General features: G+C 45.3%; 1 long non-coding RNA gene across 2 annotated transcripts; it reads left to right on the top strand.

The window, feature by feature from the left end:
- Positions 1–22,712: 22,712 nt before the first annotated feature.
- On the top strand, positions 22,713–40,092 carry LOC310869135. 2 transcript variants are annotated; one of them, XR_014570130.1, is made up of 5 exons: positions 22,713–22,801; positions 30,419–30,491; positions 30,716–31,015; positions 33,693–33,765; positions 33,889–33,980. It is a non-coding gene; the product is annotated as an uncharacterized lncRNA (long non-coding RNA). The 2 variants fall into 2 exon arrangements; XR_014570129.1 differs by lacking the exons at positions 30,419–30,491; positions 30,716–31,015; positions 33,693–33,765; positions 33,889–33,980 and adding exons at positions 34,166–34,286; positions 39,282–40,092 and having other exon boundaries at positions 22,714–22,801.
- The last annotated feature ends 31,997 nt before the right edge of the window (positions 40,093–72,089 follow it).

The raw sequence follows: 72,089 nt of genomic DNA, 5'->3' as shown, positions 1-72,089 counted from the left end.
TGAGGACCGTGTAAAGTCGGCGTTTTCCGAAGAGGAATAGAAGCATTCACATCAACAACATTCATACTATAATAACGCCATGGTGAAACGTTGCTGTTGGGCGTCCTGCAACAGTGCTTAATAAGTACCCAGAACGTTTGGGGCATTTCTTTTTATTCCTTTTCCCTTTTCACATGGGTCCCCTGTTTTGGTCACAACCTCCACCTCGCCGTTAACAAGGGCCTGAATATGGATGGTGTGCCTGCGGTACTGTCAAGACTCAGACAGACTGTGTCTGCGTTTGTCAAGGAAATGTGAGATACCTGAGTTGTATATTTAAGGACGTCATAAACCAAGCCATGAGCAGCTGTTAAGCCACGAGAAGCCGCTTTCTGTTCCCACTGACATTTGACCTGTGACTTGTGTGAGATGTGTTAGGACCCACCTTTCCCCTGAGGGGGGGGGGGGGGTAGGAAATGTATATAAGCTGAAGTCTGACTGAGATGGGGTGGGTCAGTACGGTGTTCCATTGTAACGCTTCACTGCTGTCCCCGTATTCGAATACAATCTATTCTAATACTCTGAAACTCTGAATTGTGTTTCAACTGTGTTATATGTGCTCACCGACAGATTGCATTAACACGTTCAGCAGGTCTCCAAAGATGCTTCGACAGTTGAAGGCAACACAAAAGGAGGTGAGCTTGTAGATCGGCTATTTTCACAATTTTAGCCATTTCTTTTATTTGACAATTTGGCCTATGTTTTACCAGTTTTAAGTGTATTGAAACTTGTTGATTCCTTTAAGTGCAGTAATTTATCTGTTTTTCTCTTTTTCTTTGCTTAAGGTGTTGGATGTGGCGTTCCACCACATGCTGATCCACCATGAGCCCACCCGCTGGACAGATTCCTTGAGCAGCAGGAAGCAGTCTGTGCAGTTCTAACGAAGCCTGGAAATAAAAAGAAAAGGCACCTCGTACCCAGGGACAAGGACATTGAAGCTCTTGAGGCTGTGCAAGAGGTATTGAAGCCCATCAGTGTTTACACTGATGCCCTTAGTGGTGAGAAACATACCTCTCTCTCCTCTGTCCTTCCCCTATGTTGGAAGATATTCAATTGTTTGATTGTTAAGATGGGTGACTGCAGCTTTACAATTCAAATGAAAGGAAAGATTGAAGGGGATCTCAGGCAAAGATATGAGGACGGGCGGCTGCAGCTGCTACTGAACACAGCCACGTTCCTTGATCCACGTTTCAAGTCCAGTTTTGTTACTTTAAAGAGGAGGTAAAACAAACTCTTGTCAATTTACTGGAAACAGGAGCCCCAATTCCACTACCCCCATATCCAGAGGCCCAGCAACCAGCAAAGAAAAAGAAAATGAGTCTGATGGGACTGTTGTCAAGCATACAGGGGGAAAAAAAGAGTCATGATGAGGAGGTTGATGAGGAGGTTCCTGCTGCAGGTGTAGGACTCCAAAAAGAGTTATCAATCTATGAAAAGATACCTGAACTCAATGCAGCAGAGGACCCACTCAAATGGTGGGGAAAACATGACCAAATGTTACCTCACCTTGCCCACTTTGCTAAGAAGTACTTGTGCATCGCTGCTTCAAGTGCAGCTTCAGAGCGTGTATTCAGGACATCAGGGTTTATTTGCAGTCCAAGAAGGACACGACTTACAGAGGAGCACATTGACATGTTGGTGTTCCTAGCACAAAATATGACACTAAACTAGTCATTTTGTTGCATATTGAAATTTGAAAATGCATTAGATTGCATTGTTGCACTGTTTTGTTTTGTTGCATTTTTATTTATTTTCAATTGTCCTAAAGTGCCTGTTCAACTTCAATATAAATGCTTGTCTGCTTCTATTAATGCACAAATTAAATTATTGCATTATTTTGCAGTTGCAAAGTTGCACTGCATACTGTACTGTTTATGTATAAGAAATAATAGAACTTCCAGACAGTTTGCACTTTATTTGTAGAACTTCGAGTTCGAGTTTGTATTGTGCACTGTACTCTACCTCAGATGCAGTGTTGAACTGTTAAACAAGTGAACATAGTTTGCAATGCATTGTTGATTATGTTCATATTCTATATTTCTTGAATTTTTTTCTATGAAAATGCATAAGATTGCACAGTTTTTATTTGTACTTTGTACGTTAAAACCTCAGAGAGGATTTTCAAAAAGCACTACCTCAAGTTCTGTATTGTATTTGAAATAAAAATATTATTTTGCACAAAAATCGCCGTGGTTGCGTGATATCGAAAATGGTATCGAAATATCAATACTTTTCAGAATATCGTATCGAAGTGTAAAATCCAGTATCGTGACAACACTACACCACCGCTCAACGTTATTTCAGCTCCGGTGGTCAGCTCACCACCGTAAATCCAGACTATGAATAGGCCTTTAATATCTAGCGAAAAACCCACCAATAAGTCCCTATCCGACACAAATTAACTAATCTTTCTCAGCCGTCACTGGAGCGCGCATCTAGCTACTGCATGATGATCATGCACTCAGGCTGCATGCACGCAGCACGCAGACAGACAGCAGACACTGTCCCAACTCCCAACACAAACACTAAGGAAACTTGTTGTTTGATTAAACATAAAATGCCACGAAAAATAGCTTCCAATAGCTTAGTTGGTTATTATCGTGTCGAGGAGGTACGTGTCTATAATATCGGCACGAACGGCCAACAAAAGACATCTATCTTCCACAGTGAGTGAAGCGGAGTGAGGCCTGATTTATTCTTCGTCGTACAATGTGCTGAAAAAAGCTGATATACAAGCTCACAACGTGTTGCGTACGCAACACGTTGTGACCTTGTAGATCAGCTGTTTTCATCATGCGGAGAGATGCAGGCTCTGAGAACATTCAGAAACGTTTGCCTTCACAATAAAAGCATGCAGCTTTCAAAAGTGTGCCCATATAGACAAAGACAATATTTAGGAATTCGGTGGCATTTCACATTGCAAAAGAGCAATTTTTGTAAAATGTAAAAACAAATTATAGAGCCCTACACTTAAAAGTTCCTCCAACAATCCCCTCAATATAAAAATCTAAGAGTGCATTAATACAAACTGAATGACCAGACATAGACGTCTGCAATGAGAAGTTCAGAAAAAAAGAAAGAAAGAAAGGTACTATGTTTACCCAGGGTAACTGGACTAAGGAAAGGAAAGGTACCATGTTTACCCAGGGAAACTGGACTAAGGAAAGGAAAGATACTATGTTTACCCAGGGTAACTGGACTAAGGAAAGGAAAGGTACCATGTTTACCCAGGGTAACTGGACTAAGGAAAGGAAAGGTACTATGTTTACCCAGGGTAACTGGACTAAGGAAAGGAAAGGTACTATGTTTACCCAGGGTAACTGGACTAAGGAAAGGCTAGGTACTATGTTTACCCAGGGTAACTGGACTAAGGAAAGGAAAGGTACCATGTTTACCCAGGGTAACTGGACTAAGGAAAGGAAAGGTACTATGTTTACCCAGGGTAACTGGACTAAGCTCAAGAACTTGTTTACAGCCAGGCCCTGCTCATAGAACATTTCATGGTAGAGGTTCAATGCCTTGCTCAAGGGCACTTCAGCGGTGGTAATAATAATTAACGTGCTGGTCCGGGGATACGAACTATAGTGACCTTCCGATATCAAGACCTTCCTCCGCAAACCGTTCGGCCACCGCTGCCCAAAGACATGGACATGTAGTCAGTGTTCTGCGCTGGCTTTTCAGACTATGTAAATATTACATTGATCTGCGTTACAAAAGAAACGGTCAAACTATAAAGTCTGACACAATAACTTGATTGATTGATTGAACATGGCCTCCTCACGCATCAGAAGGACAATATCAGTCACCAGAAGCAGAGACGTGTATTTTCAACCAGTCTAACGTTCATTAGAAGGACAATATCAGTCACCAGAAGCAGAGACGTGTGTTTCCAACCAGTCTAACTTTCATTAGAAGGACAATATCAGTCACCAGAAGCAGAGACGTGTGTTTCCAACCAGTCTAACGTTCATTAGAAGGACAATATCAGTCACCAGAAGCAGAGACGTGTGTTTCCAACCAGTCTAACGTTCATTAGAAGGACAACATCAGTCACCAGAAGCAGAGACGTGTTTCCAACCAGTCTAACGTTCATTAGAAGGACAACATCAGCCACCAGAAGCAGAGACGTGTGTTTCCAACCAGTCTAACGTCCATTAGAAGGACAATATCAGTCACCAGAAGCAGAGACGTGTGTTTTCAACCAGTCTAACGTTCATTAGAAGGACAATATCAGTCACCAAAAGCAGAGACGTGTGTAACCAACCAGTCTAACGTTCATTAGAAGGACAATATCAGCCACCAGAAACAGAGACGTGTGTTTCCAACCAGTCTAACGTTCATTAGAGTTGGAAAGAGTCTCTCCTGACGACAAGCTCCCGTCGCTTGCCGTGGATATCGTCGTTATGAGAGGGTCAATATACACCTGGGGAGGCGTGGCTGTCTGCGTGGTCGTTATGAGAGGGTCAATACACCTGGGGAGGCGTGGCTGTCTGCGTGGTCGTTATGAGAGGGTCAATATACACCTGGGGAGGCGTGGCTGTCTGCGTGGTCGTTATGAGAGGGTCAATACACCTGGGGAGGCGAGGCTGTCTGCGTGGCTCTCTGCGTGGTTGTCTGCGTGGTGGTGACTCCACTGTAGAGTGGATCTCTAGTCTGCTCGTCATGTTGTACAGAAGGTCTGTCTGGACCATATTCTCACTTCCTGAACCAATCCATCAACTCCAATTAAGCTCCAACTCTAAATCAACTCCAAAGCAAAACTATAGCGGAAAAAAATAATGCCGCGTGTGTTTTGTTTTGGTCTCGGTGAAGCTTGCGCGCGGCTGCAACTTGCAGCGTCGGCAAAGCGTTTGGGGTTTGAGTTAAAAACGTTCGCTCTGAAAGAATATATATTCAAAGATTTACTCCACTTTAATGATTTAAAAAAAAATAGCAGATCTACAAGCTCGTAGCGCGGCACTCGGTGCCGCGCTATGAGCTTGTAGATCTAATTGCAGGCTAATTTCCATATGATCAAAAACCATGTTTCATTGGCCGGACCTCAACGTTCAATAGAAGGACAAGGTCTCTCTCTCTCTCTCTCTCTCTCTCTCTCTCTCTCTCTCTCTCTCTCTCTCTCTCTCTCTCTCTCTCAATGTCTCTCTCTCTCTCTCTCTCTCTCTCTCTCTCTCTCTCTCTCTCTCTCTCTCTCCCCTCTAAACAATGTCTCTCTCTCTCTCTCTCTCTCTCTCTCTCTCTCTCTCTCTCTCTCTCTCTCTCTCTCTCTCTCTCTCTCTCTCTCTCTCTCTCTCTCTCTCTCCTCTAAACAATGTCTCTCTCTCTCTCTCTCTCTCTCTCTCTCTCTCTCTCTCTCTCTCTCTCTCTCTCTCTCTCTCTGTGATTAGAGACGTTGTCTGTCCTCACAAAGACACACTGAGCCATAAATAACCCTAAACCCAGGGTAGAGAGCTTCAGTGGACGTGTTCTGGAAGGTATAAAGGTGTCTCAGTGAGTCAGAGGACACTTCATAGAAGGACAGAGTGCCTGCAGGGCAGTCTAGATACACTGCTACTCTGTAGCCAGGCTGACCGCTCTCATCCACTGCTCTGCTGTAGACAGAGGAACGAACAGGGAGGGGAGTCACCCTACTATTGTGTCTGACAGAGTAACCGCCTCCATCACAGAGCAGACTCCAGGAATGATCATTCCATCCAAGCCTCCTATTCTCTCCTCTCCTGCTGATTTCTCTGTAAGCCCCTCCTATCTCAACCCATCCCCTCCTCTCTACCTCCCACAGGTAACGGCCTCCAGAAAGACCCTCTGAACACAGAACCTGAACATCACGATCACCACATCTATCAGGGTGGTCAGCGTATGACTCCCCCCCCTTTGACCCTGTGACCTTCCTGTTGTCGTCAGACAGACAGAGTGTTCTGCTTGCTGTGTTTGGGTCCAGAGTGAGACGATGGGAATCTGATGAGAAAACAATACAGTAGAAAACATTAAATATTAAACATATTTATACCTGTCTCACCCTCCTCCACCCCCGCTACCACCCGTCTCACCCTCCTCCACCCCAGCTACCACCTGTCTCACCCTCCTCCACCCCGCTACCACCTGTCTCACCCTCCTCCACCCCGCTACCACCTGTCTCACCCTCCTCCACCCCGCTACCACCTGTCTCACCCTCCTCCACCCCGCTACCACCTGTCTCACCCTCCTCCACCCCGCTACCACCTGTCTCACCCTCCTCCACCCCGCTACAAGCTGTCTCACCCTCCTCCACCCCGCTACCACCTGTCTCACTCTCCTCCACCCCAGCTACCACCTGTCTCACCCTCCTCCACCCCGCTACCACCTGTCTCACCCTCCTCCACCCTGCTACAAGCTGTCTCACCCTCCTCCACCCCGATACCACCTGTCTCACCCTCCTCCACCCCGCTACAAGCTGTCTCACCATCCTCCACCCCGATACCACCTGTCTCACCCTCCTCCACCCCGCTACAAGCTGTCTCACCATCCTCCACCCCGCTACCACCTGTCTCACCCTCCTCCACCCCGCTACAAGCTGTCTCACCCTCCTCCACCCCGCTACAAGCTGTCTCACCCTCCTCCACCCCAGCTACCACCTGTCTCACCCTCCTCCACCCCGCTACCACCTGTCTCACCCTCCTCCACCCCGCTACAAGCTGTCTCACCCTCCTCCACCCCGCTACCACCTGTCTCACCCTCCTCCCCCCCGCTACAAGCTGTCTCACCCTCCTCCACCCCGCTACAAGCTGTCTCACCCTCCTCCACCCCGCTACCACCTGTCTCACCCTCCTCCACCCCGCTACAAGCTGTCTCACCCTCCTCCACCCCGCTACCACCTGTCTCACCCTCCTTTACCCCGCTACAAGCTGTCTCACCCTCCTCCACCCCGCTACAAGCTGTCTCACCCTCCTCCACCCCGCTACCACCTGTCTCACCATCCTCCACCCCAGCTACCACCCGTCGTTTTGGATCTGCAGTTTAGGTACAGGGGATTCGGAGTCCCTATGGTTGGGACTGATGTGTGTGTGTGTGTGTGTGTGTGTGTGTGTGTGTGTGTGTGTGTGGTTACCAACAAGCATGAACAGACAGAGTGGTGTATGTGTGTGATTGGGTAATTTCTAGGAGGACAAGTGATGACAAGTGCTGCATCACAATGCGTTGTAGAATAGAAGCTTGTAAAAGCTTGTAGATCTGCTATTTTCAGCATGTAGCCAAGTGTAAAATCAACCATATATATATATATATATATATATATTGTGGGGTCTCGCGAGCGACACCCCGCGATGGTAAGTGCGTTGCCAGGGCAACCAGACAAGCTGTCAGACACAAGACGCCTCGGATCGTAAGACACGCCCTCGGACGCCTAATAGGGGATGTCTACGTCCCGAACCTCCTCCTCCACCAGATTGAGCTGATGGACGGACCGCGCCCAAACCAGCAAGCGGCCACACCCGGCGTATAAAAGGAAGACTTAGTCGTCGGTCTGACAGCTGCTGGTTCACACACACAAGCGCTCACGGAAGGCACGCACACGCAAACCGTCGGGGGGTAAGCAGGCACACACGCTCTCACCAAACACACACACTCCTGTGTATATATCTCTGCATGCCTTAACTGTCACTCTCCCCGTCACAGGCTTTCAGGATCGGGCCAGGGAATGTCCGCGGGACAGAGACCTCGGACGACACGGATGAATGAGTGAATTAGGAACGGGAGTTCCAGGAGGTCCCAGTTATCGCGACGCAACAGGGGGGCAGCCCTGCCACAGCGAAGACAACTGGAACCCATACTAAAAGGTCGGAAGGAAACCTATTTAATTCCACACAGACTATTCTTCGAGGACTGCCTAGCAAGCAGGCTCTCGTTGTATTGAACGCCGGCGGGCTAAACGGCAGGTGCACGCTCGGAGCTGAACCCGCTATGGGAGAAGATACACTACAGTAAAGGCTAAATATTGACGACGTCACGAAGCAAGGCTCCGCCGTCATATTATTATTATTCTTATCTTTTCTTATTATAACGAGCCCTCCAGTGTGGAGTCGGGCCGTAAGCAGAAGACTGTATAATCTGAGTTGAAACTAATGGATGTTTCTCACCCTAATCCAGGCGAACGAAGGAAACCTGTGAAGCCAATAATACTGTACGTTTGTGAATCCTACCCAGAGACGGATGTCGAGCGTCTCATTGTGATCTAACTGTCATAATCAACCTTCTTGCTAATAAACAGCGTCTTGAAGTGCTGCAATACCCTGTTCTGCCTGTTCATTCCACACCAAGCCTCCACATTTGGTGGAGGATGTGGGTATAGCAGGTCCTAACCACCGCCTAACATGGACCAAGCAGCAGCCTTAAACGCCCTGGTGAAGAGCAACACGGACCTCCAGACGTGCATGCGGGAGGTACTGCGCAGACTGGACAGAGACGCACCGGCCCCCCGATCACCAGCAGCCGTGCTCACTAAGCAAACACCTGACGACGACATCGAGGCTTTCCTAGAGGTATTCGAACGCTCCGCCACCCGGGAGAGGTGGCCGCTGGCCGACTGGGGTGGCATCGTAGCCCCCTACCTGTACGGACCGGCACAGCAAGCATGCCGGGACCTCACCGCCAGAGACGCGCTCGACTACGGAAAGCTAAAAGCCGCCATCCTGTCCAGCCTGGGGTACAGCCTTCCCGCCAGAGCACACAGGTTCCACCAGTGGGAGTTCCGAATGGCGCAGCCGGCGCGCACCCAGTTCGCCGACCTGTGCAGACTCACTCAGAACTGGCTCACTACAGGAGAAGGCACCCCACTCCTCGACAGGATAGTGATCGACCGCGGCGTGAGAGCCCTGCCCCCCGACGCAAAGAAGATGGCGGTACACGCCTGCCCCGCCACCGTGGAAGAGCTAGTCACCCTGGTAGAGAACTACCAGGTGGGCACCCAGATGTTGCAACCATCTAAAACTGAACCAGCGAAGACCGACAACCGACAAGGGCGGGACCGCCGCCGCCAGGCCCAGACGGCTCCCACGCCTAAACCCCGGACGAACCCACCACCAGCCCGCGGCCCCCCCAGGCGGTGCTACGTCTGCGGACAGGAGGGCCACCTTTCCTGGGCATGTCCGGACCGGGCACGGGACCCCGACGTCTCAATGGCCTCGGCCGCCAGTCTGGTGGGCTCCAGACACTGCCTGCACTCGGGAAGCTCCGCACAGTGCCAGGCAGCCCTACCGGTCAGAGTGAACGGCAGAGACACCCAGGCCCTGGTGGACTCCGGTAGTGTGGTGACACTGGTGAGAGGGGACCTGGTGACCGGCGGTGGACCCGAGACGGTCCCGGTCAGCTGTGTGCATGGCGACCTGCGCCGCTACCCAGTGACCCAAATACACATACAGACCCCCCGAGGCAGCGTGACGGTACCCGCCGGAGTGGTTCCGGACCTACCCGTCCCCCTCCTGATAGGCACAGACTGCCCGCTCTTCGACAAGTATTGGACCCCGGGCCTCCGCCGTCCACCGCGGAAGAGGGGAAGAAAACGCCACCCTAGACCAGAGACGGAGAGACACCGCGCCTTCCCCGCCCTCGGAGAACCCGCAGCTGGGCCGGTATCAGCAGCAACAACCGCCGCCCCGGACGAGTCCGGCCCGGAGAAAGTCCACTCCTCAGCAGACGAGACCCCGCCACTGGACGAGGACCCCTTCGTCAGTTTCCCCCAAGTGGACGGACCCCCCACTCGCCTACAAGGGGAGTTCGCCACGGCCCAGTGGACCGACCCGAACCTAGAGGGGGCGCGGAGAAACCTCTCCACTGTCGAGGGGAAGCGGTGTGATGGGGTGAGTGAAATAACCTTCCCTCACTTTCTAGTACGTAATGGTCTACTTTATCGAGCCGTCAAAGATAAAGTAGGGGCTGTAATTGAACAATTACTCGTACCTAGATCCCATGTATTGCGTGTGTTATATTTGGCGCACTCACATCAACTAGGCGCTCATTTAGCAGTACAGAAGACGTATGATCGCATATTGGCTCGCTTCTACTGGCCGGGAGTGAAAAGAGCGGTCGAAGATTTCTGTCGGTCATGCGAGGAGTGTCAACTCACGTCCCCGCGGGGGGTCGTGCACAGTCCGCTCATTCCCATGCCGATTATCGGTGTCCCTTTCTCGCGTATAGCTATGGACATAGTCGGTCCCCTACCCAAGTCGGCACGCGGGCACCGATATATCCTAGTTATCCTTGATTATGCCACACGATATCCCGAGGCTATACCCCTGCGGGTCGCCAATGCCAAAACAGTGTCACACGAGCTCATGATGCTCTTTAGTAGAGTAGGCTTAGTAGACGAGATCCTGACGGACCAAGGGACATGTTTCGTCTCACGGGTCATCAAGGCGCTCTATAGCTGGCTGAAAGTGAAACAAATACGTACATCTGCCTACCACCCTCAGACCGATGGGCTGGTAGAACGATTTAATCACACACTGAAGAAAATGCTAAAGAGAGTAGCCGAAGAGGACGGAAAAGATTGGGACCGCCTCATCCCATATGTACTGTTTGCCATAAGAGAAGTACCACAGGCATCCACAGGCTTCTCCCCGTTCGAGCTCCTGTATGGGAGACAGCCCCGCGGATTGCTAGATATCGCAAAAGAGACATGGGAGAGTCAGCCCTCCCCACTGCGAAATGTCATCGAACATGTAGAAATACTACAGGCGCGCGCCAGCCGCATCTGGCCGCTTGTGCGACAACATATGGCAGAGGCGCAGGCAGCACAAAGTAGAGTGTATAATAGAGGCGCACAAGTGAGAGAATTCAAGCCTGGGGACCAGGTCCTCGTCCTTGTCCCCACGACAGAATGTAAATTCCTAGCTCGCTGGAAAGGTCCATACGAGATTATAAAGAAGCTCAGTCCCGTCAATTATCGAGTGGCCCAACCAGGGAGGAGACGGGGCCAGCAGGTATACCATATAAACATTCTGAAAAAGTGGTATCCGCCGGAAACTGTTCCGCTACCTGCTCTGTTGACCCGCCCCCCTCCCCAGACTCCACCCGTTGCTGTAGGAGAAGGCTTGGCCCCGCAACAACGACAGGATATCCGAGAGCTCTTAGACCGGAACAGAGATGTTTTCTCCGAGCTACCCGGACGCACCTCGGTAGTAAAACACGACATCGATACAACCCCGGGTAAGGTAGTCAGGCTACGCCCGTACAGGATCCCGGAAACTCGTAGGCGGGCCATACAGGAGGAAGTGAAGAAAATGCTCGAGCTAGACGTCATAGAAGAGTCACACAGCCCCTGGTCGAGCCCCATAGTTATCGTTCCCAAACCAGATGGGAGCCTACGTTTCTGTAACGATTTTAGGAAATTAAATGAGATATCGCAGTTTGATGCCTACCCCATGGCTCGCGTAGACGAGCTAATTGAACGGCTGGGCCCCGCTAGACACATCAGTACTTTAGACCTGACGAAAGGGTATTGGCAAGTTGGTCTCACCGAGCGAGCCAAACCAAAAACAGCATTTACCACCCCAGATGGGCTGTTTCAATATAAAGTCATGCCCTTCGGTGTACACGGAGCTCCGGCGACCTTCCAACGATTAATGGACAAAGTCCTGAGACCCCATAGCGCCTATGCGGCGGCATATTTGGACGATGTGATCATCCATAGCGCCACCTGGCGGCAGCACCTAGAAAGGCTAGATGCCGTGCTCAACGCCCTACGCCAGGCAGGCTTAGCCGTTAACGCCAAGAAGAGTCGCATAGCCTGGACCGAAACAGACTATTTAGGCTATACAATTGGACGCGGCTGCATTAAGCCACAAGAGAAAAAAATAGAGAGAATACAGAACTGGCCACGGCCCGCCACAAAAAAACAAGTGAAGTCTTTCCTCGGCCTGGTGTCGTACTATCAAAAATTCGTAAAAGACTTTGCCGCCACCGCCAGCCCGTTACACGATCTCACAAAAAAAAGTCTACCACACCACGTAAAATGGACCGAGGGAACAGAGTGCGCATTTCAAGCGTTGAAAGACGCCCTCTGTGGAAGCCCAGTCCTGATTACACCTGACTTTAATGTCCCTTTCGTCCTCCACACAGACGCGTCTAACACAGGAATCGGTGCTGTCCTGGCCCAGACGCTAGAGGGAGACGAACACCCAGTCACGTTCATAAGTAGAAAGTTGCTCAAACACGAGAGGAACTACTCTACAGTGGAGAAAGAGTGCCTCGCAGTGAAGTGGGCAATCCACCACCTACGGTACTACCTGTGGGGGCGAAGGTTCACCTTAGTAACCGACCACGCACCCCTCAAGTGGATGTCCACAAACAAAGATCGGAACGAGCGGGTCACACGTTGGTTCCTAGAACTACAGAACTACACGTTCACGGTAGAACACAGACCCGGTAAAGACATACGCCATGCAGATGCGATGTCCAGGATGTATGAAGAAGAGGAAGAAAATAAAGCCCCTCGCCTCAGCGAGGATCTTAGGGGGGGAGTGTGTGGGGTCTCGCGAGCGACACCCCGCGATGGTAAGTGCGTTGCCAGGGCAACCAGACAAGCTGTCAGACAGAAGACGTCTCGGATCGTAAGACACGCCCTCGGCCGCCTAATAGGGGATGTCTACGTCCCGAACCTCCTCCTCCACCAGATTGAGCTGATGGACGGACCGCGCCCAAACCAGCAAGCGGCCACACCCGGCGTATAAAAGGAAGACTTAATAGTCAGTCTGACAGCGGCTGGTTCACACACACACGCTCACGGAGGCACGCACACGCAAACCGTCGGGGGGCTTTCAGGATCGGGCCAGGGAATGTCCACAGGATAGAGACCTCGGACGACACGGATGAATGAATGAATTAGGAACGGGAGTTCCGGGAGTTCACAGTTATCGCGACGCAACAGGGGGGCAGCCCTGCCACATCGAAGACAACTGGAACCCATACTAAAAGGTCGGAAGGAAACCTATTTAATTCCACACAGACATTGCATCGAGAACTGCCTAGCAAGCAGGCACTCGTTATATACGCCGGTAGGCTCAACGGCTGGTGCTCGCTTGGACTTGAACCCCCGCTATGGGAGAAGATCCTCTACAGTAAAGGCTAAATACTGACGACGTCACGAAGCAAGACTCCGCCGTCATATCTTATTATTCTTATTGTTTCCTATTATAAAGAGCCCTCCAGAGAGGAGACGTGCCGTAAGAAGACTGTATAACCTGAGTTGATACTAACCGATGTTTCTCGCCCTTCTCCAGGCTGTCGAAGGATGCCTGGGAAGCAAATAATACTGTATGTTCTGTAACCTGCCCAAGAGACTGATGTGGGGCTTCTCCTATCATTGAATGTGATCTCACTGACTGCTATTCAATAAATCAGCCGGTTCCAAGTGCTGCAGTTCCCTGTTCCGCCTGTTCATTTCTCACAGAGACTCCACAATATATATATATATATATATATATATATATATTGTACTTTTACTCACACTATTTATTTGAAAACTTTAGTTACTAGTTACTTTGTAGATTTGGATTATTATTACAAAACATACATTACCCACTTTGGGCTGCATTCGCAAACAACCCGACTCCGAGGAGACGGTGCCCCGGGGCGACGGGGGCCGCTACCGGCCTCACACCGTCCACGGGCTGAGCCTCTATCAGAAGGACTCAGGCCCCCGATCGACACCCGGGCGACGGCCGTCTCCTGTACGCCACATTTCCCGCGCCCACTGCGGGCGGGGATTCGGCGCTGGGCTCTTCCCTCTTCGCTCGCCGCTACTGGGGGAATCCTTGTTAGTTTCTTTTCCTCCGCTTAGTAATATGCTTAAATTCAGCGGGTCCTCTCGTCTGATCTGAGGTCGTTGTGTGAGTAGGTTGGGACGCGGCCGAGCCCCGGGGGGCTTGGACTCGCGGTCTCGTGGAGGGAGCCCTCGGGCGCCCCGAGCGCGGGCCTGGCCGGTGTCCGCCGAGGCGACCCGGTGCGGCGGCGAGCTGCTAGAGACACGTGTGTCACCATGCGACGGATTGTGAGATTGTAGATTAGCTATTTTCAAAAGATTATTATACATCTGGAAAAGGGGACATTCTGCACAATGAGTAGGCCTACTGTAAGTACATTTTGAAGCCAATACTTTTGTATTTTTTCTTGAGTACATTTTGAATTCCACACTTTTAGTTCTAACAGAATATTTATATGTTGCAGTATTGCTACTTTTACTTAAAGCTGCTATAAGCAATAATACGGGGTCAAAGTGAGGTTTGGGGCTACCCCAGCATGCTCTTCCTGGAACTGGAACAGACTACGCAACTCTGAAAAGGGAACTTATGTTGTGCAAACGAAACAGACCTGCATGCCACTGTGTCGAAACACATGAAGACATACGAGAAAGCATTTCCTGTGTTGCACCAGTTGTCCCAAGCCCGGGTAAATGCAGAGGGTAGTGTCAGGAAGGGCAATTGGGTTAGCATACTGTTGGTCAAAGAAGGAGAAGAAGATAGATGAACTGATATGATGATAGCATAGTTTTCTATGCATTTCGGGGGGTTCTGTCTGCCCACCTTAGTGGGGCTGGCTAAATCCGGCCCTGGTGTGTGTGTGTGTGTGTGTGTGTGTGTGTGTGTGTGTGTGTGTGTGTGAAACTGAGTATGTACATGCCCCTGCCCCCTACACACACATTTTACACCGAGTGGACACGCCCCCAACCAACAAGCACACAAACACACACACACACACACACACACACACACACACTTTACACTGAGTGGACACGCCTCCCCCCAACAAGCACACACACACACACACACACACACACACACACACACACACACACACACAGTCTCTCACTCTAAAGGCTGTGAACCTGCCTCAGTGAATCAAACTGTAATGCAGAACAAAAAGGGAAATAAAACATATCTGACTCAAACTTGCATGAGCTCAGTTTGGCTTTTCTGGCCTTTATCAGTTGATCTAAACCAGGGCTACTCAACTTAAGATGGCTCAGGGGCCACTCAGCAAAAGTCCAAGGGCCGCAAGCCCAAATAATGTTGGTCCTAAAAATGTAGGAAACACACAGAAAACGGACTACATTTCCATCTAGGAAAGGCCAAACCTCATTGAACAAAATTATTGTCATGACATGGAATGATTATTAATAAAATTAAGTTACAAAATGAGGCTTTTATTCTCAAAATGTGATGAGAACATGAACAGACTACTGTTGCAAATAAATCAAATATCAGAGATAACCAAGAGGCCAATACTACTGAAATTAATAAGTCATATCACAGTCTCATGGACTGGTAGCCTACAAATAATAACATACCTATAAATTACAGTTTGGGAAACAAACATGTTTCCTACTTAATGGGTTCAGGCTCTCTGGATATAATGACTCCAAATCAAGAATCAGGCTTCATTCACCAAATGTGAACTAGTAACAGTGCAACAATGTAATAAGTGCAATACGTCATTGGCTGATTGCAGGCTTCAGTCAGTGGCTCACACACACAACAGAGAATCATGAATATCTTCCAGTGACATTCAGTCACACTTTTCTTTACTAATTACTGCCTACAAATTAAAACGAATAGTTTCATTTGGGCGACATCTGTTAAAGAGGCAGGAGAGAGACGACATACATCGGGGACGGTAAACAGTGAACGCCACAACTACGAGACGAGATAGCCCTGAAACATGACTGTCATGATAAGCAACTACAGCCCGTTTTACGCGGTCGCTACATTAACAACCAAAACGTATATATAAACATTCCGATTTCAAACATAAAGTACTCACAATTTGTCCCGCGGGTGTTAGTTAGTTGCTGCAAATGCGTTGTTTAATAAAAAGCATTTTTATCCGAGCGCCCCGGCTACTTTTTTCAAACGGGGTTCGTTTGGGAAATCCACAGTTGCACACCGGGAGCGCACTCACCTATTAGTCTGTATTGGCAGGGCGGTCAGCGTGCCTATATCGAACACACCGAGTGCCACCCTCCTCCTGATCGATAGGGGCGCGTAGTTCAAAGCCAATGGCAAAATAACAGCTCGGATAAAAAAATGCTTTTTATTAAACAACGCGGGATGCAGCAGTGCTGATCGCTGATGCAGCAACTAACTAACACCCGTGGGACAAATTGTGAGTACTTTATATTTGAAATCGGAATGTTTATATACGTTTTGATTGTAAATGTAGTGATCGCATAAAACAGGCTGTAGTTGCGCCTTGACTCATGAACCATGGCTACGTGACGAGAGAGAGAGAGAGAGAGAGAGAGAGAGAGAGAGAGAAGGAGAGGGAGAGAGTGAGAGATTTCTTACTTAACGTGACATTTGAGTCTGCATTTTCGCCACTGCTCCGACAGTCATGCATGGGTCTGGTCGATGAAAGCGTTGCGCTGGTTTTACTTCATAATTCTCATTTGCACTTCCTCATCCAGGTTGATCTGAAACAAGCCAGGAGGATGTTCTTTGCACAAGAAGCACAAAACAAGCTGCTTTCTGTCCGCGCCCGTAACTTGTTAGCACTTCCTCATGATGGTGTGGTTTACCCGTACCGAACGCGAGCCGATATACAAGTGCACAACGCGCCGTGGATACATGCTGCAGCGGTGCTTGTGGACTTGTAGATCGACAACACAGCCACTTTTTGTCAGCAGGAAGAACAAACGGCTCAGCAGCGCATATCGTGTGGTTTAGAAACGCTAGAAATGACTTTTCTTCACTGAAAGAAAGCAGAACAAACATATGTTGTATCGGTATGAACTCTCCCTCTGCGGGGACCACATTATTATCCGTTTACATTTAAATCTAAACTATATTACATTACATTTAAATCTAAACTACATTACATTACATTTAAATCTAAACTACATTACATTGCATTTAAATCTAAATAGTCCAGTACCTGCCTGTAGACCCTATCGCAATTTGGTGTTGGGGGAATTTCTCACTTGAACTAAGTCAATGGGTCCCTAGACATGAAAGATCAATGAGGTGCTTGTCCGCCATAGTGCCACGAATGGCGCAATGGCCACATCAAAAATGGCCGCCATCGGCTATGATGAAAATCCAACCTTTTTGTTTTTTAGTGTTTAAGCACATGTAATACATTCATTTTGACTAATGAAATAAATGAAATACATGAAATTAACATGTATATTCATTCTGGGTGCCTGCCATGCAATGGCAGAAACACAGGTTGAAATCCGCAACCAATACTTAATTCTGGGTGCCTGCCATGCAATGGCAGAAACACAGGTTGAAATCCGCAATACATACTTAATAATCGTAATAATCAAGACACGAAACTTTGACGTCTATGGCCGGCCGCACGGTTTACCAAAGCCCCACAATATATACATCGAAACGTGCGGCTCGGCCGGGAATGGTGTGCTTGTGCTTTTCTTTCCGTTTCGGGTTACCGTGCCGACGTAATTCGCAATAAACGACGCGAAAAATGCCCCATGCAAAGTCAATGGGGAAACGCGGGTAAAAACAGAAAACGACACGTTACTTTGGAGCCACATTGCTCTGGCATACTGTTACGTAGAAACACGATTTAAACCTCAAACAGCACACGAGGCCATCGACTTTGTTGTGGTTCAGACGGAATTCGAATACGTTGCACGGTTTGCCCGCTATCGCAGTTCAAAGTGTGTTTGGTCTGAGCAAAAATCTCGATATAGAGTGTCGCACGGCCAGAGAGAGAGCGGGTCAGAGGGAGAAGCCAATGTGAAGACGGTAGCGAAATTCTCCGAACAAATCGTCCTCACGGCCAAAATATTAACTTTACACGCATGGGTTTCGGTAATTTTGTAGCCACACTCGTCCTCTTTCACCCAATGTCAAAACCACAGCCCAGATACATTTGGTACGTGAACTACAGCCCTGAAAGCGACAGGTGTACCATCATAATGTGTCATACAACTCCATGTTAAATGCCTGAATGAGTCAGCAATTTTTTCATCACAAACACAATTTCTTAACTCGCTCTCATAACCACGTTTTTTATCGTACCAATACCACGATCGCACACGGCGTACCTCAATGTCTCGGGTCACTCACGGCGAAAACAAAAATCGCATTTGACGTTTACTTTTTGCGATAGAGCAATTTGTTCGGACATACGTTCTCTCACTGAATCAGTGTGGTTTTAACTTTCAATAGTGTTTGCATTTGCATAGACTAGCCCTAGCCCAGGTGAAATTGATACTTTGTTAATGATTCAAGGTCAAGTTGACCACCTCTCAAACACGCGCACACACGAACGCACATGCACGCACATGCACACATGTGCACGCACACACACACATTGAAAGTCAATGGAGAAAATCGGGGAAACACGTAACTCTGTCATTTCTCGACCGTTTCAGACGCGGGGTGGCTCGCCAGAACCGGGTTGCCCGCCTGAGCGCACACACACACGCACGTGCACGCACACACACAAACCCTGTCTTCCTATTGGCTGGCCTTTACACAGCTCCAACTATTGCTTACAACATGCTACAGCCTCAAACTTTGGTACATGGACGTAGACCATCAAGAGGAACAAGCTGTAATGGCTTAATTGCTTAAGCTCCGCCCCTCTGTATTCCTATTGGCTGGCCTTTACACAGCTATAACTTTTGTTTGCAACATGCTACAGTCTTGAAACTTGCTCCATGCACTTAGACCAAGTTGACCACCACTCGCACACACACACATTGAAAGTCAATGGAGAAAATCGGGGAAACACGTAACTCTGTCATTTCTTGACCGTTTCAGAAGCAGGGCGGCTCGCCGGAACCGGGCCGCCCCCCTGAACGAAACCAAATGGACCCTTACAGCTCAGACATCTTAGCATTAGCATGTTAGCATGATATCATTAGCATGTTAGCATTAGCATGTTAGCATGTTAGCATTAGCATGTTAGCATGTTAGCATTAGCATGTTAGCATGATAGCATTAGCATGTTAGCATTAGCATGTTAGCATGATAGCATTAGCATGTTAGCGTTAGCATGATATCATGTTAGCATTAGCATGTTAGCATTAGCATGTTAGCATGATAGCATTAGCATGTTAGCATTAGCATGTTAGCATGATATCATTAGCATGTTAGCATTAGCATGTTAGCATGATAGCATGTTAGCGTTAGCATGATATCATGTTAGCATTAGCATGTTAGCATGTTAGCATTAGCATGTTAGCATGATAGCATTAGCATGTTAGCATTAGCATGTTAGCATGATAGCATTAGCATGTTAGCATGATAGCATTAGCATGTTAGCATTAGCATGTTAACATTAGCATGTTAGCATGATAGCATTAGCATGTTAGCGTTAGCATGATATCATGTTAGCATTAGCATGTTAGCATGTTAGCATTAGCATGTTAGCATGATAGCATTAGCATGTTAGCATTAGCATGTTAGCATGATAGCATTAGCATGTTAGCATTAGCATGTTAGCATTAGCATGTTAGCATGATAGCATTAGCATGATAGCATTAGCATGTTAGCATTAGCATGTTAGCATGTTAGCATGTTAGCATTAGAATGTTGGTGGCAACGCAATGCGCAATAAATAAATTGAAAGTCAATGGGGAGACCTGGCTCACATGTAACCATATGGACCCTTCTGAGAGGCTAAATGTCATCAAATGGTGGTCCGTGGCTCAAATGCTGCACAGTCTTGGCGAGCTTCAGGCACCCAGTAAAATTTCTTGAAATTTTGTTTCTAGTTATTATTATTATTAAGACACGAAACTTCGACGTCTACGGCCGGCCGCACGGTTTACCAAAGCCCCACAATATATACATCGAAACGTGCGGCTCGGCCGGGAATGGTGTGCTTGTGCTTTTCTTTCCGTTTCGGGTTACCGTGCCGACGTAATTCGCAATAAACGACGCGAAAAATGCCCCATGCAAAGTCAATGGGGAAACGCGGGTAAAAACAGAAAACGACACGTTACTTTGGAGCCACATTGCTCTGGCATACTGTTACGTAGAAACACGATTTAAACCTCAAACAGCACACGAGGCCATCGACTTTGTTGTGGTTCAGACGGAATTCGAATACGTTGCACGGTTTGCCCGCTACCGCAGTTCAAAGTGTGTGTGGTCTGAGCAAAAATCTCGACTCGCAGTGTCGCACGCCCAGAGAGAGAGCGGGTCAGAGGGACAAGACATTGTGAAGACTGTAGCGAAATTCTCCGAACAAATCGTCCTCACGGCCAAAATATTCACTTTACACGCATGGGTTTCGGTAATTTTGTAGCCACACTCGTCCTCTTTCACCCAATGTCACAACCACAGCCCAGATTCATACGGTACGTGAACTACAGCCCTGAAAGCGACAGGTGTACCATCATAATGTGTCATACAACTCCATGTTAAATGCCAGAATGAGTCAGCAATTTTTTCATCACAAACACAATTTCTTAACTCGCTCTCATAACCACGTTTTTTATCGTACCAATACCACGATCGCACACGGCGTACCTCAATGTCTCGGGTCACTCACGGCGAAAACAAAAATCGCATTTGACGTTTACTTTTTGCGATAGAGCAATTTGTTCGGACATACGTTCTCTCACTGAATCAGTGTGGTTTTAACTTTCAATAGTGTTTGCATTCGCATAGACTAGCCCTAGCCCAGGTGAAATTGATACTTTGTTAATGATTCAAGGTCAAGTTGACCACCTCTCAAACACGCGAACACACGAACGCACATGCACGCACATGCACACATGTGCACGCACACACACACATTGAAAGTCAATGGAGAAAATCGGGGAAACACGTAACTCTGTCATTTCTCGACCGTTTCAGAAGCAGGGCGGCTCGCCGGAACCGGGCCGCCCCCCTGAACAAAACCAAATGGACCCTTACAGCTCAGACATCTTAGCATTAGCATGTTATCATGATAGCATTAGCATGTTAGCATTAGCATGTTAGCATGTTAGCATTAGCATGTTAGCATGATAGCATTATGATGTTAGCATTAGCATGTTAGCATATTAGCATGTTAGCATTAGCATGTTAGCATTAGCATGTTAGCATGATAGCATTAGCATGTTAACATTAGCATGTTAGCATGATAGCATTAGCATGTTAGCATGTTAGCATTAGCATGTTAGCATGTTAGCATTAGCATGTTAGCATTAGCATGTTAGCATGATAGCATTAGCATGTTAGCATTAGCATGTTAGCATGATAGCATTAGCATGTTAGCATGTTAGCATTAGAATGTTAGCATGATAGCATTAGCATGTTAGCATGATAGCATGTTAGCAGCATGTTAGCATTTTAGCTTGATATCATGTTAGCATTAACATGTTAGCATTATCATGTTAGCATTAAAATGTTAGCATGTTAGTATTAGCATGTTAGCATTAGAATGTTGGTGGCAACGTAATGCGCAATAAACTAAGACAAAATACCCCATTGGAAGTCAATGAGGAGACCTCCTGGCTCACATGTAACCAAATGGACCCTTCTGAGAGGCTAAATGTCATCAAATGGTGGTCCGTGGCTCAAATGCTGCACAGACTTGGCGAGCTTCAGGCACCCAGTAAAATTTCTTGAAATTTTTTTTCTAGTTTTTTATTAATTCATTGATTGATTGACTGATTGATTAAATACTTCATAAAAATGTAAAATATTAAAATTGACAGTAACCAGGATAATAGCAATTGACAAATTTACAATTTAGGCATTTAGCAGACGCTATCCCGAGTAATTTAAAGTAAGCGTTTAAGTTCTGCAGAAATTATAGGTAATTAATTGGTCTGTTATAGCGCCACCATGAGTCCGCTTTTTTAAGTCGTATTTCTTCCTCTGCCTAGTGGTAATGTGCGTGCATAAGTTCACGGAAATCGCACACTGTTCATGATTTGAGGCATTTTGTTCAAAACGGACAAATCTGCAGAACTTTGGAAGGCAATCTTAGCCAATGGCGATGGAATATGGGATCGCGGAGTGGTCTGTGTTGATCACATGACTATAGAGATGGTGTATACTGATTTGCGTGATGTATGGATAAAATATGTACGAGTAATATAAATAAATGTGTTTTGCAAAAGTCGGCCTCATGGTGGTGCTATAACAGGCCGTTGTGGAAAAATTGGGGCAGAGGTTCGTCGCTGGAATCCAGGGAGTGTGTGTGGAAAGTTTGGCATCGGCCGCGCCAACGGTGCCGGAGATTAGCTGTACACACTGACGGACGGACAGAGTGCAAAACACACTCTCTCCCCATGCCTTCGGCCTGGTGGAGACAATTAAACCCAAAAACTGTATACTGTATTTTTATAGGTCATTTTTTTTTGTGTGTAATATTTTTCTTATCATAGTTCCATATTACAATACCTCCAAATTATGGGTCACACTCGCAACTGTAAACAATAAACAATGATATTATTGCAATCCTAATAAATATACTATACCTTACTGTGAAATAAATGTCCCTTTGACATTGCTATGAAAATTCCTGTCAAAATATTTAGGCCTATAATACATTAAGTTGTAGTAATGCACTGCTCATAATATTGTGCGTGCGTGCGCGTGCGCGGTGGTGGTTGGTTGGTTGGTTGGTTGGGGGGGGGAGCGCTGTTTGGACAATGCGCATGTGACGTAGTGAGTAGTGGCGTCACTTATCAGGAAGTGTTTGAATCGTTGGAAAAAGCCCGCGCAGCGCCAGCAAGCCAGCAGCAGTCAGAGCATTGAGAGGAGAGGAGTCAGGAGGACAATTGAACCAAAAGGATTATACTTTCAGTGTGCCATTACATTAAAAGGTTTGTGTTCATTTTTATGTCTATGCCATTGCCACCAGACCACCACGTTGTTGTTGTCTACAAACTACACAGGCTGGGACTGGGAGCTTAATTACCAAGCAAGTGTGGTGAGGTGGTATTGCTTAAGGTAGCCAACTACGCCACCTGGGGAATTGCGCCCCAGGAGATATTTACTAAATGCAATACTGGACACCCGGAGCACGTAATGACTCCCCAAACACAGATTCAGTAACAGTATATATAGATAGGCAAGGCAGAAACGTGTGTAACCAAAGTACAAAGCTTTATTCACTTCATGGTAAAAGATCAGGATGTTTCTTGGACATAAACAAGTTATTAGTATTTAAGTACTTCAGAGGTACAGATTGGGACACTCAGGGACCGGTGTTGAAGGTTACCAGGGGGACAGGGGACCAGCTAACCCGCCCAGGGTAGTGGCACCCCAAACCGTAGAACACAGCAAAGACAACTCATGGCACACAATAAAAGGAAAGGGGATACCACTACCACTGGAACGGGCGTCGCCTGGTCCAGACCCGGAGGCCTCAGCACCGGAACTAGCAAAGAGAGAGTTAAAACACGTTAAATGAGCATCCAGACAACACAGGGTTACACTGTTACACAAACAGGTCTCCATAAACAGGTTCCAATAGAACATTCCCAGTTCATAAACAATTATAATGTTTCTTCCTTTGAGTAGTGGATCAGTGGTTGGTCAGTGTTGAGCGATTATTCTGACAAGGCAAAACAGCAGCGTGGCTTCTTTTCACCAAGCCCACTCATTTAGGGGCAGGATGCACAGGCAGCCTCCAGGCACACAAGGGGGGGGGGGGGGGGGGGGGGGTGCCGTCCGTGCAGAGACGGACGGTAGCACACAGACTGGCTTGGGCATAATGAAACAAACAATACTGAAGCCCATTAGGCCAGCCTTGTTTGAGGGATAATTGTCATGAAGGGTCCTTCATGACACACACACACGCTGTGGGAACGCGTGGCTTGCTGAAGCCCAAAGGGCCAGCTCTGTTCGGGAACACACATCGACTGAGGAGAATCTAACACAGGCAGAGTGTGTGCTGCTTAAATACTGCAAGCAATCAGCTCACTGATTACTGGGAGGAGGATGGGCAGAGTAGAAGTCGACGCCCATACTGCTACAGTATACAATCCATCCCCCCCAATTGCATAGTCGCCCCGACGATGACACAATACATAGTGAGCATATACCGCAGACAAGTTAAAAAAAAAAAAAAAACACACCAGGGCACAGCAAGGGCAGAATCCATTTCTTGCGACCGACCGTACGTCACGACGCACCGTCGGCCGGTCCTATTTACCGTCGGCCGGTCCTATTTAGGTCGGTCGGTCAGTATTTAGGTCGGTCGGTCAGTGTTTACGTCGGTCGGTCAGTGTTTACGTTTACGTTTACGTCGCGACTGACGGTCGCGACGGACCGTCGGCCGGTCCTATTTAAACACTGACCGACCGACCGACGGGTCGCAAGAAATGGATTCGGCTTTGATATATTTTTTTCTGCTCTCGTTGGACTTAACTTTAAAAGTCCAATGGAACACCTCTTTGTAACCTAATCCCTCGCCTCTCTATTCTTTTTTGCTGACGACGCTGGTTCAATTCCCGCTCGCGGCAGACCAAAATTATTATATTTTAGACAGACACACAGACAGACAGACAGACTGCCTGTCTGCCTGCCTAATGTATTGTAAATAATGTATTCATTCCATACGGCTATTTTTTTTAAAGGTATTATGACATGATTTATAACATAATTTTAACAACATTAAAAGTCTTGGCCATGGTCCTTCAAACGTGTCTAAAAAGTTTGAACACTCAACTCCACTCCAGTATTTCTTGACACGAGTTTTTGTGCATGTGTAAAGTTCATCCTGAGAAGCCATGGAAAAACACATTATTTTAGCCTGTAGATGTCGGTAATTCCCCCTTTCCTGTCAACCCAAGATGCGCTTCTTTGACAACGTGGTAGGAACGTCTCAAAAATAAAAGAGTCATCTAGGCCAGTTGGTATCCAGTGTAAGTTGGTATCCACAGCCAACAACAGAGCAGATTGATTTTTCTCTAGAAGACATTATTAGTAAGTATTACAAAGAAACAAAGTCGCGGTTGACAATGAGGAAGTGGAGAAGAGAGGGTAGGCACTAGGCAGGGAGCAGAGTGGAGGGGGCAGAGGTTTAGCCGGGATCTACGTATATCCCTGCCGTCCAACCAGATGAGACATTTTTGCATAATTATTCACAAGAGTCCAGACAGCAGAGAATACACTGAATGTTCAAACTTCGTTTTTTTTTTGTGAAATTGATGTCAAGAAAAGCCAAAAAAGCCAAAAAATCTACAAAAATGTGTTTTAAATGTCACAATCCCTTTAAATATAAAAACTTTTGTCTTTCGCGCGATTCGAACCAGCGTCGTCAGCACCAAAACATTGAGAGGCGAGTGATTAAACCGCTAGACTACAGCGGCAATACGTTACAAACAAGTGTTTCATTGGACTTATAAAGACAATAGCACCCAGCTGCAGTCTCGCAAGGGGAGGGACCGGAAGTGCTTTTATTTCCGGCTTCCACGTGCACAAGCGCACATACACGCACGCGAAATATAATGCGCGTGCACGACACGCACTTGTTGGTGCGCGCTTAAATGCCGGGTGTATATAGTACCATCTGTGCTTAAACATAATTACGTGGTCGGTTTGGAAAAGTTTGAAGTAGTTTGTTGTAGGTAATATTTTAATTGAAAGCTTATTAGTTGGTGGTATAAGTGTGCATATTTGAAGAAATGCAAATCTAACAATAATAAAATGATATGCAATAATAGGCTAGGCCTATATGGTCGATTATAACATAATGATATCAAGGCATTTAAGTAATGTAATAAGTTGCTATAACCCCGTACCCCTGTCCCACACACACCATGCCCAGACCATAGACCACAGACACACGACCATATGCATTTAATTTACTATGAAAACCTGCATTTCCCGTCAGTCAGTCAGTAAGTGTGTCATGTCACGCCTCGTGTCATGCCTCCATATATGGTCACGCCTCATGACACGTCACACCACCATATATGGCCGTTTCCATATGATATAAGATCCCGACACTGACCTCATCAAACCCTGGATAGCCATACATTGAAAAGACTGGATCATCACCTAGATCTCCATATATGGAGCTGAGGCGGCCAGCAACTCTACATCTGAACTCATAATGTAATAATCAGCTCATAATGTAATTAAAAGACGAGCACATAACTTAATAGATTTTTCTATAATGTAATAATGTGTTACATTAAGAACCTCCACATAGGCGACTCATACTGTAATAAAACTTCATAATGCAATAATGTCTTTATAATGTATGAGCTGATTATTACATTATGAGTTCAGATGTAGAGTTAATAGGCTGTGTTTTTATGGCAAATAATTTGTTTTTGTTTCAGAATCATGAAAACCCCTATAGTTTGACACTGGATTGTTTTTGTGCACAACTGATTATTGCAATGGATTCAGAATCATCAAAAACCCCTAGTTTGACTCCAGACATTCCATATAGGACATTATAGCACTCTCACTGTAAAACAGATGTTAAAATAAAACCAAAACACAATCAAACATAATAATTTAAAGTTACAAAGTGTATTTACTGAACTCCTCCTTAAGTAATTGCCAAACACTGTACTGCCACTGCCATGCAGATTGATTGATTTGATTGAAATATTTATTAACAGTTAGGTTATTTTATAGTGGCATTTTTCTTTTTCCTGAGTTAGGGTAGGGTAGGTCCGGGCCTTCATTTTCAGGCCCGATGAGAACTCTAGGCAGTCCCTGTTCTGTATGTGGACTTTAATAAAAGACATATAAAGTGGTTTGTGTCTTGTACACTTCCATTTGTATAAAAATACATGGTTTTATTTTTTGGCTTAGGTACTACTAACATTTACCACACAACAGTAGATAGCATTTGACACAGACTTATAGCATGTTATGTAGACAGCACTATAATTGCATTGTATATAGTCATAGCACGCCATAGTACATATGTATAGCATAGTAGTAAATATGTATAGTTTATATGTATAGTGCATGTATAGTTTCATTATATAGATATTCCACTGTTACTTTCTTAGCTTACGCATGTTTCATGATAAATGCTTTTATGTGATGTATTCCCATGCTTTTTGTTCTTGCTTAATGTAAGTCGCTCTGGATTGCTAAATGCCTAAATTGTAAATTGTAAATTGTAACAGTTGTTGTGGTAGCTAAATGTAGGATTTTGCATCTCAGTCCTAGCCTATTCATAGTATGAATAGGCGTGATGAATAGCGAGTGGCGCTAATAAGTGTCTTTTGTCAAACAGTATGAATTTCATAATGTTTGACAAAAGACACTCATTAGCGCCACTCGACTCCCATCAGTTAGCAATGCATACCAAGTGAAGTGACCAATTGCATAGCTAGCTATTGTATTCATTCAGTTTCTCAGAAGAAAGATAGGCTGTGTTTTTATGGCAAATAATTTGTTTTTGTTTCAGAATCATGAAAACACCTATAGTTTGACACTGGATTGTTTTTGTGCACAACTGATTATTGCAATGGATTCAGAATCATCAAAAACCCCTAGTTTGACTCCAGACATTCCATATAGGACATTATAGCACTCTCACTGTAAAACAGATGTTAAAATAAAACCAAAACACAATCAAACATAATAATTTAAAGTTACAAAGTGTATTTACTGTAGCCTAATCCTCCTTAAGTAATTGCCAAACACTGTACTGCCATGCAGATTGATTGATTTGATTGAAATATTTATTAACAGTAATTTGGTTTTGTAAAACACTGTACACTGTACTTATTAACAGTTTGCAGAATTACAGTACATTCCAAGCACAACTCAAAACAAAAAAAACTGTACAACTGTGAGTGGACGACCAATAAAACATTATACTTGTTTACAAGAGTGTCCAACTTGTTCAATTCATCATAACATTTAGAGACGTACAAAACTACAAATATAGACTTATATATAGCCAGCCCAAAAACAGGAACTCATCATCATAAAGGAGGTGAAAAGGGAAAGCAATTGTAGACAGTGTACACTTCCATTTGTATAAAAATACATGGTTTTATTTTTTGGCTTAGGTACATTAACCACACAACACTAGCCTACTGTTGTTATGTGGTGTGGTAGCTATTCTAAATGTTGGATGTTGTTGTTTGCAACTTTGCATCTCGTTAGTCCTAGCCTATTCATAGTATGAATAGGCGCGATGAATAGCGAGTGGCGCTAATAAGTGTCTTTTGTCAAACAGTATGAATTTCATACTGTTTGTCGTTTGACAAAAGACACTATTAGCGCCACTCGACTCCCATCAGTTAGCAATGCATACCAAGTTACCAATTGCATAGCTAGCTATTGTATTCATTCAGTTTCTCAGAAGAAACGTGTCAGCTCGCTGAGCTCCCGATCGACGACGATATCCGTTGTGTGTGTGTGTGTGTGTGTGAGTGCGTGCGACTGTGGGTGCCGGGGGTTGGGGGGGGGGGGGGGGCGTGACCGTGAACCGACTCATTGCAAGACGTGAGCCATCCGATTCACGGACATGGCAATGAATCGGCTCTTATGATCGAGCAGCTCATGACCGACACATCACTAGTGCTATTGTCTTTATAAGTCCAATGAAACACTTGTTTGTAACGTATTGCCGCTGTAGTCTAGCGGTTTAATCACTTGCCTCTCAATGTTTTGGTGCTGACGACGCTGGTTCGAATCGCGCGAAAGACAAAAGTTTTTATATTTAAAAAAAATAGCCGTATGGAATGAATACATTATTTACAATACATTAGGCAGGCAGACAGGCAGTCTGTCTGTCTGTCTGTGTGTCTGTCTAAAATATAATAATTTTGGTCTGCCGCGAGCGGGAATTGAACCAGCGTCGTCAGCAAAAAAGAACAGAGAGGCGAGGGATTAGACCACTATGCTACAGCAGCCCGTTACAAAGAGGTGTTCCATTGGACTTTTAAAGTTAAGTCCAACGAGAGCAGAAAAAAAAATATCAAAGCCGAATCCATTTCTTGCGACCCGTCGGTCGGTCGGTCGGTCAGTGTTTAAATAGGACCGACCGACGTAAACACTGACCGACCGACCTAAATACTGACCGACCGACCTAAATAGGACCGGCCGACGGTAAATAGGACCGGCCGACGGTGCGTCGCGACGTACGGTCGGTCGCAAGAAATGGATTCTGCCCTCCCTCCCAGGGCATGAGGACTGAGGCTGTATAACCTGATGTGGGTGTCTTTACGACTGCCCCACAATATTGACACTGCCTAGCACAATACTCTCATACTCACACCTTCACACAACCACAGAGGCCCAAGGGTAAACTGATGTGGGGGGCCTTTACGACTACACCCCACAATTCCCCACACCATCCCCTCAGTCACAACCTGCATCCACAGATACCTCCATATTCTACACTATCACATCCCCCTGTGAGGGGTGGCCCCCGGGTACTTGGGCAGCAGGGGTAGGTCCTCCAGGTACCGACACAGACCATTGTCCATGTGCACCCTAACCTCAAACCCTCACTGCCCAAGAGGCCTAGAAGAAAGGAGAAGTTGCAGGGAGGTGGCCCATTTAAGGCTGCCATGCACCTCCAAACTTCCCTTAGGACTAGCAACAACAACCCCGACCAAACCTCTTTCCACCACCCGGTCCCTTGACGGGAGAGCCTGGGATCAGCATAAGTGCTATTCAAAGACATCCTTGACGAATTGTCTAAATGAAAATGTCAGCAATCTGTGTTTGGGGAGTCATTACGTGCTCCGGGTGTCCAGTATTGCATTTAGTAAATATCTCCTGGGGCGCAATTCCCCAGGTGACGTAGTTGGCTACCTTAACATGCTAATGCTATGCTAACGCCAGTCAATGAGACATTGTGATCTCATCTCAGCAAGCTTTTTAATGTAAACTTGCTGTTCTGTTGAAGTAGTAGTGTGTATTTCTGTTATGAAATATATGGAGAGGATGCGGTTCTGGGTCTAAATGCTACATATATAAGCTACTAAATTACAACCAAAGTACTACTGTGTCCTTCATGGCTATTATACCATAACTGCAACACTAACATTTCCCCAGCTTTAGCATTAGTTGTTTATTCCGGTAGTCAACATAGCAAACATAGTGCTAAATTAACAATGAACAAATGCATTCAGTGGTTTGTAGCAACCACTGTGTTGGCTATTTGTTGTTAAAGTAGTTGAATAAATTACCCTAGCAGTGATGTTCAAGGCATGCAAATAGCATGAAACATAATACTTATTCCAATACCTTCCATGCAAGTTGCCCCATATGTTTTGCTTTCTGACATTTACCTATATTTGCTAGAAAAAAACACTTTTCCCCTTTGCACAACACATGTACCAAAACACATTTTGAGTAGTGTTTTTAGTTTTATGCTGATCCCCTATTTTCTGCAGACAATGCTACAGCCATTATATTGGGGCGCAACACATGTTTTACTTAATCTAGTTTGACTCTGCTGGTAATTTTAGTTTCTCTGTGTTTACAATACTACCTCTGAGACCAAAAAGGCCCTGACTACATCTTTGTTTCAGGGATTCCCTGCTTGTATTGAACGACTCAAGCATTGGCATCGTGAGTAATTCACTTTTTCTAGGGGCATTTATGCTAAAACAGTCAGCTTGACATAATATAATTCATCTTCCAGCATTACTGGACGTCTGTGCTGTTTTATGCCCGGTGTCATCAGACGGTTAAGATAAGAGAGACAAACCCTGTCTAGCCACATCTTCTGGCCACACTGTAAAAATTAAAATGTGCCTCATCTGTATTCACCAATGATTTTCATTTCTTTACAGGGAATCCGGTACACCCCAGGATGGGGAAAATACCCAGCCGCTGGATTCCTCGAACAGAGGCTTCGGAAACACCATAAAGGGGCTGAGAAAGAGGCTGAGGTCACAGAGCACACAGCAGACACCACCACAAAGTAGTATGCTTGTTGAAGCATTAGAGCCGTATCATTTAGTCATTGGTAATATTGTGTATTTTCTTTTATAGAATCTGCCATATTGGATGAAAAAGCCATATTGCTTTAAGAATGGTTGAGAAACAATTTGCAGCCCCTTGGTGGAGCAAAACATGCAGGAAACGGCAGTGTACAGGTCAGTAGGAATGCACTGAGGATACTAGCTGCAGCACTCATCAAATGTAATTTTGCCTATGCATGCGCCTCATGGTAGTGTAGTTATCTGTAGTAGGCCTAGTTTAGATTGTAATTACGTTGATGTACTACCATGTAGCACATCGTCATTACAATCTAAACTACTACAGACCTCCCAAAATAAACTAATTGGACTACTTCTACACCTCACACCTATAGCATAACCTCTGCTCATTATGTTAGGGTGGAATGGCTCAGGGTAGAGGACAGAGTACAGCAACAACAAAATGTATGCATGTCCGACCATAACACTGTCTATCTCATGCCAACGTACCGGTCCGTTTTTAAATCCAGTAAACCGGTAAAAAAGTAAATGTGTGGTCTAGGGACGCAACTGAGGAGCTAAAAGGATGCTCTTATGTACTGACTGGGACATTTTCTTTGAGGATGCTAGCATTGACACAGCCACCGAGGCTATTACAGCTTATATTTCTTTCTGTGTTGAAATGATTGTGCCACAGAAAATAATAACTAAGTTTAATAATAATAGGCCATACCTCACGAATGAAATCAAGGAATGTATACATAGGAAAAAGGTGGCCTTCAGATCAGGAGACACTGCAGCCTTAAAGGCTGCACAGAAGGAACTGAATATAAAAATGAGAGAAGCCAGAAATAAGTTTAAAAAACGAGCGGAACAAGACTTGGCCAACTCGAACACAAAAAGACTCTGGGAGATGACTAATATGAAGTCAGAGAGGAAGCCCATCTTTGCTCTAGATGAGAGCGCCAGAGCGAATGAGCTCAATAATTTCTTTATGCGATTTGAATGTGATACTTCTCAGGGATGCTATGAGGTGATTAATGAACTGAACTGTGATGCTGTTAATAACAGGATGGTAATAGATCAGGACACAGTCTGTAAAGTGTTTAAAACCATACAGACCGATAAAGCAACAGGGCCGGACGGAATGCATGCTTTCCTGTTAAAAACGTGTGCTGAGGAATTAGCCCCAGCCTGGCACAGGCTTTTTCAACTGTCACTAGACTCACATACAGTGCCTGAGATCTGGAGAAAATCAGTGATAGTCCCAATCCCGAAGAAAGCATGTCCACTAGAGCATAACGATTATAGGCCTGTGGCTATAACATCTAATGTAGTAAAAGCACTGGAGAGGATCCTGACAGAGGAACTCCGAAAGGAGGTAGGACCTCAGCTAGACCAGTATCAATTTGCATATTCTAAGAAACGCAGTACATTTATCGACTTCAGCTCGGCCTTTAATACTATACATCCAGACATTCTGTTGCGTAAATTAGCTCAGTTAAATGTGAACCCCTTTATAATGAAATGGTATTTTTCTTTTCTCTCTAGTAGACCACAGAGGGTGAGATTTAACTCGGTGCTCTCAGAGGAGACACTGAGTAGTACAGGGGTGCCTCAAGGAACAGTCAGTTCCTCTTTTCTGTTTACCTTGTATACGGACGACTGTGTCAGCTCACATCCAAATCAATTTGTTATCAAGTTCTCCGATGACACTGTGATACTTAGTCTGCTGAAGAGTGATAATAACATCCTCAGCCATACAGAGGGAGTAGACAAGTTTATAGAGTGGTGTGATCTACACCATCTGAAAATAAATATAAACAAAACAGAGGAGGTCATAGTGGACCCCAGGTCCATAGGAGACCACAGTATAATTAGTGTCCATGACCATAACATCAAACAGGTCCCCTCATATAAATATCTGGGAGTACAGATCGATGAGGACCTGAGCTGGCACACGCATGTTACAACACTGTGTTCTAAGATACACCAACGTCTACACTTTCTCAGAAGACTTAGGCTTTTTGGAGTCAGTAGAAATATCATGTTGACCTTTTACAGAGCTAGTATAGAGTCAATCCTAAGATACGGTATATCCAGCTGGTTTGGCAATCTAACTGTGAAATACAAGTCTCAAGTAAATAGGCTAGCAAACATGGCTGGGAAGATCATGGGCATGTCCACCCCACCCATCACTCCCCAGGCCATCTTTGAACAAGCAGTGGTGAGACAGGCTCGGAATATTGTATCTGACCCCTTGCATGTACTGTACCGAGAGTACGAGCTGATGCCATCCGGTAGGAGGTATAGAACTCCACGATGTGTATATAATAGATTTAAACACTATTTTGTTCCCCTGTCAACTAAAATGCTCAATCAGGGATTGCCGAATGCACTGTAATGACTATAGTTGCACTTGATCAAGGGAATGTGTGCAATATCTCTGTTTTGTGTATGTTGAGTGTTTCATGGTGTTTTTTCTTTTTCGTATGTGAACATGTCTGTTATTTGTATGCAGCTGTGACTCTGTCTCCAAGACAAATTTCTCCCAAGGGAGACAAATAAAGATAACCTTGATAACCTTGACCTTGAACTTGCAATGGGCCTGGTCTATACGATACTCAGGGGACCAGTGCCTGCATGTACCTGTTGTACTACTTCAAAGGCACAAAAATGGCTATCAATAAAGTGCAACTCCTTACCTTCCCTCAAAACTGCCATAAAAAAATCACCTGTCTGCAATTGCCCTGAGGACATTTTGTGCTATTTTTTTTAACATTCCTGTACAATTGCACTGCTGTACTTTCTGCAAAATGTTAATTAAGTATTCAATTATTCAAAAAAGGCCACGTTAATAAGGGGAAACAAGTGTGCAGGAGATCGGCCAAGGGTTCCCACATCTATCCACTCCAGGCATGGTAAGTTACAAATAAGTTTACATATGAGTGCATATACCGATATGTTATAACAATTGCATTGTTATGACAATATTTTATCAGTATGTCAGCTGACACATTTGATTTTGTTTTCCTCCATTTTAGTTTTTTTAAAGATTGCACAAAACTTAGTCTTGCATGGAGAGGCTGGGCCAAAAACTCCTGACAAAGAAGTTCCTGTACCTGGCAAGACGCAAAGGGAAACTAACCTCTTCCCTTGATGGATTAACACACGGTAATATATTATTGTTATATTGTACATCAGACTATGCAAATGTATATTTTAGCAGGTGTTTTATTTTGTTACTAAATGACATAATCACAGATATGCCATGCCACATTAATACATTCCACATATTGATATAAAATTGTCTTCCTACAGTTTGGGGGAACTTTCCCTGAGCCAGCTACCGACACTGCTTCTGCCAACAGTGTACAAAGTTGGGCGAAAAGTGTACCAGCACACTATCGAGGAGTCCAACTTTGTGTTCCACCATAAGCCTGTAAGTTCCTCTGCATATCTAAATGGAAATGTTATTAATTTGAACCACTTGAACCCAGCAACAATATTCTCAAAGAGATTTGGTGTAGATGGGAAAACCGTGCCAGCTCCAAGTGCAGTGCCAAGCCATGTCCAGTTTAAGTGGTTAAGAATGTGCCTGACTGCCTGTTAATTATAATTTAGACTCACAAGGAAACTCGCTTTAGGAGATTGTGACTTCGTCATAATCACAGAAGCATTAATAATACACTCACAGGCAATTGATTGACTGGGTTTGGGACCAATGGGAGCCTTGACCACCCCCCTACAGCTCGGTGGTATAAAACCAGGCTCCACCCATTGTCTCCACTTTTGTGAAACTTCTCATGCGAGAACACACAGCAACAGCATTGCTACAAAGTCCTAGTATTTGAGTCAACGGACAGGAGCGGATCCTGGCACCCCGACTGTGCTGGGAAATTTGTTTTTCCAGAAAGTATTCACGTTAGTGTTCTTCATTAGTTGACCGGCGAACGGCCCTAATTTTCACACTGTACTTTATTCTCTGTTTTTTGTCTAGCACGAGTCCTGCAGAAGGACGCGACTGCGCTCTTGTTAGCGCTTGCTAGACTTAACTATTCTGCGAACACAGCGAACGTGTTCCCTTTTTAGTTTCCCAAACTCTGCTCTACTGTATACACAGTGGACGTGTCGACAGTTGGCACAGTTTGGTTAGGCTGTAGCCACGGGCTACTGCTTCACTACGAACACAGCAAACGTGTTCGGTTTTAGCATCCCGCCAACTTTTGTCCACTGTGTGCACAGCAAACGTGTCGACAGCGGTGAGTTTGGCTAGGCTATAGCTGGCTAGGCTATTAGCTACACTTGTACACAGCGAACGCGCTACAGGTGCTAGGCTAAGTTGGCTAGGCTATAGCTACACCTGTACACAGCAAACGTGTTACAGATACTAGCTGATTTTTCCCTCTCTTTTTCTCTGGCCTGCAGAAAGCCTAGAGGAGATGCCGGAGCGGAACAAGCAACAGCGTCGTCAACGCAAGCAGGTCCCCCAGAAACACTGCGAGTCCTGCGGCAATTGGATGGCTAGTGAGGACCAGCACGAAGATTGCGTGCGTTGCCTGGGCCTGGAACACGCCATCGACGCGGCTAATAATACCGGCGTGTGTGCCTTGTGCAAAGCCACAGCAGCCGGCATCAGAGCTCGGAGGCTCGTACGGGCCAAGGCTTTCTTCACCGGCGAGGTGAGAGAGAAGGAGCGGGACTACGTCGACCAAGGGGCAGCGTCGGTGCTTGAGATGCCAGAAGCACCGCGCCGTCCACCACAGCCGCGTGCGGCACCTGGGTCTGCCCGCACTGATCCTCCCCCCGAACGGGACGACCCCACCACAGGGGAGTCGATGGAGGACGAGGACAACGAGAGCCGTAGCTCAGACGGCGACAACTCTGAATCCTCCGACGACGACCCACAAGAAGTCGGGCCGTTTGGCGGCCAATATGGTTCCCCCCGCTTCGAGGCCCAGCTCCAAGCCACCCTACTGGCGGGCGCGGGGACGGCAGCAGCAGAGCCTCCCACGGTGGGGACCGCATCTGAGGCCATGGCTCCCCAGGTTCCAACCCAGGCCCCGGCCCGGCCTCCTCGACCGCCCATGGAAATGGACCACTCAGAGCTGCTGGACATCTTCAGGAGGGCCACCATCCGCTCGGGCCTGAAGTGGCCCACCGAGGCAGCCCCGGAGGAAGCTAGGGAGGACTCGCTGTGGCGCGATTTCGGCGAGGACAAGGACCCACCCCGTGCCAAGCAGATCCTGCCTCTGACCAGGGGCCTCATCAACACGCTGAGCGCGTCGTGGAGGAACCCCAACACTTTATCTTTCCCACCGGACCACAAGAGGGACCTCGACTGTGCTGAGACGAAGGTGGCAGGCCTAGAGGGCATGCCTGCGATGGACAGGCAGATGGCGGCCCATCTCCTGCGCCAGCCAGAGGCCCGGTGGACCAAGGAGCCGGTTTTTCCTGACGCCCACGACAAAGAGCTATCTACCATTGCCAGGAAGGCCTACTGGTCTCTGACGCTCGGCGTCAAGGCTGTAAACGCCATAGGTCTGCTCCAGGGCTCCACCTCTCATATCCTCCGAGACATGGGCGACGAGCCAACACTGGAGCACATGTTGGAGCTGCGGAGGATCCATAAGGAGACCCTCCTCCTCACAGAATACAACGTACAAATGACCGGGAAGGCCATGGCCCACCTCGTGGTCCTCGAGAGAGCCAGATGGCTAAACCTCTCTCCGAAGTTTGGGGACAGAGCCGCCACCTTGGATCAGCCCGTCCTGCAGTCCAGCCTGTTCTCGGGCTCTGTGCCGGACATAACAGCCCGCCACGAACGAGACAGCAAGCAGAAAGAGGCGCTCAAGGCATACATGCCCACGGAGCCCCCCAAATCATCGTACTCAAAGAAGCCCAAGTACGGTAGGTCCGTGGACAGGCCACGGGAATATGGCCGAGAGCGCAACCCCAGGCCCCAGTTCAAGGCCCCGGAGGCAGCTAGGGCTCCGTCCGCCGTGCCCGGCCAGCATCAGCAGTCCATTAAGAGGGACAGACCTCGCAGAAAACCATCATCCTCCCCCGCTGGAAGGCAGCGCGGAGGCGGCGGCGCTAAGAACGCCAACGGCGGCCAGCAGCGAAATTAGCACACGGCACTATGGACACTATGGTGCGATGCACACTTGAAGTCGATCAGGGCCTCCCACGTTCCGGGGATTTTGAACAGAGGGGCGGACCTGCTCTCCAGAGGGAAGTGCCACTATGCGGAGTGGTCTCTGCACGACGCAGTGGTCTCTCAGCTCTGGGACAGGTTCGGCCGGCCACTGATGGACCTGTTTGCCTCGGAGGAGAAGAAGAAGTGTCCACGGTTCTTCTCCATGACAGGTCGAGGCTCTCTGGGCGTGGACGCTCTGGCTCACGACTGGCCAAGAGGCCTGCTCTATGCTTTTCCTCCACTGTCTTTGATATCTCCGGTACTGGAGCGAGTGAGGACCCGGGGTCTGTCAGTAATACTGATAGCCCCAGGGTGGGGCTCGTGGAGGTCGGAGATAACACCTCTCCTATGCGGGCACCCATGGCAGCTCCCGTTGAGGAGGGACCTCCTGACCCAGGCGGGAGGGGAGATCTTCCATCCCCAACCAGGAGACCTAGACCTATGGGCCTGGCCCGTGAGCGGTTGAATCTGGAAATGGAGGGTCTTCCTCAGGGCGTCATTGACACCATCCAGAGCGCTAGAGCCCAGTCGACTAGGGACGCCTATGGCGGCAGATGGAACGCTTTCGAGAAGTGGTGCGTTCAGGAACGGGTGGTTCCTTTCCAGGCTCCGGTAAGGGTCATTCTGCTTTTCCTACAGAGTCTGATGGACAGGGGTCTGTCTTTCAGCTCTATAAAGGTGTATATGGCGGCTATATCGGCCTGCCATGTGGGTTTCGGCGATGGCACCGCGTGGATGCACCCCCTAGTGCGTCAATACATGAAGGGTGCATCCCGCCTCCTCCAGGTGCCCAAGTCGCTGGTTCCGGCGTGGGACTTGGCTGTGGTACTGGATTCTCTATCTCAACCTCCGTTCGAGCCCTTGGAGTCAGTGGACTTGCAGTTCCTGTCTCTTAAAACAACATTGTTGTTGGCGCTGGTGACCGCTAAGCGGGTCAGCGATATTCACGCTTTCTCGGTGAGCGAGGAGTGTACTCGTTTTTCTGAGGATAGAACGAGGGTGGTTATTAGGACCAATCCGGCGTTTCTGCCTAAGAACCGGCTGGCCACGTGCGTGCCGGTGGATTTGGTGGAGTTCTGTCCTTTTACCTCTGAGGAGGATAAGAGGAGGCATAATCTGTGTCCGGTGAGAGCGTTACGGATTTATATGGACAGAACGGCGACGCACAGGAAGACAGCTCAGTTGTTTGTCTCCTGGGGCCCCAGGACTCTGGGGAAGGCTATAACTAAGGTGAGGATCTCACAGTGGATAGTTGAAGCCATAGAGCGGTCATACTCGTGTAAAGGGTTGCAGCCTCCCATAAGCGTGAAGGCACACTCTACACGGGGGATGGCGACATCCTGGGCCCTATGTAAAGGGGTATCAATCCAGGATGTGTGTACTGCGGCCAGTTGGGGCTCCTCCTCAACTTTTGGCAGGTTTTATAGGCTGGATGTGACTGCGGCGCCCGTGGCACGTGCAGTCCTCAGTGTGGCCTCTAGGTAGAGGCTGGAGATGTTGGGATCCATAATGGTTTTCACTTGCTCTCGTTTCTCCCTACCGGTTCCGGATTGGGGGGATCATATAGTACTACACTAAGCATTTTCAGATCTACGTCTGTCTGCTCTTTAGGCTGACCGTATAAGACATGTCTGTGACTGTCAGGTCGAATAGTGGGGTTTTCTGACTGCCTGGCGGGCAGGACTTAGGACCTCCTTATCTCACAGGCTATGAGTCGGGCCCTAGGGGCTTGGACTTTGTGGCTACAATAAGGGAGTGTATCACGTCTCCTAAAGCGAGTTTCCTTGTGAGTCTAAATTATAATTAACTATAGGTTACGAAGGTAACCCAGGTTAATTAATTAGACGAGCAAGGAAACTCGCTAAAACGCCCTTCTTGTGAGCAATGCCTCATGAGAAGGTTTCACAGAAGTGGAGACAATGGGTGGAGCCTGGTTTTATACCACTGAGCTGTAGGGGGGTGGTCAAGGCTCCCATTGGTCCCAAACCCAGTCAATCAATTGCCTGTGAGTGTATTATTAATGCTTCTGTGATTATGACAAAGTCACAATCTCCTAAAGCGAGTTTCCTTGCTCGTCTAATTAATTAACCTGGGTTACCTTCGTAACCTATAGTTATAGAATTATTCAGAATACTGTATCAGACTGCAATCAGTGAACACCATTATCTTGCTTATACTCTTTGGTTTTTGACAGTCTTTTACATTGGTCTATGTATCTTTTTTGTTTGTCTTTCTCAGGTTGGAACAAACTTGGTGCTACCTCCATCAGGCGACGGCGTCAAGACCGTACCCATTATGTCCTGTCACCATCTCCTTCATCAGGACCTCAGAGGGGTCCTTGAAATTAGGAGGTTTGATAACGAAATGCATCTTTACAGAGTGGATCCTTACTGGTCAATTACTCAGTCAATGCCCACATCTATGGGTGAAATATTGTAATGCTCACTGCCTATTGCATTTTGACAACATTCATAACAGTGATCTGTCTACCAAATTGTCTATTATCAGAGACCTTTCACTGATTTACCGGTAGTTGTACTTGTTACCATTGAGACTAAGCCACTTAACATATGATTGCATGTTGTAAGCCGGCAACCCCCCGGAAATCTAAAATGTACTCTAATATACATACTCCGTATTTTGTACTACTTAGCCAAGACCCAATTCCTTCTCAAAATGCAATATGCACTGAACATCCCATTTTTGTACAACTTCAAAAATGTCTGTAAATCACTTGTGAACTATTATCCATGTTATGAATGTTAAATTTAGATGGGCACTGTTTGATTAAAAAAAACAAAGCATGCATGTTGTTAACGGGCCAAGAGAAATAATTTGAGCAGGGATGTAATGTCGCCACTTAATTCAATTTCAATTCACTTATAGCACCTTTAAACCAGTGGTTCTCAACCTGCGGGCCACTGGTCCATTGCAAGTGGGACCCACATTAACGGGCAAAACACATTTTAAAACATTTATATAAAAATATATATTTTAATCAATCCAAAATTGTTTACGGTGTTACAAAGAAACCTGCACCTGGCCACTTATGCTCCAAAGCATCAGATGGATGCTCTGAAAGACACGCGACAGAAAACATTTTGTAGTCGAAAGACTGAAGAACAGGGTGGGACTTCAGACAAGACAAAAAGGGTTGGGTTTACCCCCCAACCAATAGGAGAGAAGGTCCGTTTGTTACGCTACACTGGGCGGTCTTTTCACTCTGTTGTTGTTTTTATTCTGCAGAGTGCAGACGCGGAGGAGGAATGAGCCGATGCACTTCCGGAACAAAAATGATTTCATTGTTAAGTAAAGTAGTTTGGTCTGTTCCAGTAAGCAATTCAACAGGAAAAAATAATCCCTGCCCGTCGTGGCAGAACAGAAAATTTAAACAAACGTTATAATTCAAGGTGCATGCATTTTATCATTCACTCCTAACCTAGCAGCCTCTGGTCCATATAGCCTAATGCTTATATGATTCTGCCCTGTGTTATGATCTGAGTGCCTATGCTGTGTAGCCTACTTGTATGACTGTACGTGAATATACAAATGTACTAGATATGTAGGTATTGTGTACTGCCTGAACTGAACTGTAACAGACTTCTTGTTAGCCACTGGAGACATCTCGAGCAAGATCAACTTGCTGCTATAGCCGATTGTTATCGTTATTAGTCCAGTACCTGCCTGTAGACCCTATCGCAATTTGGTGTTGGGGGAATTTCTCACTTGAACTGAGTCAATGGGTCCCTAGACATGAAAAATCAACGAGGTGCTTGTCCGCCATAGTGCCACGAATGGCGCAATGGCCACATAAAAAATGGCCGCCATCGGCTATGATGAAAATCCAACCTTTTTGTTTTTTAGTGTTTAAGCACATGTAATACATTCATTTTGACTAATTGTGGTGTGTGGAATTCATTTCTGATATTGTTTTGATGATTTGGGGTGATTTTGACCTTGAAAGGTCATAGTCAAGGTCATTTTGCTATTCCACAGACCTTGGCCATAACTTGTCCATTTTTAGGAGTAAGAACAGGAACAATAAGTCTATTTCAACTAAATCTGACTCTTAAAATTAATTTCTGATATTGTTTTGACCATTAGGGATCATCCTGTCATTGAATTATTGATGTTAATGTCATTTTTCAATAATTCGATTATGATTCTTTAGTCGCTTTTACTATATTTTCATGATTTGTTTTCTTTACATAAACAAAATACATGGGCATGAGAAAAACAACAACAGCACCATGTGTTGTGTGAATAAGCCCATTGTACAAAAGACTCTGTCCATGGCCCAAATGAGCCAATTCATTGCTATGGCAACCCCATAGTGGAGGTAAGTCAATATATCATAAGAATCGTTCACTTGATGGTACAAGCACCAAATTTGGTACACAAGTGCTTCAGAACCTACTCTCTCAGAAAAGTACGTTGTCCACTTGAAAAAACTAAATGGCCACCATTTTTCAAGATGGCCGCCAAATGAAAAGGGCCTTTTGTGGCAGTTCTGGACAACCGTGGGTCCGACCAACTCGAGACCGGGCACTGCACTCCCTGTGGGTGTGTGGAACGTGTGTGTCGAATTCGGTGAAGTCGGTGGGGCAAACGGTTCTCGGGTTACGTGGATTACAGATGTACAGACACACACACAGACTTGAATATATGTCAATGGGCAATGCCCATTGGTTTTTTTTTTAGATGATGGTTAAGAAGAGAGAGATGTGATGTCAGGTGGTGTGGGCTAAGAAGTGGTCAGGGCTAAGATAAAGTATATAAGATGTACAGTAAGTGCAAAGAGAGATGGTGAGGGAGGGAGAAAATGATTTGTACCAATTGACCAAACAGTAGACAGTAGTGTAACAGGTTAAGGTGAGTATAGAGATGGAAATGTTCTAGCAAGTGAAGCCAGTGTATTGAGAATATGGGACATATGTGTCAGGAGTTATTTGTGACAGAAGGCTACCAGTGAGAAGGAAGATGTATACGATGGTAGTGAGACCAGCCATGCCGTACGGTTGGAAACGGTGGCACTGATGAAAAGGAGGCACAGCTGGAGGTGGCAGAATTAAGGATGCTATGGTTCTCATTAGGAGTGAAAAGGAAGGACTTGATCAGAAATGACTAAATTAGAGGATCAGCCCAGGTTAGAAGGTTTGGGGATAAAGCAAGAGAGGTGAGATTGAGATGGTTTAGACATGTGAAAAGGAGGGATGAGGGTACATTGGGAGAAGGATGCTGAAGATGTAGCTGCCAGGTAAGAGGATGGCCAAAGACGAGGTTTAAGGATGCTGTGAGAGATGACATGAAGGTGGCAGGTCACAGAGGAAGATGCAGAAAACAAAACCAAAAGGGGTCCTCCCCTTTTCCCTGTGCGTGCACACACACACACACACACACACACACACACACACTCACACACACACACACACACACACACACACGGTACTCTACAGTACACTACAGTATGTTACAGTACAGTATGGTAAAGTACAGTAACGTGCGGTACGGCATGGTACAGTATGATACCATAAGGTATGGTACAGTACAGTATGATGCCGTACAGTACAGTAAGGTACAGTATGATACCATAAGGTATTGTACACTACAGTATGATGCCGTACAGTACAGTAAGGTACAGTATGATACCATAAGGTATGGTACAGTACAGTATGATGCCGTACAGTACAGTAAGGTACAGTATGATACCATACAGTAAGGTACAGTATGATACCATGCCGTACCGTACCTTACTGTATGGTATCATACTGTACAATACTGTACTGTACTGTACCGTACTGCATGGTACCATACTGTACCATACTGTACCTTACTGTATGGTATCATACTGTACTGTACTGTACTGTACTGTACTGTACTGTACTGTACTGTACTGTACTGTACCGTACTGCATGGTACCATACTGTACCATACTGTACCTTACTGTATGGTATCATACTGTACCTTACTGTACTGTACGGCATCATACTGTACTGTACCATACCTTATGGTATCATACTGTACCATGCCGTACCGCACGTTACTGTACTAAACCAAAAGGGGAGGACCCCTTTTGGTTTTGTTTTCTGCATCTTCCTCTGTGACCTGCCACCTTCATGTCATCTCTCACAGCATCCTTAAACCTTGTCTTTGGCCATCCTCTTACCTGGCAGCTACATCTTCAGCATCCTTCTCCCAATGTACCCTCATCCCTCCTTTTCACATGTCTAAACCATCTCAAACTCACCTCTCTAGCTTTATCCCCAAACCTTCTAACCTGGGCTGATCCTCTAATTTAGTCATTTCTGATCAAGTCCTTCCTTTTCACTCCTAATGAGAACCATAGCATCCTTAATTCTGCCACCTCCAGCTGTGCCTCCTTTTCATCAGTGCCACCGTTTCCAACCGTACGGCATGGCTGGTCTCACTACCATCGTATACATCTTCCATCTCACTGGTAGCCTTCTGTCACAAATAACTCCTGACACATATGTCCCATATTCTCAATACACTGGCTTCACTTGCTAGAACATTTCCATCTCTATACTCACCTTAACCTGTTACACTACTGTCTACTGTTTGGTCAATTGGTACAAATCATTTTCTCCCTCCCTCACCATCTCTCTTTGCACTTACTGTAAATCTCATATACTTTATCTTAGCCCTGACCACTTCTTAGCCCACACCACCTGACATCACATCTCTCTCTTCTTACCCATCATCTAAAAAAAACCCCAATGGGCATTGCCCATTGACATATATTCAAGTCTGTGTGTGTCTGTACATCTGTAATCCACGTAACCCGAGAACCGTTTGCCCCACCGACTTCACCGAATTCGACACACACGTTCCACACACCCACAGGGAGTGCAGTGCCCGGTCTCGAGTTGGTCGGACCCACGGTTGTCCAGAACTGCCACAAAAGGCCCTTTTCATTTGGCGGCCATCTTGAAAAATGGTGGCCATTTAGTTTTTTCAAGTGGACAACGTACTTTTCTGAGAGAGTAGGTTCTGAAGCACTTGTGTACCAAATTTGGTGCTTGTACCATCAAGTGAACGATTCTTATGATATATTGACTTACCTCCACTATGGGGTTGCCATAGCAATGAATTGGCTCATTTGGGCCATGGACAGTCTTTTGTACAATGGGCTTATTCACACAGCACATATGGTGCTGTTGTTGTTTTTCTCATGCCCATGTATTTTGTTTATGTAAAGAAAACAAATCATGAAAATATATAGTAAAAGCGACTAAAGAATCATAATCGAATTATTGAAAAATGACATTAACATCAATAATTCAATGACAGGATGATCCCTAATGGTCAAAACAATATCAGAAATTAATTTTAAGAGTCAGAGTTAGTTGAAATAGACTTATTGTTCCTGTTCTTACTCCTAAAAATGGACAAGTTATGGCCAAGGTCTGTGGAATAGCAAAATGACCTTGACTATGACCTTTCAAGGTCAAAATCACCCCAAATCATCAAAACAATATCAGAAATGAATTCCACACACCACAATTAGTCAAAATGAATGTATTACATGTGCTTAAACACTAAAAAACAAAAAGGTTGGATTTTCATCATAGCCGATGGCGGCCATTTTTGATGTGGCCATTGCGCCATTCGTGGCACTATGGCGGACAAGCACCTCGTTGATTTTTCATGTCTAGGGACCCATTGACTCAGTTCAAGTGAGAAATTCCCCCAACACCAAATTGCGATAGGGTCTACAGGCAGGTACTGGACTATATGTCTCAGTGCCACGTCATGAGGACATGAGGATCCAAAGCTATATACTGTATATAATTATGTATGTGTATAATAAATTGTGAACCCTTGGCGAGATACTGTCTGAGTGTACTGTCTGAGTGTCCCGTTATTATCGTTCTCCCGGGCCCGCCGATCGCCGCCGTACCAAATGAATAATTCAGCTGGATTATCACACACCACCCAGCCTGCACACACACACACACACACACACACACACACACACACACACTACCAGTTTGCCAGAACCGGACGAGGGTCCAGTACCTAGAGAAACACAACACCCTGCATAGGCAGAATGGACCGGAGCTACTCCTAACCTACAGAAATAGTACAGTAGCATATCAAAAGAGATTGCATGCAAGCTATCAAATAATTCAGGTGTCACGTCGACTCCGTGATGTTTCAGATCTCTCGTTCCACCTCGCATCAGTTTGACCCGACCCATAATCAATAGTTATCCGCCTGACTGCACGGACCAACGATATAAAAGGACATCAGTGCTTTACACAGAGGATGCGACATTATAAATGAAGGCCTACTTCAAACCATTCCATATGATTTGGTTGTTAAAATAAAATAAAACTGTTAATATGAATGAACATGTTTTCAGTTCGCATGGGCAGTGCGCATTGGACTAGAGATTATGAAAGAGTCGTAGCCATGACTTATAATTTCTGAAAATGCTACTGCTCCCAAACAATCATTTTGGGCATGAAATGTTGAAGGATAAATGTAGATGTGATAATGATGTGCCGTGTTGGCTATGCCCAATGGGTCTACTGTACATTAGGCCTACTTCAGATTATGGTTCAAATATGTTTTTTTTTTTCTCTCATTTTTTTAATAACATTAACATCGAGGTGTCCAGTGGCAATGCCAAAGCAGTGGCATGCACTCTTCAATCTGGCGTCTCCTCTCCTGATGTAACGGTGAACGGTCTGACTGCAGATAGGAGAGAGCCGTGCGCCCAGGTGCAACCTGGAGGCTCCAACTTGGAGACGCATGTCATCTCTTATCCTATATTTCGCCTATAGCCTACCATCGACGTCTGCGTCATGGCTAACAGCCTGTAATGCAGCAAGTCGTGTGTTGTGGTAAAATGGATGCGCTTTATTAAAAATAATGGAGTCGTTGCTAACAGAAAATATTAATTTTCCACAATGATGCCATGCTCTCTGCTAGTCTGCGTACCTGGAGGCTACTATACATACACACGGAATCAGTGCCAGACTTAGTGGCACCTACTGTGGTAGTGGTACTGATAACGTGGAGACAGCCGTGCGCCCGGACGCAACTTGGAGTCTCCAAATTACGCGCAACTGTCCCGATCCAGTATGGTACGTTCTGGAAAGTTCGTTCGACAATCAGTACCAGATTTGTAGATTCTATCTGGCACTGATTGTGTGCAGATATACAGGCTAGTAACCCCCCAGGGACGCAGACGAGAGGAGAGCATCATGGCGATGGCATCATTTGATGAAAGACTGGTCGTTGGTGTTTGCAACCACCCCATTATTTACAATAAGCAGCATCCCTATTATATGCGAAAGGACATGTAGAATAATTCATGTACGTGCACACACATGCACGCGCATAGACACACACACACACACACACACACACACACACACACACACACACACACACACACGTATGACACGCACACACACAACTGTAGTGGAGCTGAGGGACATTCTGTACTGGACTGGGTCCAGATGTTGGGGATCAACGCATACACCGACTCGTGTTACATGTGTGTGCGTATACACACACACACACACACATACGCACGCACACTTCAGGCATGACAGGGGGCATAGGAGACCCCCAGTATGGGCTGTAGTCTCGCAGGGTCCGGATTGGATGAAACACACAGAGATGAGGTCATGGCAAGACTAAGCACGCGCGTACGCGCACGGCACCCACTCACGCATTTAGGCACATTTAGAATAAACACATATACGGACTTGTGGAAGGCCCTGATAGGTCTGGAAGTTAGACTGACATCATCGTAAGATCGTGGGCCAATTTCATAGGATGAGAGCCAGAAGTTCAGGCATGTGGATAGAAATCCATGTACTCAGGTCATATAAAAACCAGGACAAAGGACCCCGTTTCTTCAGTTCTGACCAGGTTCTGATTCAGCTAGGGCTTGTAGGGGTTCTGTCAGTGCTCACCTTCCTTCCCTTCTTTTCCCCTCCTTCCCAAAATATGTAATCCTCTATATTTTATAATAAATGAATTATAAGTGAAAACCTTGCAGAGCCTCTTCATTCAACCTTTGACAACATGTGACCAGCCGACCGACCATAGGGAGAAAATTCACCACAGACATGCGATGGGCAGCATTTGTGTCTATTGGTCGTGAGATAGACGTAGATGGTAAGTAGGCGAGATATAGCCTAACGTAGGATAAGATGGGATGGGTAACAGCATAGGTTGGCACCATGCAAGGATTGGGTCTGTGCGCACCTCTATTAAATATAGGCAATTTGTTCCAAAATGTAAAAAAGGACATCAAAATGTGTTTAAGTGATTTGAACATGCTTAAATAAGACAATAAGGTCTAGTAATTCTAACATTTTGCTACATGTGTGCTTCGGAAATGCGCACCGGGAGCGCGCTTGCAAACTAGCCTAATAGCGAGTGCGCTCCCGGTGCGCATTTCTGAATGCGTGTAACTGCACAAATATCAAATATAGTCAGAAGGAAAACCGTATTCAAGTGCATTCCCTATACGGTCGAGCCACACACGGCTTTTCAAAGCACATGCGCGTACACGTGCCCCACGCATCCAGTTGTGCGCGTATGCGGGTCTCGCGTGTGCGTGCTGAAAAGCCTGGTGTAGCTCGGCCGCAATGATAGCGGCTACACCAGGTACGTGAGTCACGCGTCTACTCTGTGTAAAGTTCTGGCGTAATTGCTACAAATCCTCTATATAAATTCATTTTCCCAATAAACAATACCTTGAAGGATGTAAGATAATAATGATGCAGCATTGAGGCTATATGTCCAAATCATGGACGTATATTACTTAAGGTCATTTTCCAAATACTTCTACATTTTGGACAAAATAGCCTATTTATGATCGAGGTGCCCACTCTGCTTGTATTCCTGTCACTACGTGTATCATACTGTGATTATACACTGCTTGGAATCAAGAAATGGTATAAGCCTACTTGATGTAAAACAAATATGAAGGAGAGATGCTTGTTGTATAGGGATCAGGCATCATACAGTAGACTCCACTGTAACTGTATGAGTGTTTCTCTGTCCACATGTGAATTTCATGCTATCTCAATATCACAGCCAGTCCCCCTCATCCTCATTGTGCTGTATCGCCCTCCAGGAACTCTCGGGAACTTCCTGGAAGAACTAGACTCTCTGATCAGCTCGTTTCCGGAAGATGGCACCCCTCTGATTCTACTGGGTGACTTCAACCTTCCTACCGCAGAGAAATATCTTCCTGTTACATCCCTTCTGGCCTCATTTGACCTCTCCCCATCTCCCTCCCCTCCCACTCACAAGGCTGGTAATGTTTTGGACCTTGTGTTCTCCAGAGCCTGCTCTCCCTCCACACTCTCTGTTACCCCCTTAACTAGGTCTGACCACCACTTCATAACCTTCTCCCTCTCTCTCTCCACCCTCCCGCCTAAACCTATTAACCCTCCGAACGTCACCTCCCGACGCAATCTCAAGTCCCTAAACCCCTCCTCCCTCTCATCCTCTATTCTCTCCTCTCTACCCTCCCTGGAGTCCTTCCTCTCCCTCTCACCTGACACTGCAACCTCATCCTTTCTCTCCTCTATCTCATCTGCATTCGACCAACACTGCCCACTCTCATCCAGGCCAGCTCGCTCATGTCCACCGGCTCCCTGGCTATCTGAAACTCTCAGATCTGAACGAACACCTCTAAGGGCAGCCGAAAGAAAGTGGCACAAGACGAAGCTACCAGATGACCTTTCACACTTTCACTCACTCCTCTCTGCCTTTGCCCACTCACTAACCACTGCTAAAACCTCTTTCTACCACACCAAAATCCAATCCTGTACTTCTAACCCAAGGAAGCTCTTCTCCACTTTCACCTCCCTCCTTAAACCCCCTCCCCCCACTCAACCTTCATCCCTCACTGCTGATGTTTTTGTCAACTACTTCGAGAAGAAGGTTGATGATATCAGCAGCTCCTTTCCTCCCCTCCCACATAAAGTGGCATCTGACTCAACCAACACCAACCCCAACATACCATGCATGTCCTCCTTCTCTCCTCTTTCCCCAGACGAGGTCGTACAACTAGTAACATCCTCTAGACCTACCACTTGTCCTCTTGACCCTGTCCCGTCTCCAATCTTCCAAACCATCACACCTGATCTGCTCCCCTTCATCACCTCCATCATAAACACCTCAATAACCTCAGGCTGCGTCCCATCTGCCCTCAAGTCAGCCAGAGTAACACCACTCCTCAAAAAACCAACCCTTGACCCTTCAGATGTCAAGAACTACAGACCGGTATCACTCCTTTCATTTATTTCTAAAACCATTGAACGTGTCGTCTCCAACCAGCTCTCTCTCCATCTCTCACAGAACAACCTGCTGGATCCCAACCAGTCCGGATTCAAGAAGGCCCACTCCACAGAAACTGCCCTGCTGGCAGTCACAGAAGCACTACATGCTGCCCAAGCTGCTTCCCACTCTGCAGTACTGATTCTCCTAGACCTATCAGCAGCATTTGACACAGTGAACCACCAGCTGCTCCTAGACACCCTAGCGGAGCTAGGCATCGGTGGAACGGCACTAAAGTGGTTCTCCTCCTACCTCACCGACCGGACCTACCAGGTTTCCTGGAAAGGTCTGTTATCATCCCCCCGAACCCTCCAAACTGGGGTCCCACAGGGATCTGTACTTGGTCCCCTCCTTTTCTCACTGTACACTAAATCCCTTGGCACTATCATCTCTGCTCACAATATATCCTATCACTGCTACGCCGATGACACACAACTGTTCCTATCCTTCCCCCCCTCTACCACTCAGGTGGAAGAGCGCATCACTGCATGCCTGGCTGACATCTCACAGTGGATGTCCTCCAACCATCTCAAGCTGAACCCAGACAAGACTGAGCTTCTCTTCTTCCCAGCTAAGTCCTGCCCTATGCGGGAGCTAACTATTTCCGTAGACAACGCCCTGGTAACGTCTGTCCCAACAGCCAGGAATCTTGGTGTTATCCTGGACAGTCAGCTCTCGTTCAAAGCTCACATCACAGCTGTCACTCGATCCTGTAGGTTCACACTCTATAACATACGACGAATTAGACCGTTCCTCACCCAGGAATCAGCCCAGCTCCTAATCCAGACAACAGTCTTGTCAAAACTCGACTATTGTAACTCCCTCCTTACTGGCCTACCAGCATGTGCACTTAAGCCTCTCCAGCTGATCCAAAATGCAGCAGCTCGCTTGGTCTTCAACCAGCCAAAATTCTCACATGTCTCCCCCCTGCTCTGCTCCCTCCACTGGCTCCCGGTCGCTGCCCGCACAGAATACAAAACTCTGATGCTGGCATTCAAAGCAACCAAAGGTATGGCTCCCCCATATCTTACAAGTATGATTGAACCCTACAAACCCTCCCGCGCACTCAGATCAGCCAACGCAGGGAAGCTGGAAGTACCCTCACTAAAAACGCCGGGACAACGCTCCACACGTCCCAAACTCTTCTCCCTTCTGGCTCCAAAACTGTGGAATGCACTTCCCATTGCAGTCAGAACTGCAGCATCACTCCCAATCTTCCGCCGTAGCCTGAAAACCCACCTTAGCACTTACCCTAAACCCTTAGATAGCATTTCTGTTGGATTATATAGCATTTGATACAGACTTATAGCATGTTATGTAGACAGCACTGTAATTGTATTGTATGTAGTCATAGCACGCCATAGTACACATGTATAGCATAGTAGTAAAGATGTATAGTTTATATGTATAGTGTATGTATAGTTTCACTATATAGATATTCCACTGTTACTTTCTTAGCTTACGCATGTTTCATGATAAATACCTTTATGTGATGTATTCCCATGCTTTTGTTCTTGCTCAAATGTAAGTCGCTCTGGATTAAGAGCGTCTGCTAAATGCCTAAATTGTAAATTGTAAATTGAGTAAACCCAGACCTCTGCAGTGTATTGCCTTGGGCAACAATTGAATAGGACAGAATACAAACCATGTTGATTGAGTGAATCATTCTTTAACGTTTTGATAGGCCTATAGTACATATCTACCCCAAATGGACAAAAGAAAAAACTTTTTCCTGGGTGTCCCTTTGGATTTGTGCCATGCTTCATTTCCGTGTCTTGCATACTCAGCACAAGTGCTTTGATAGGTGGGCAGGCCTCCGGAGCCAATACACCAGCACGAGGAGAGAGTTAAGAAACCCGAAAAGTGGCAGTGAAGGGAGGGTCACCCACAAATGGCCACTGTTTGACATAATGTCATTTCTGGAGCCCCACGTGACGGAGAGAGAAACGTCCTCCAATTTCCCATCTCCAAATGCAGCAAGGGCTGAATCCAGTTCTTGCGACCGACGCGGTCCTTGCGACCGACGCGCGGTCCTTGCGACCGACGCGGTCCGCCGCTGCCCCCTGTCGGCCGGTCTTTGTCACGTCGGCCGGCCGGTTTGATGGGTCGGTCGGTCGCTATGTGTGTCCGTCGTTGCTGCCCCCTGTCGGCCGGTCTTTGTCACGTCGGCCATTTTTTTAGGTCGGCCGGTCGGTCCAATGCAATTTTACTGTCCGTCGCTAATTTTTCAGGTCCGTCGGCCGCTATGTGTGTCGGTCGCTCATTCAGATTGGCCGGTCGGTGATTTGGTCTGTCTTAATATTTTTTATTTTCTGCTCTCGTTGGACTTAACTTTATAAGTCCAATGGAACAATTCTTTGTAACGTATGGCCGCTGTAGTGTAGCGGTCTATTCTGTCGCCTCTCAATTTCTTTTTGCTGGGGACGGTTGGTTCGATTCCCGCTCGCGGCAGACCAAAATTATTATATTTTAGACAGACACACAGACAGACAGACAGACAGACAGACAGACAGACAGACAGACAGACAGACAGACAGACTGCCTGTCTGCCTGCCTGTCTGCCTGCCTAATGTATTGTAAATAATGTATTCATTCCATACGGCTATTGTTTTTTAAATATAATAACTTTTGTGTGCCGCGCGATTCGAACCAGCGTCCCCAGCAAAAATAAATTGAGAGGCGACAGATTAGACCGCTACACTACAGCGGCCATACGTTGCAAAGAAGTGTTCCATTGGACTTATAAAGACAATAGCACCCAGCTGCAGTCTCGCAAGGGGAGGGACCGGAAGTGCTTTTTTTTCCGGCTTGCACGTGCACAAGCGCACATACACGCACGCGAAATATAATGCGCGTGCACGACACGCACTTGCTGGTGCGCGCTTAAATGCCGGGTGTATATAGTACCATCTGTGCTTAATCATAATTACGTGGTCGGTTTGGAAAAGTTTGAAGTAGTTTGTTGTAGGTAATAGTTTAATTGAAAGCTTATTAGTTGGTGGTATAAGTGTGCATATTTGAAGAAATGCAAATCTAACAATAATAAAATGATATGCAATAATAGGCTAGGCCTATATGGTCGATTATAACATAATGATATCAAGGCATTTAAGTAATGTAATAAGTTGGTATAACCCCGTACCCCTGTCCCACACACACCATGTCCAGACCATAGACCACAGACACACGACCATATGCATTTAATTTACTATGAAAACCTGCATTTCCCGTCAGTCAGTCAGTAAGTGTGTCATGTCACGCCTCGTGTCATGCCTCCATATATGGTCACGCCTCGTGACACGTCACACCACCATATATGGCCGTTTCCATATATGGCCGGTCGGTGATTAGGTCTGTCTTCATATTTTTTTTTTCTGCTCTCGTTGGACTTATCTTTATAAGTCCAGTGGAACACTACTTTGTTAATTAATACTTTGTTAATTACTATTATTCATTTAACTCTAAATTATATTTGATTATTTCTGAAGATGATAGGCCTATACAGTATGTCCCAGAAAGAAAGTCACATGCCAGCAGAAATATGCTGTGTCATGTCAGTGTCATGGTCAGTATCATGTCAGTGTCATGGTCAGTGTCATGTCAGTATCATGGTCAGTATCATGTCATTGTCATGGTCAGTATCATGGTCAGTATCATGTCAGTGTCATGTCAGTATCATGGTCAATATGACTAAAATGTAATAAAAACTCATAATGTAATAATCAGCTCATACATTATAAAGACATTATTGCATTATGAAGTTTTATTACAGTATGAGTCGCCTATGTGGAGGTTCTTAATGTAACACATTATTACATTATAGAAAAATCTATTAAGTTATGTGCTCGTCTTTTAATTACATTATGAGCTGATTATTACATTATGAGGTCAGATGTAGAGTTGCTGGCTGCCTCAGCTCCATATATGGAGATCTAGGTGATGATCCAGTCTTTTCAATGTATGGCTATCCAGGGTTTGATGAGGTCAGTGTCGGGATCTTATATCATATATGGAAACGGCCATATATGGTGGTGTGACGTGTCATGAGGCGTGACCATATAGGGAGGCATGACACGAGGCGTGACATGACACACTTACTGACTGACTGACGGGAAATGCAGGTTTTCATAGTAAATTAAATGCATAAGGTCGTGTGTCTGTGGTCTATGGTCTGGACATGGTGTGTGTGGGACAGGGGTACGGGGTTATAGCAACTTATTACATTACTTAAATGCCTTGATATAATTATGTTATAATCGACCATATAGGCCTAGCCTATTATTGCATATCATTTTATTATTGTTAGATTTGCATTTCTTCAAATATGCACACTTATACCACCAACTAATACGCTTTCAATTAAACTATTACCTACAACAAACTACTTCAAACTTTTCCAAACCGACCACGTAATTATGATTAACACATTGATTGCTAACTGTTGAAATTCTACTCAGGATTGCTTCTGCTAAGCGATTAACATTGGACTTTTGAACTTTTTAGGGGCCCACAGCGAGGGGCCTCTTATAGCACATCGCACATTGCATAAATCAAAAGGAAGCCAAACTAGTCCACTTCAATTAAAAAAAAAAAAATGATTCTACCATCTTCCATTCTGGAGATATTGACCTTTTTCTAAAACCTGCTTTTCACTGCACGCTGCTCTTTTGAAAAAACAGCAGAGATATGGAAGGTTGAAGTTGACAGACATTGACAGACAGATATAAAAATGAACACAAATAATATCATATACATACTACACACTGAATGAAAGCCCTGAATGTCTACTTTTAGGAGGAAAACAAATACACATGGTCCCATGTATAGTTTGTCAGTAATTGGCTGTTGAATGCAGCTTGCGCCCACCAGAGAGGATTTCAGAAAATGCATGGACCTGAAGAACCATTATTCACAAAATAAGGCCCTGTGAAGTGAGCAGTGCAATGTTGCACAACATTGCACTGCTCACTTCACATGGGTGTGATTTTTATTATTATTACAGTAGAAGTATTTTTCTTATGAAAGCAGAGAGTCTTCTGTTTCATACGGTATATAGTATGTACATGTCGCTATAGGCCTTATTTTGTGAATAATGGTTCTTCAGGTCCATGCATTTTCTGAAATCCTCAGAGTATTTTAGACAAGACAAGGAACTGACAACTAAATATTCACAAAATAAGGCCTATACATACTATATACCGTATGAAACAGAAGACTCTCTGCTTTCATAAGAAAAATACTTCTACTGTAATAATAATGAAAATCACACCCCTGTGAAGTGCGCACTGCTCACTTCACAGGGGTGTGATTTTCATTATTATTACAGTAGAAGTATTTTTCTTATGAAAGCAGAGAGTCTTCTGTTTCATACGGTATATAGTATGTACATGTCGCTATATGCCTTATTTTGTGAATAATAGTTCTATAGGTCCATGCTTTCTCTAATCAGACCAGTGTGTGTCCAGTGGAAACCTTGTATGAATCTGATCTCAGGTCAGAATGGGCTAAAGTTCTCTCTGAAAAAGAGAATTTTATAAATGAAATGGATTCAATAGTCTAGTATTGACAAACAGTATATGGGATATGTGTATTTTATTTGTTTTCCTCCTAAAATGAGACATTTAGGGCTTTCATTCAGTGTGTAGTATGTATATGATAATTTATTTATGTTTATATCTGCCTGTCATGATAACGTCATGATGATGATGATTCTATGCACATATGTGATCATTGTCTCAGTAAACAAAATCAACAGATCGTTTCAGAACGATAGCATAACAGTGACTTGAGAGGTTGACATGTCTGGACATGAACCACAGGAGCGACTCAACTCGCAGTGGGGGGGGGGGGGGGGGGGGGGGTTCCACGACATGTCTGGACATGAACCACAGGAGCGATAAGCGTAGCCCGGCTGGCTGTGATTTCGACAAAATGACAGACAACACGATGGCTTCCGCAGCTTAGGATTGTATTAGTTATCCATTACAAACGGGTCGATTACGTCCCAGACGCCTTATCACTGCAATTGGCTGGCGAAGGCGCTATGGCGATTATGGTGATCAACTGCCGAGAATCTTTTTTCCGAGAATGAGAGTAGCATTGCAAACTGCAAAATGATCGATCGCAACTCGCAGTGTGGGGGGGGTTCCACGGTGTGATATCTGCTAGCCTAGTATACTGCTTCTTTGTCCAAACATGGCTGACGCGACGGCGAAAAAAAGACAGTTGGTCAGATGTATACTGCTTCTCCTATGGCGGTCCTTCGAGAATACGTCATTCGTTTCGCGTATACCTGTCCGTGTGCGTGAAATGGCGATCGACCGTTGGAGATTATTCTTGGTTTATATACGGGTTTATATTTCCGAGAATGAGGCGGCAGACCGGTGAGTTCTCGTTGGAAAGAATTAGAGAGGGCTGTGTCGAGTGGATCTGTGTGAATGAGTGGGGGGGGGGGAAGAAACTGTAATGCGATGGAGAGATGCCTCGGGAGAAACCATGTAGAAACAGGAGGGGAAGGGGAATCGAGTGTATTCACAAATTTCACACACACTAGAAAATGGGTAGCTCCATTTTAGATCCCCTGATCTGCGTTGGTCTATGCCGTGTGCAGGACGGCGATGCCGCCTCCCCAGTACGTCGTAATGGATACGGCATGCCTGGAATGTGGTTAGACCAGGCCTCTTTTCAGGAGGTGGGGGGCTTTTAAACTCCCGGATCTCATAGCGGATCTTTCTGGAGATGATCGGTGTTACATTATGTGTTGTCCGGGCGTCAGAGAAGTTGATGTACAGTATACAGTAAAAACACCAATAAAACGCTTTAGAGCGTGATGCGCAGACGGCGCTCGAGATTAATAAAACGCTTTAGAGCGTTTTGCGCAATCGATGTGTTAAGCACAGATGGTACTATATATACCCGGCATTTAAGCGCGCACCAGCAAGTGCGTGTCGTGCACGCGCATTATATTTCGCGTGCGTGTATGTGCGCTTGTGCACGTGCAAGCCGGGAAAAAAAGCACTTCCGGTCCCTCCCCTTGCGAGACTGCAGCTGGGTGCTATTGTCTTTATAAGTCCAATGGAACACTTCTTTGCAACTTATGGCCGCTGTAGTGTAGCGGTCTAATCTGTCGCCTCTCAATTTATTTTTGCTGGGGATGCTGGTTCGAATCGCGCGGCACACAAAAGTTATTATATTTAAAAAGAATAGCCGTATGGAATGAATACATTATTTACAATACATTAGGCAGGCAGACAGGCAGGCAGACAGGCAGTCTGTCTGTCTGTGTGTCTAAAATATAATAATTTTGGTCTGCCGCGAGCGGGAATCGAACCAACCGTCCCCAGCAAAAATAAATTGAGAGGCGACAGAATAGACCGCAACACTACAGCGGCCATACGTTACAAAGAAGTGTTCCATTGGACTTATAAAGTTAAGTCCAACGAGAGCAGAAAAAAAATAATATTAAGACAGACCAAATCACCGACCGGCCGATCTGAATGAGCGACCGACACACATAGCGGCCGACGGACCTGAAAAATTAGCGACGGACACACATAGCGACCGACAGACCTGAAAAATTTGCGACGGACACACATAGCGACCGACCGACCCATCAAACCGGCCGGCCGACGTGACATACGTTACAATTTCAGAGCCAACTCAACGTGGAGCTGACATGGACGTGGCAAGGTCACCAGCAGCCTTTGAGGATGACCCAGAGTACACCCTAGACTTGGTGTACCTGAATGTACCAGGTAACATGTGATAGTTATCCAAATAACTAAATTACACTTTGCTAGAGTTTTAGGTTTGTCGTAACAAATCCACGACGGAACTCCAAACATTTGAGAGTTGGATTAAAGTTGCTAAAGAATCCAGAATAATCTCCTCATGTACAGAAAGAGGTCTCAAATGTAGACTTTTCACACAAGCAAACACCAAAAAGATTCCACCAATGTATCCTAAATGTAGTTGTGCTTTAGGGCTTACAAATCCAATAGAAAGGTCTACTGACATGTTTGCAACATTACCTAATAGAGGACGAGCCCAGCCAGTCCCAGTCTCTGCTGTCAGCGCCAGCCAGAGGTCCACAGCCTGCTGAACGTGGTAAGATGTACAGACAAGACATTGACATTTAGAAATGCAACAAAAGAAAATCAAGCTTAATATCATATGATTACATTTCTTCATAGTTGCCAGTCACAGCACACCTGCACACCAGCCAAGCAGCAGGGCCGAGTTGGTCAGCAGACCACAGACCCATCACCCCTGGACCCCTATACCCCTATACATCTGGGTATATGCAGTCCCCAGCTGGTGAAACTGGTAAGGTGTAAAAGACAGTCATTGACATTTACAAATGCAACCAAAACTATTCTAGCACAATATCATATTATGATTAAACTTTACTTCATAGCAGCCAAAAGACAAGGGTCCAGTCGGTCAGCAGGCCACAGACCGCCGACCTCAGTACCTGGGTACCAGGCAGGTCACCGGCCCATGCTGTACACAGCTGCTGAAAGTGGTAAGACATTCCAAATCAAGCCATTTCCATTTAAGAATCTAACCCAAAAACAATTCAAGTTCTATATCAAATTGCGATTAAAACTTACTTCATAGAGGTCAGTCACACTGCCACCAGCTGTGGGAGAGGCAGAGGCAGAGGCAGAGGACATCTGACTGGACCACAGGCCTCGGCAGGGTCGGCAAACCAGCAGTGGTCCAGTCAGGTGACTGGTGACCAGTACGGTCATCTGACTGGACCACAGGCCTCTGCTGTGTTTGAGCAGAGTCCTGTGCCATCAGCTAGTGGAAATGGTAAGAGCTTTAGACAACTCATTGGGATTTGCAAGTCAAACACCAAAAAAATACAAGCTCTATATAATGCTATTAAATCTTACTTCATATCAGGCAGTCACACCTACAGGCAGTGGAACCCTGCCACCAGGAGCCATCAGGGCAGACCACCAGCCTCTGTTGGTCAGCCTCTGTCAGAGACACCAAATGGTGAAAGTGGTAAGAGTCATAAACACTTGTACAAAGCCAAGACAAAAACAACTCAACCCCAATGTAATATTTGATTTAAACTTTGTGTGACTATAGTCAGATTTGACATGATGGTTGTGTAATACAATACAAAGTCAATGTAATAAATGGTTGAACCTTTGTTGAATAGGATCCAGTCAGCAGCAGCAGACGGCCTCTGGGTCTGGGCAGGGTGCAGCACAGGGTCAGAACAGCACAGCGTCCGAACAGCAGCCCAACGCCTTTGAGCGTGATGTTCTGCATCAGCTGAGGGACGGACGGGACCTACAACCAGACACGCACCCTTTTGTTTATTTTATAGGCCATGAAATGGACAAGCTTACAGCCAGGTCCAAAAACAAACTTCGCCTGGCTATCCACCAGGCACTGGTGGATGCACAAAATTCCGACCAAAGCAACGCAGACAATTCTAACAACACGCAGTGAAGGCCGTCGGGATCAGGAGTCGAGCCCGTGGCACACTGCCAGACTGGATCACCAGCCAAGGTGCCTGGACCACTGAGCCACGGCCATATATATTTTTTTGATGACAATTATTTTTAGGGATGCACCGAAAGGGAAATTCTTGGCCGAAACCGAATATAGGAAACAGTTGGCCGAAAACCGAATATCCGAATATGATTAATATTATACATCTTTTTTCCTACCATTGCTGTCATGGCCGTACCTTAAAGCTACCTCATTTATGGCAAAATAAATGGTTATGGCAAAACGTAACTTAAATAATAATCACTGTTATGGGTCCATAAAACATTTATTCAGCTCTTTTGAATGCATTAATTTCATACACTATTCAGTGATATATTTTCTGCCTATTTGGGCCGAAACCGAATAGGCCGGAAATGCATTTTTAGCCATTTTCTGCCGAATCTTTTCTGCGGCCGAATATTCGGTGCATCACTAATTCTTTTTTATGTATTTGATGTATTACCATGTTTTTTGTTTTATTCCTATTAATTCCTATGTTAATGAAACCCTTATTTGACTTTTTTTGTCATGAATAAAAAATTGGCAGAGGGGTGGCTAGACATGAGTGTGTGTGTGTGTGTGTGTGTGTGTGTGTGTGTGTGTGTGTGTGTGTGTGTGTGTGTGTGTGTGTGTGTGTGTGTGTGTCGCGTGTGCGTGTGCGTGCGAACTTCATGACAGTGGTGCAGCATTACATTGTATTTTGATTTGAAATAAATAATGATGAATAGATGTCTATACTGTTGCTTGTGTGTGTGTTATGCTATAGGGTTAGCTGGAACACACGCCCTGTATGATCTGTGGTGCGCATCTACAAGCTCCAAGTGTTGCGTCCACATGCGCGCGTTGTGAGCTTGCAGATCGTCGGTGCCCCACTATAGAGAGATGGTAGGGTAGTGCCCAAGCCTATTCCTATATGATCTGTGGCTATATTAAAGGCCTTTTATATGTGATCTCACATAATGTGCGAGTCAGAGCTAACGTTACTCAATCATCATTTGCCGACTGATTTATCACAGCACAGCTATAACATATATAGCACACATGTGTGCACATGTGTGCTATATATGTTATAGCTCTAGAGACGCAGAGACAGAGACATATTTATTTAAAATAATCCTGTCTCGCACGGCCTATATAGAGCCAATGAACGGAACACACCCCCCCCCCCCCCCTCTCTCTCTCTCTCTCTCTCTCTCAGCACACGCTGTGCTGTGATATAAATCAGTCGGCAAATGATCATTGAGTAACGTTAGCTCTGCCTCTGACTCGCACATTATGTGAGATCACATATAAAAGGCCTTTAATATAGCCACAGATCATATAGGAATAGGCTTGGGCACTACCCTACCATCTCTCTATAGTGGGGCACCGACTATCTGCAAGCTCACAACGCGCTGCATGTGGACGCAACACTTGGAGCTTGTAGATGCGCACCACAGATCATACAGGGCGTGTGTTCCAGCTAACCCTATAGCATAACACACACACACAAGCAACAGTATAGACATCTATTCATCATTATTTATTTCAAATCAAAATACAATGTAATGCTGCACCACTGTCATGAAGTTCGCACGCACACACGCGTGCGACACACACACACACACACACACACACACACACACACACACACACACACACACACACGAGATTCTGACAGAATGCGGCGGCATGCTTAAAATAAACAGATATACAAGCTTATAGTGTACCATAGCGTACATACCAGCGTACTTACCGTTCAATAATAATTAGCATGCATTATTATTAACGAAAAACATAAATACTAGCCTACTATTTTATTGGTCTAGTTCAGTTGATTGAAACAAAAGTATAATGGAATTCAATTGCCTACATTCAGTATAGGAGATTTTCTGAGCCAGTCCGTGCCATGTCATTTACTGCATTACATGTTCTGCTATTTTCGGAGCTGCCAGATTAATATTTAAATCTTTAGTTGGAAGAATGCAATAGCATACCATAAGTGTTGACCATAATGGGACGGTTGGAACCAAATGAACCCCCGACGGCCGGCGCTATTCAGCTATAAGGCCTATAAACGATATGGCCATACAAATATGGTTATGTGGTGGTCTGTGACATGTCTGCGTGCGTGCGTGCGTGAAAGACAGACAGAATACGACGCAATGACATGTCAAATTGTCAATTGTAGATCAGCTGCTTGTTAAAAGTAGGCTAATATGAAGGCAGCGTCTCCGCAAACGTGGACACCCGTGGTCCCCCTTGATCCCCAAGGGTCCACGGGGACCCGTACCGCCCGGGGGTCCCCGGACCCGTTTGGGCGGCCCGTCAGGTGGTTTTCGAGCTTGTGGATTTGTATTTTTAATATTGCTTGTCAAACGTTTAAGGCATATAGCCTATTTAATCTGATTGGTATAGCTCTGCATGGTTGCTGCTTCTGATACTAACTTTACTGTCACGAAGTTCGCACGCACGCATGCGACACACACACACACACACACACACACACACCCACACACACACCCTCACACACACACACACACACACACACACACACACACACAGACGGACCCCCGTGGACTACCGTGATCCCCAGGGGTCCACAGACGCGGGTCGGGCCATCCCGTATGTAGGAGCTGGTAGATCTGCTATTTTCGGTGGGCAAAAAAAGGTGACAGCTCTGGAACGCAGGGTCGCCTGGGGACGGCGAAGGCGGGCGCATGGGCCGTTCCCCGGGCACGATGCGCGCGGAAAAAGGCCTGCTGGAACCCCAGAGAACCACTCAGGCTCGCTTGGAGACGGCGGAGAGCTCGGCGCACGTGCCGGGCGCCGGGCATATAACAAAGTCAACCTATTACGTCGCAAACGGGTAGATATAGCCGCGACGAGTCACGTTCTGCAGCGACGAGTCCAGCTCACGCCAGAACGGATTCTTTACGTTGCGACGGAAAATAACAGTCAACATTTTACGTCGCAAACGGGTAGATATAGCCGCGACGAGTCCGTTCTGACGGGACGAATTGATATTTACGCCAGGACGTACTCGAATATACGTTGCGACGGAAAAAATATAGGTCGCAACGTACGTCGTCGTCGTGAATGGATTTCGCTGTCTCTCTGAACATCACTGTGGAAAGGACTATTGAAAGGCCTGAGCTATCAGACCACTATCTGCTGTGTTTTAATATGACTGTCTCTGATCTAGAGAAAAACATCACTGAATATACCATAAAAAAGTGTTTTTTTAGCTCTTCTGCAGCCGACGAGTTCTCTCGTCACCTGCCCTGCCCGATACTCCCCCAGTGAATGATATGGTTCAAATTTTGAATCTTAAACTAGAGTCAGCTCTTGATGTAGTGGCTCCTATGAAAACAAAAAAGAAACATAACACCAGAGTAACACCCTGGATAAATGAGCATTCACGCTCACTGAAGCAAGAATGTCGTAGAGCTGAGCGAGCCTAGAGAAAAAACAAACTCACCATCCACCTAGAGATTCTTAAAAAGTCAACAGTCGCCTATAACAAATCCTTGCGTCTAGCAAGGCAGGCATATTTCTCTGGCATTATTAATGAGAACAAGAAAAATGCCAGAGTCCTATTCTCTACCATTGAACGACTTTTAACCCCCCCCCCAGTCCTACAAGCAGTCATTCCCGGCCTCTAAAGCTAAGTGTAATGAGTTTGCATGCTTTTTTGATAACAAAATCTTTAACATTAGACCTGATATTATGAATGGTGCTGCTGGTAGCGCAAACCTTCAAAGACAACAAAGAAAGTAACACCGATTGTCTCTAGAAAGATCCGGTATGTGATCCGGGAGTTAAAAGCCCCCCCCTCCTGAAAAGAGGTCTGGTCTATGCGGGCATGCCGTATCCATTACGACGTACTAGAGGCGGCCTCGCCGGCCTGCACGGCATAGACCAACGCAGATGTCAGGGGATCTAAAATGGAGGTACCCATGCTAGTGTGTGTGTGAATACACTTGATTCCCCTCCCCTCCTGTTTCTACATGGTTTCTCCCGAGGCAGCAATGTAGGCCCCCCCTCTTCGTTTCAGATCGCATTGCAGTTAGTTTCAGTTCCCCCCCCCCACTCACTTATCCACTGTGGCTGTTCCTCGAACTGCCTTTCACCGCCGCTTCGTCCTCTCATTCTCGGAAAGAAATATCCCTCTGCCCGACGTTACTACCCACACGGAAAGGAAATATATAAACATATATCCCAATATATGGCAAATATATGTAGAATATATGCAGCATATATGCCATATTCAGGCATATATATGTGCATATATGTGGCTATATAGGAAATATATGTGCATATATAGGTTATATCTATGCACATATATGCCACAGTCAGGTTCATATATGTGCATACATGTCATACATAATACCTCAGATATAGGTAATACATGTCTTGACTTTGTGCATATATGCCACATACATAATGCCTATATAACATTTATCATATTTATTTTAATTCGATGCAGATGAATTAAGGTTTGTACAAATGGAAGATAATTCAATGCAAGACATATTGTCTGATTATGTTTTATATTGCCTGAAGCAATTGAGCATTGACATTCACCTACTGGTATTATACTGTTACCATATAATCATAAATGTTGTATGTTAACTAAAATGAATATGGCTTAAATTAAAACATGACATATTTTTTTGCTGTCAGTAATACATTTAAAATCCATGTCACGTGATCATTTTCGGAGTAGTAGGCTATAAAGTATATTATTTTATATTTTATAAATGTACATTATTGTTAACCCTGTACCCAGCGTTGCTTTATAGCAACAAGTTATATTTTAATGAATCACTTAATTATTATTATTTTTTCTGTTCTTTTTTCACCTAAACGTCATCAGTGATGTTCATTGCAATGCTTTAAATGCCATTGGTCATGATATTTGCATATAAATACCCCCCACAGAGGCTGAAATTCACACAAATAAAACAATTCTGGACTCTGCAATTTTTGAATTTTTTTTAACCTATGACTTTTGACCTTTAACCCTAATAAAAGTAAGTAAAATAATTGTAATATATGTTTTTTTGTGATCATTAGAATGTCTAGAACATGTTTTATTCATTATTGTGAAAGATATCCCCCAAATGTAAATTATTAATTTATATAATTATTATATAATTATTATAAATGTTTAACATATGTTTTAGTCTTAGTCCTAGTACAAAGTAGTAGTAAGGTTGAAATCATTTTTTTGCAAGTAGAAATTAATGCGGGTCTTAGAGGGTTAAACATGCAATCTGAACAAACATTGGTCACTAAATGTTACCCTTTTTATTGTTTATATATTATATATATTATTAGAGAATTATTAGAGCATGTGACGTGACGTCACCGTAAAGCGACACTCACAACAAGCATCGCATTCTTGACGTCACCCACCATACTTATGCGCATGCGCGCCCGTCTCCATGTTTGAATTCCAGCTGGCAGCCGATAGCCGTTTACATTGACAGGAAAACAACAACTTTTGTTTGAGAATTGAAATACATTTATGTCATCGACATGGTCACATTTGCCTTGGTGGAGTGGACAGAAAGCTCCGATAAAGGACGTCGGAGCATTCTCCCAATTGCATGTATTCGAGAGTTTGACGAAGAGTCCTACCTAGACGGAGACGAAAGTTGTCCAGTTGTTTACTCGGTTGAATGGCGGCATGGACGCAAGGGGCCAAAGGGAACGTGGCCGGTATACCAAGCCAGGATCCTTAAGGTTGCAAGTAGCCTATGTAATGTACATCATATATTTATTTAGCTTTTGTAACAAAATGAAATGAACATAAACCTGCACTGTTTTATCTCAGCTTGCCACCCCCTTTCCCCTTACTGTATACGTTTTTCCCTTTTGTACATCTCAATGTTCTGATGATCAAATGATGGACCCTATTGTAAACAAGTTTAATGCTTTATGGCAGTGGTTTTCAACCAGTGGTCCTTAAAGGGTTCCAGGTGGTCACCAGCTAAATGATGGAGAGTTGTTAATTAGATATTTAAATCTTGAGAGCATCAAATTAAACCAAATGGACCCAGGTCTATTTGGTTTCATTCTACGCTCTCAAGCCTCAAGAGTAAAATTATTGTTAAATATCTGCATTACTTTTTACAAAAACTCTACACAATTAGAGAATGTAGAAGAATTGTTCTTTTGATCAACATTTGCCTGTTATCTCTCCTAATGGTACCACTTCAATGCAGCATGGAATTGTGGACAATCTTATCCAATGGCAACTAAATATTATTTATGTTTGTCTGAGAGGCTAAATCTCATCAAATGGTGGTCCGTGGCTCAAATGAAGAATAAATAATGGGCCTTAACCACCGCTTTGTGGTTTTCATCCACAGTTAACAGTTTTTGTATTGAGTTGTGTGCTTGAAATGTACCTATTCTGAACACTGTTAATAAATCAATCAACCTATAGCTCAACTAGCTACGCTATGTTTGGCATGAACAACTGTACAGTAGCTGTTTCATAACAGAGAAAAACGGAGTCTTTGCTACAGAGCCTACAGTGTAATATTAACATGTTTATTTATCTGCACCAGATAAGGAGATGACTCTGAAAACGGTACTCAGTGCAATGGAGAGCAATGAGGCTGACACTACTGCTAAACGGGTTGTCAAGCGCAACCGAAAACACGTTGATGACAGTGATGGAGAGGAGGATATTGTTCCAAAGGCTCCTCTGGACGAGGAAGAGAAAGTCGAGAGACCTAATGCAAAGAAAAAGGTGTGTGTGACCAGCTTTGATTATTCCATTGTTGCATTAATATTCAACATTATTCACTCAGAACTGTGAGTGAACATCATTATTTGTAACATGGCCATTAACTAGTGTCTCTGTGTGTCTGTGGCTGCAAGTGAGATGCAGAAGGAACAAGACAGTGCAATGTGGGAAAGGAGAAAGATTAAGCAGTTCCAGACAACTATCCAAGAGTTGAGGGATGAAAACGTGGTCCTGAAGCATGACAACGATAATTTAAAGGATCTTATAATAAAGCGTAAGTATGTTTTGAAATTATTGTATTGCATTTTGGTTTAATACAATTAGATAGGACTTCTCTGTTTTGTAAATGGGCTATCAATGGACCTGGTTGTTAATGTATTAATTGCATTTAAGTTGCTATATTGATCTGATTGTAAATGATGTGATTCTCCCCACTAGATATTCCTCAAATGAAGGAGGACAATGCCTCTATTGCTAGAGTAAGTTCCTATTATTTGTATCACTTTGTGTGATGTTAGGCTAATTAGGACAATTCACTTGCTGTTTTTGTATTTACTTGTTCAAGAATGTGATATACTGTCTTCCTTCTCCAACAGAGTGCAGCAACCTCTCTGTACATGGATGTGAGTAACCTTTTTTATTCCAAGGTTTCATTTTTTATGGTGTGACTTAAGGCTCATTCATAGTCTGGATTTTCGGTGGTGAGGTGACCACCGCTCCGGTGGTGAGGTGACCACCGGAGCTGAAATATGTAAGCGGTGGTGAGAGAAGGGTGGTGGTTTGCTCATCACCGCGGCTCGTAACGTCATGTTGTAGTTCGGTGGTCACCTCACCACCGAAAATCCAGACTATGTATGAGCCTTAAGAAGTCTACAAATTTGTCTGCAGGGCTAATCTCACAAACTGATCAGTGACAATGCCAACAAACCTCCATAATATTTTTCATATTATAATGGAAATAAATGGCAGTCTAGTTAGGCTGAAACAAATTAGACATACGTCATAGAAAACTAACTAAAACTATTTATTCCCCCTTGCTTCTCTTGTAAAAGCCTCTAAATGCTGTGGCAGCTGAGGAGCAGCCTGTGGAGGATGTTGGGGGTATGGGGAATGACAAAGTAAGTCACTCATGTTTGACAGCAGTAAGTTTCATGAATGCACAAATTGCACATGGTTTGACATGTAGCCTAATCCACATGTGTGGGTGACAAAACGCCTACCCACCCCAGACACAAAATAGATCTAGCTCTCAATGCACCACATTGTGAGGCTGGAAAACAACATGGATATTTTTTGCTATTTGACATGTGCATATTCTATAGGATTATTTATTTAACCATATTATGAATTAACTGTATACGTATGTCATGTCACTTTTTAATCTCCAGCTCCATGGAGAGAGACCAGCGCCAGAGAAAACTCCACCAGCGCCAGAGAAAACCCCAGCGCCAGAGAAATCTCCAGAGATGGTAGTAGATGCATATTCGTAAAGATGTGTGTAATGTGTAGCCTACATGAAATTGAAAATATTATCTGGCCAGTGGTTCTTCTTTGGATGGGTAACTGAAAAACTGTTGCATTACCACAGTGCCCATGTTCAATCAAGTTCAAGAAGGGAGGCATACTTTGGTTAGACATAGCATAGACCGGATTAAGGTTGGTGAGGGGTGCGTCCATAGAGTTATATAACTATAGAGATGACACCCGAGTTCTCCTCCCATCCACTTGCATTGAGTTGCTCAAAAGCGCATGAGGCGGATTCACTCCTCCTTCCTGGTAGGAACAGAGTGCATTCTGGGGTGGATTGGCCCCAAACACATGAACGCGCTGCCGTTGACTATCATTGTGCCGTTTGTGCGCGTTCACGTATGAAACATTCGTTCACGTGTCATGGCCCCAATCACATGAACGTGCTTCAATGATAGTCAACGGAGCAACGCGAGGCTCGAGCTGCAATACCAAATCCGGCCACTATGTCCATTTCGCCTCAGGGTTTCCTCTGGGTGCCTTCTCTATAATAATAATAACTCTATGGGTGCGTCAAGGGTTGGGAGAGTGTTAAGGTTAGGTTTAGGTGTGCTGCCCCGTGGGAGGTTAGGGTGAGGGTTTGAGATATCTGCAGTCATACATGGACAACTATTTACTACTGATCAATACAAACTATACTAGTTTGTATTATGCTAATAATAAATTATGATATACCATAAAATATATTTGAAAGTTATAGGCCCACTAATGCATTTATATGTGATGTATTTTTCAGGTGGAAATTGTGAAGGGGTCGGGAGTGTACTGCAAACTGGACACATGGAAGGCACCCATGAATGCAGCCACTCCTACTGCAATGGTGCGATCGCTCCTCCTCACGTTTCCCCTCGAGACCCTGCTTCAGAGCAACCTCAACGGTAAAAACAAATTACATTTCTAAACTGATTCACCAAAACAACTCTTTATCTCTCTTTATCACTCTTGTTTTCTAAGGGCTAAACTGTTTTTGCTGCTGCATTTTTGCAAGTAATGTTTCTTTTATAATTGTGGCTCATACATTTTATGTAGGCTGACCAGAAGCTGAGGTCTGACATCACACAAACACACCAAGGCTCATACATTTATTGTGACCACTGGGCTCTGACTTATGGTGTGTTACCATATGTTCAAATCATATTGAAAGGTAATGGGTCGCAAAAACCTTAGGTTTCGTTTTTGTCTCTCTATCCTGATTGGATGAAAGGCTTTGCCACCTAGCCAAAAACGAAACCTAAGGTTTTTTGAGTGAAGTCCTTTAATCAGAGTTTCTTGCATTGTGACAATGAGCTGTGCCTCTCTTTCTTTTCTCAAGTTGTATATCTCCCGCGGTCTGCACCTCGGTCCCACTATTGGTGTGCATGCACTCCTACCTCTTGGAATGTAAATATGTAAATATTACCGCCTAAGATACAATAAATTATATCTATCTATATATATATATATATATATATATATATATATATATATATATATCGGATGACCTCTCTGATGACAAGGATATATATTATATATATTTAGGATATATTTAGACAGCGTCGGATGCTGCATGCACAAGGAAACATGCTGTGTAGAAAGTTTAGCATGTGCTCAGTACCGGTGAAGACCTCACTTTAGAGCACAGCACGGGTCCACCCGGACCCGAATACCCGAGATCCGACCCGAGAACCGAGCCGGGTCGGGTGCAAAATATTGACGTGCCGTCGGGGAACGGGCGGTTCCATTTCAAAGCTGCCGGTCTCGTTTCGGGTATCTGAAATGCAGAATACCCGAAATACCCGTGCAGGACCCGAGCTTTATTATATATTAAACCTTTCAACTTTAAAAATAGTTTTTGAAAATAGATATTATGGTTATGCGTTACGGTTGTAATGATTATGTTCTAAAATACACGCCTCGATGATTTGGAAATGGAACGTATCCACTGGTGGTGGGTGTGTCACAGTGTGTGCTCGGCTGCGCGCGTCACACAACACAAACAGTAGCCGCGATATTATCATCATGGCGGCCCCCTTCTTGAGCGAGGTAAAACGCAAACTAAAATCAAATGATTACAGCACGCAATCTCCTAAAGGGAAGTCAGATGTCTGGGACAGTTTTGTTGTCATTGTCGACGCGGATGGTAACAATGTTGGTGCTGCTAAATGCACAAAGTGTGACTCACTGTTTAATTACGACATGCAGAAGACGGGAACATCTTCACTGAAGAAACACCTGACTGGGAAGGCGTGTAAAAAAAGAGAGAGTGCCGGCGAGCTTCCACAACAAAGTGCCATCACGTCTTTTGTTGCTCGGAAAACAATTCCATCCAAAAGAAAAGCTGCCATTCTTGATGACTGCATTAAAGTGTGCGCCAAGGATTTGCGGCCCTTCCGTATGTTTGAGACCCCAGCTTTTCAAGGTTTCGCCCAGACATTACTGGACACGGGGGCGGTGCATGGACACTGTGATGTGAAAGATTTGATGCCGTCTTCATTCACGATTTCCCGTGCCACAAAGGTGAAATGTGACAACATGAAAGCGGACCTTCTCCCTAAAATAAAGCGGTACATTGCCAGGGCCATGGCTTGTGGCGCCTCCACAGATATGTGGACCGATGATTTCCGCAAGGTAAGCTACACATGCATCACTCTGCATTTCATTGACGAGGAGTGGACGTTCCAGAGCAGAGTGATTTGTACCTGTGCTTTCCCTTACCAAGCAAAGCACACAGCTGCTAACATCAAAAGTGAGCTGATTAAACAGTTGAGTGAATTCGGACTGTCACAAGTGGAAATCGACTCGCTTGTTTTTGTTAGTGACCAAGCGGCTAACGTGCAGGCTGCCTTGGCTCGTTGGACTCATGCGAGCTGCAATGCACATGTGCTGAACACTGTGCTCAAACACACCTTCAAGGAGGTTGACGGTGATGAAGATGAGGAGCACTTGGAAGAAGCGAGAGCGTGTCTGAGCCAGTGCAAATCACTTGTTACCTTTTTCAAGCATTCTGGATTACAGCTGGAGCTTCCAAAGTCCCTTAAACAGGAGTGCGAGACTCGATGGAACACAAAGCTTGCAATGTTAGAATCGGTACTACACTCCTTTGATACTGTCCAAACCATTCTCCTGGGAAGATCAGAGATGCACAGAATGAGTAACATCACAAAAGAGTTGCTCCAGATGTTGGTCAATTTTCTAAATCCTTTCAAAGAAGCAAGTGATGAGCTCAGTGGATCGAATTACCCAACCATCAACCGGCTGGCTCTGTGGAAAACGACTCTCCTGCAACACTGTGACATTACACCAGCAGACCCAAGGCCACTGGAGATTCTGAAAAACAGGTCCAAATCTCTTCTTACTGCTCGAATTGTCCTGGGCAACCACGCAAAGCTGGGTGTGATGCTATGGCCAAAGTTTAAACAACTCAGGATGTTCTGCAGAGAGGAAAGGGAGGAGATCTATCAACTTGCTCGGGATGAGATTGCAACGTTTTCACGTGAAGTCTGTGTCCGTGATGAACCCGCTGACACGCCAGAAGAAGACACTGCACCGAAAGCAGCCTTGCCATTTAGCCAATGGGAGGATATCCAGGACCCGGCCGGCGTTGACACAGATGAGGTGGACGCTTATTTGCAATTCAAAACTACAATGGAAGATGACAAAGACGTCTTAGGATTCTGGAAATGCCATGGAAACCTCTTTCCAACACTGACCAGACTAGCACTGAAAACGCTGTGTGTCCCAGCTTCGAGTGTCAGCTGCGAGGCTGCTTTCAGCGCGTCTGGACGGGCCCTGGAGAATAGACGGACATCCCTCGGTACAGCCACTGTCAACGCCTTGCTGTTCTTAAATAGCAACTTCAAATAAGGTGAGAACGATTTATTATTAACCTTTAATATTAGCTAACCGTTTAGTATGCCTTATTTTATTATTTTAATATTTATTATTGCTGCTTTTATTACATGTCATTGCCAGCCAGCCACGGAGCAGTGGAACTGTCCAAGTGTCCAGTGCCAAAGGAGATGACTGCAGCAGAGATCTTCTTTTTTGTTTTGTTTATTTTATTTTATTATTATTTTTATATTCTATTGCAGTAGTAGCCAACTAGCCATCCATCATCTACATGCTATTCCTGTTAACATTCACGACTGAAAGTGTAGCCTAATAACACACTGCAAAATGCCTCATTCCACACTACTGTACTAGGTGTCATGCTGGGTGGAGGTAATGTCTGAAAAGAAATGAACGCTGTTGGTCCTTTTTATTGTTTTAAATGGGGAGACGGGAGAGCAGACACAGACAGTTGCTTTAATTTGTTTAATTTATAGACTATACTATAGTAACAGTTCACAACTTCACACTTCAAGTTCACAGTGTAATGGTAAAATGGCTCTGACTGTAGCAGTGGAGTTACCAACTGGTTTCACCACCTGTTAAAATTAGCACTCATTCAGTGTCTTTGTCTTGGAAATGTTGTTTCACTACAGTTGGTGACAAATGCAAATTCAACTAGGGTTCAATTACAAGGACTGAAAGGGCCTGTGTTTGTGTGAAGTATGGTAATACCAGTGGGGTAAAAAGAAGAAAAAAAAAACACTGCAATAAACCTCGATTTTCTTGCAACTTTGTGTGTTTTCTTATACATGTCTGTTTGTACATAATGTAATGTATCAGACTACTGGTTCATTACTTAGAGTTATTGATTGATTTAAAAATGTTTTAGCGTGACAGCTGTTATTTATGTATACACTAAAATAAATATAGGCCTAGTCTGTTCTTGCATATTGAATGAGGAATGTTTAACATTACCAGTACATGATTGAAATGGCAAATCCAATCAAGACAGCAGAGCGAACAGCTTGGATGAGCGTGTTTTATTTAGAATAGAGATAAGAATGACCACTGGAGGAACTTGAAAGCTGCGTGATCTACATATTCTGCAATCTGCTGAC

Source organism: Protomyctophum parallelum (genome assembly GCF_964188405.1).
Source record: "Protomyctophum parallelum genome assembly, chromosome: 13".
Taxonomy (NCBI): Eukaryota; Metazoa; Chordata; class Actinopteri; order Myctophiformes; family Myctophidae; genus Protomyctophum; species Protomyctophum parallelum.
This window is presented reverse-complemented; position numbering and strand designations above follow the sequence as displayed.